At 42.4% G+C, this 72,089-nt stretch overlaps 1 protein-coding gene and 1 long non-coding RNA gene across 3 annotated transcripts in view; one reads left to right on the top strand and one right to left on the bottom strand.

The window, feature by feature from the left end:
* GALNTL6 (polypeptide N-acetylgalactosaminyltransferase like 6) overlaps positions 1-226 on the top strand; it is a 1,143,433-nt gene extending 1,143,207 nt beyond the window's left edge. For both annotated transcript variants that reach the window (XM_060013624.1, XM_060013625.1), the window contains one exon: positions 1-226. This exon is cut by the window's left edge and continues 1,358 nt beyond it. The gene's annotated coding sequence lies outside the window, so the exon portion shown is untranslated.
* A 38,805-nt stretch (positions 227-39,031) lies between these two features.
* Positions 39,032-71,087, bottom strand: LOC138414114 (uncharacterized). Its single transcript, XR_011246526.1, has 3 exons — positions 70,996-71,087; positions 40,635-40,772; positions 39,032-39,268 (listed from the first exon to the last, which is right to left on the bottom strand). It is a non-coding gene; the product is annotated as an uncharacterized lncRNA (long non-coding RNA).
* Between the last annotated feature and the right edge of the window lie 1,002 nt (positions 71,088-72,089).

The following is a 72,089-nucleotide window of genomic DNA, read 5'->3' as shown; positions in this document are numbered from 1 at the left end:
AATAACAATGGGGGTGGGGGAGGCATATACAGGGATGAGTATACAGGAATATACAGGAATGGATATATAGAGGAAAGAATGATGTTTGTTTTATATATATATTTCTCAAGTCTTTTTCAGGTAGAACAAAGTTTTTATTTTGCTTTTGTTGTTTTCTTTCAACTCGCTTTTCATATTAATAAAAAATAGATATATTGTCTTGGATATAAAAACATTGAATTTTAGAACTGGGAAGACACTTAGAATCCAATCCCTTTGTTTTTACAGATGAATAGCGAAAGCCCAGAGGAGAGTGGTCCTAATTCCTGGCAGGGCGGATGGGTCTTCCAACGCCTGGTGCCCAGTGCTTTTCTTCCTGTGTTGCCTCTTCTGTTATCCAAGAAGGTTCTGGTTTCTACTCTGATTTAACTAGAAATGTTCAGTCCCTAGATGAGAATAATATGCCTGCCTGGGGCTGCCCACAAGAGAAGCATTCACGTTCAGAAGCTTTAACATGTGAAACCTCTTCGCGTAAATGTTCATGATTTTGTTCTCTCCTTCAAACCTAATCAAAATGTCCAGTTAAACGGCCCTGCTAATAGGTGGGGAAGAGTTATTTCGTTATCTTTACTGATTTTTCAAGCATACTTTTGAAAAGCTATTCCATTTAAACTGACAGTCGCAGAGATTTTTGTGTGTGTGTAGGTCAAGCGGTCTTGAGGCTTCCACGATGCATAGCGGAGAAAATCAATAGTGAGGAATTAACCTGTGTGCTGAACAATTCCAGAGAGTGGGTGAAGATTTATCTCAAGCGTTCAGACAGCAATCTGGTTGTAGAATGAGATGAGCCTATAAAAACCCACATTATGTCACTAAACAGTTGACTGCTGTTTACAGTTCCACCAAAGAGCCAGCCCCAGGTTTTGCACCCCGGAAAGCCCAGATTTGCAGTATGCGAGGGTGCTCTCATCCTGGGAAAACGCATCCTTTGGGTGTGACAACCAGGATCTGATCTCAGAGGGCCCTGTCTCTTACTTTGGCTAGAAGGATATAATTTAAAAAATTAAATTATTTTCCAGAGAAGCCTGAGACATGAAAGCCAAAATGAAAACCTCAAACTGCCAAGTAATTGTTAGATGTGTGCAAAGTGGGAACAGAATCAAACAAAGCCTCATAATCTACTCCCAGGCAGGAGGGCCTGGCACTGCAATAAACATGTCCAAGGAGGTTTCCCAGTACCACCAAACGGCGGGACTCCGCTTACTTGAAATACCGCTATGGCCATTCTGAAAAATAGAAAATTGCATATGTTTTTGCATTTATTCGGCAGAAGGACTGAACAGTCGTCAGAGAGATTCTCTTTCCTGGAAAGAACACGATTTAGAAATGAAGCATCAGAGTTCTGACCCGCCCTTTTATCAGAATGAGAAGAAAACCAGCAGAAAGTTCATCCGGCCCTGGAAATTGCTACTTCTCCAGAATAAGAAATGGTTTTGCCAGAAGTTAGAAAATAGTTAATTTTTCAAATCCTTCCTATGCATTTACTGAGAAAAGGCTGGAAAACAGTTGTGAACTAATTGTGGGATTTATATGTGCTCCAAGGTTGGATTAATACCATGGCAATAACAATGACTGGCTTCTAGGTCTACTGCTATTTAGTTTAAAATAGTAACATGATCACATGACTGTTTTGAAATGTATTCATGATAACAGAGGCCTCAGTGTACAATGCCTGTTCCAGGATTATTTTGTGAATTGGTAACATAGAGCGTTACACAACAGATGTGTAACACGTAACGAAAATGGATGTACAGTCAATGAAAGAGAGCGTTAGGCCCATTCTGTTCACATTCTAGCAAAACACTTGACAAGGTGTCCTTTAGGGACAATTATATGTTTTTTTAAAAAGCAGCCAGGGGACTTCCCTGGTGGCACAGTGATTAAGACTCTGCGCTCCCAGTGCAAGGGGCCCGGGTTCAATCCCTGGTCGGGGAACTAGATCCCACATGCATGCTGCAACTAAGAGTTCGCATGCCACAGCTAAGGAACCCATGAGCTGCAACTAAGACCCGGCACAACCAAATAAATAAATTAAAAAAAAAAATCAGCCAGAAAATAAAGGGCATATAAATATCTCTTTTGTGCTTCTTGCCCTCACATGAAAAACTTCGATTTCAATTCCTTCATAACTCCAATAACTTCATTATCTCCACAATGAAGGAGCAAAAAGGAAACTTTTATTGGAAAGACTGGCATATAAACTTTACGTCAGACACATCAAAAGAGCCAAGGACACTCGGATGACAAAGCCGACTGTCCAGTGAGAAAAGGCCATGCCCACCTCTGGGTGACATCACACATCTGAGGACCAGAACAGCATTGATGGGAAGGCTGGGACATTCCTTCTGCTTTTGACTTCCCATGTGAAGTGCTACAGACTCTTTCCCAGGAGTGGACAGTGCCCCAGCCTCCAAATGCTGCCGGGTCACCTTATGCAGAAGTTAGAGTCTTCCTAATAATACGAGGTTCTTGTGAACATTGATTTATCCCTGGGACCCCTTTAGGAATATCTCCTGAGGCCTCTTCCCCTGGCAGGGATATAGGGTGGAAGTACACTTTCATAAGCAGCTGCTGGAGATAAAGAAAGAGGGCATTTTATATAAATCCTGGGAGACAACACCTCAAAGGGAAAATATTTCTCAGTGATACCCTGAGATTCTGGGAGTAAATGCAAACGGCAAGAGGTAGTCTGTATCTCTAGACACGGGTGCCCATCACCCCCTGCGTTCACTCCATCACCAGGTGCTGCCCTGGCCATCCTAACTCTCACACGACACCACCAGCTGTAATTACTCTCCACGTGTGCCACCGTGGCAGGAACACTGAAGAGTGACAAGTGGCCAGTCCTCCCATGCCGCCGACCTTGGAAGATTGCTCTTTGATTTATGTCTGGAGCCTTTGTTGGAGGCCCGGGAGCTGTTTGCGACTCTATTTGGTAGACTTGACATTGGCTCGGAGCTTTTATCACACAGTCACTCCTCTCCACGCTTGACACGTCAGGCTGGTGCGTCCGGTACCGCGGCTTCTCAGCAGACGATAGCTCAGGCACGTGTGCGATGCTTCAGAGAAAACTGGGGACATTTCTTCTGTCCCTCCGGCCTGAAGTGGCCCCCTTCAGCTCACCACAAGACAGCCCCCAGGGTCCCTAGAGTCTGCCACACCCCACGTGTGCCCAGCTTAACCTCAGTACAGAAAGGCTGGACATTGCAGAATCTTCTATCCTGACATCACTCACCTTGGGAAGGGTGAGCTTATTAGTTTGTAACTAAGTGACATAGGTCCTGGTTTACCAGGGACAGTCCTGGTTTCTGCCTGTGTAATTGTCAACAGCGCCCCCCTTTCACTCTTAAAAGTGTCCTAGTTTGGACAGCAAATTTTATGCTCACTCTATCTATAATCCACCTGCCTGTTTATTTCATAGTTCCCGTACTTATGAAGGCCCAGAGTCTACAAGCAATCAGCTCGTCTCACCCCATCCCTTCACACAGGACCAGATGAAAACCAGTTCTATTTGGTGATCGTCTAAAGCATTCACATGGTTCTTTACAAGTTGCTTCATGGAAGCTTTTTCATTAAGAGTTCTTACACCCATCTACATTGTTTTGTTGAATCAAGACGATTCTAGTTTAAATGGTTTTTTTCATGATTTAAAAAATTGATTTGAAATTAACTAAGTCATTTTCTACTTTTCCAAGCTGAAAACAGTAGATGCCCACCAGTAGCCATATTATTAATTCTCAATATTATGGTATGAGATAGAGATCGATAGATGATAGGTAGATAGATAGACAGACAGATTCTATTTGCAATATTGCTTTTGTTTTTAAAGTGATTTTACATTTATCTCCTTCTGCCCTTGTAACCACCTCTGTGGTAGAGGATTATTACCATCCTTATGAAGAAAGTGCAGGACTTGTGCCCAGGGGGTGTGCCCAGATCAACGTCACACAACAAGTTCACAGCAGAGCTGGGATGAGAACCCAGGCCTGGATACTGAGTCCTCAGTTTCTTCCAGTCTCTGTGGTGTCCACACCTCACTGTAGGGTCGTTGGTTCATAGTCAAACCAAATACGAGAGGGCTTGAACTACTTCACTGGTGGGAACAATTCTTCCTTGGGAGCCTCTGTTTTTAACCCTTAATTATATTTGCTCTTCTTCCCCTAAGCTTGTTAAAGGGAGAACACCAAACTGCATTCAGGATTAGTCCCTCTTAATGAGATTTCCAGGGTACTTGGGAGAAGTGATCTATTAAAGCTATTTGCATAGCTCTGGAGGAGAAATCCTTAAGCAAATACTGTGCACTTTGGGAGTATTAATGGGTTCAGCCCTCGGTGGCGGGGGGCAGCCAAAAAAATAAAATAAAAATAGATTGCTGGACCACCTTCCCACCCCCAACCCAAGATTCTGGTTCATTCAATCCGGGGTAGAGCCCAGGAATTTACATTTCTAACAGGTTTCTAGGCAATGAGGATCCTGATGGTCTGGGATCCACCCTTTGACTTAGATCAACAGTCTCACCATTTTGAAAATACCTTTTGAAGCTAGTTTTATTGCTGTTGAATGTGTTTAGAAACCATGTATTACATTTAAAAGACCTGTCTTAGAAATGATAAAATCCCAACTCATTCAAAATCCGAACTGAGTGTAACTCACTTCAATAAATATTTATTGCCAGAGGAAAGTTTCTCTTTTAAAGCTCTTCATTTTTAAAATTCTTTTAAATTGAAGTATAGTTGATTTACAGTGTTTCAGGTCTACAGCAAAGTGATTCAATTATACATATGTATGTGTGTGTGTGTGTGTGTGTGTGTGTGTGTGTGTGTACACACACAGATTCTTTTCCATTGTAGGTTATTACAAGATATTGAATATAGTTCCCTGTGCTATACAGTGGGTCCTTGCTGCTTATCTATCTTATATAAAGTAGAGAGTATCCGTTAATCCCAAACCCCTAATTTTAAAGCTCTTTAAGTCAAGATCACAGAGCTGAAAGACCAAGAATAGGCAGTATTATGGTATCAACTAGGTCAAGGCCCCTACCATTAAGTGCCTGGCATTAAGCATCGTATTAATAATTCAATTATTATTGTTCCTTCCTCCGTTAATGAGCCTCATGCTACTATAGAATGGTATTGAAAATAAAACAAAGGCATAATATAGTTAAATAATTTACTTAACACTGTTTTTCAGTATATCAGCCCATCTAACCTAGACCATGGTTTTTCTCAAGTTCTGTCTTGAGAAAAGAAACATTACTTTTTTGGTGGCAAATACCTGGCTGAGCTCTTTTCACAAACATTGTGCAGATGTGACTGAGCTATGGTTCCTCTCATCTTTGAAAAATGCTGCAAGTTTAATTAAAAGTCTTTTAAGTGTAACAGTATCTCACTATGTCCAACTCAGTTGAGTAACTTCCTTAGAAACAGCTACAGAAAGTAAAGAAAAGCTTAGTATTTCTGCCATGTTGGAAGTGTGGTTATCTTGGATTGTAACCTTCTTTTCATTGAAAATAAATACGAAGATCTTTTTTTAAAGTTTGTTTCTCCCTTGTCCTCTGTCTTCAAAAATAAAAGTTAACTGAGAATAGGTCTTTTTGTTTTCAGTGTATTTAAATTCTAACCCCTAGTGGCACACAGAGTAAATCCTCCAAATTACATTTTTTTCCAAGTATTTTTCTAGTTGTGTGTGTGTGTGTATGTGTGTGTACCATGGATGCGTGAAGGAGAACATATGATGGGCAAAAGAATTTTGCTTTACCGCTGCTTGCTATTCAGATTGTGTCACCCAGCAAATTGCTTGTTATGTGATGTATAATGTGGCCAATCATCCCAGCCACATGTGTTCAGACCTTACAGGGAAAAAAAATGCAGCAGGTGCAAAAGCTCCTTTTAGAGCCAAAACTAGACAGTGCATCTCATCTCAAAAAGACACACTTCTGTCATCAGGACTTTTGAATTCTTGGAAAGGAGTAAGAATCCGGAACCCAGGGGTCCCCAACAAGGCTCCCGCACCCTGCAGAGAGGAGGTGGGCTGTGGCACCGGTGAGGATGAGAGAGAGAAAGAGAAACAGCCATGTCTTGCTTTCCTCAAAATAATTCGTTTACTGTCCTGGAGGAAGCAGCGGGGAAGTGCTGGAGCGGCTGAGATGTCAAAGAGACAATCTCACAAAAGAAATGCTGCACTTGAGCAAGCAGTCACCTTTCATCACCGTCTCCCCGACCCACATCCCCCCAACCCCGGCAAGTGGCCAGAGTCAGACCCACACAGACCTGCACCGCCCCGAAAAGCGCCTTCGGCGGGAACACAAGGATTTCTAAAGAATGGGAGCTCAAACAAGGATGAAATAACTATGCTGAGTCCCTGCAATGTTTAAAAGAAAGCCATCTCGAGGCCAGTTCATCCGGATAATAAATGCCCTTGGACGTGGATGGGAGGCTCTTTGATTGGGAGAGGCAGGAAAGCCTGAACCGGAGGAGAGCTAATGACCTTGTTCCGACATCCATCAGACATCAGTCGTCTGCCAGAAAACCGCCCGTGGGGGCGGGGCAGCGGCAGCGAGGTTTAAAACGGCCAGAGAGAAAGGCTGTGGGAAAACGGGCTGCACTCGGGCGCAGCTTCTAAGGAGGCTGATGGACGTCTCCACAGCGGGGCCGGCACGTGCCCTGCAGGAGCTGCCTGAGCCGCCCACCGGGTACGCAGGGGACCCCAAGGCCCCCTGGGAAATTCCTCTCCTCTCCTGTCTCGTGAATTCTCCCCTATTTCTATCTATCCTGATAAACTTCCTCCAAAATGAAATCAGAACATCAGGTCAGCGTCATTCCTTTGCTGACTCGATGATCAGAGCGTCTTTCTCATCGGGCTCAGGAGACATGGGAGAGCAGCCAAAGCCCCAGTCTCCCTGCAGGCCATGTCCTCCGAGGCTCTTCTCTCGGACTAGGGAAAACTGTTTCAGGCGATGTCAGCAGGCTGGTCTTTTTCTCTGAGGACTGGACACTGTAATTTAATGAAGTAAATGTTTGTTGAGTCCCAACATGAGTGAGGCCTCACGTTAGAACCAAAGGTCCACATAGCTAGGAGAAAAATGTCTGGTGAACCGCTCAGAAAATGATGTTCCGGCCCTGGCTGCAGCCCTAGTCTCCCACTTGAAACTGGGTGAATCTCTACCCTCCCTAAGTCTTCCCTGCAGGAGTGTGGTCGTGATGAAACATGGGAATGAACAGGACTGGTGAACAAAATGTAAATGAGACATGTTTACATTTAATGGAAGTCCGTCCTCTGGCAGCTTACAATTCAGCAACGTGATTCTTGGATAGGGTGACCGGGTAATTCGTCAGACAAACCAGAAAATTTTTGAGAATGAAATGAGGTATTATTAATAATGATGGAGGAGAAACAATCTAAATGTCCATCAACAGATGAATTGATAAAGAGGATGTGGTATATATACACACACACACACACACACACACACACAACGGAATACTTCTCAGCCATAAAAAAGAAAGAAATAATGCCATGTGCAGCAACATGGATGCAACTAGAGATAATCATACTAAGTGAAGTAAGTCAGAAAGAGAAAGGCAAACACCATAGGCTATCACTTATATGTGGAATCTAAAATATGACACAAATGAACCTATCTATGAAACACAAACAGACTCACAGACATAGAGAACAGACTTGTGGTTGCCAAGGGCGAGGGGATTGGGGAAGGGATGGAGTGGGAGTTTGGGGTTAGTAGATGCAAACTATTACGTATAGAATGGATAAACAACAAGGTCCTACTGCATAGCACAGGGAACTATATTCAATGTACCATGATAAACCATAACGGAAAAGAATATTAAAAAAAGAATGTGTGTATATATATATATATATATATATATATATATATATATATATAACTGAATCACTTTGCTGTACAGAAGAAATTAATACAACATTGTATACCAACTATACTTCAGTTAAAAAAAATTTTTTAATAAAAAAAATGATGGAGGAAAAGCAGGTAGAAACCAGTCCTGGGGAAACCAAAACATATGGTCAGCCTCTTCTTAAAGACACTAACAAAATAAGACGAAATATTAAGCCTGAACCCACATAGCCAAAAGTTAAGGGTTGTTGGAGAGAAAAACAACAACCTCTACCCTCTTAGTTGAGTTTTAGGGGGGCTGTAAGTTAAACTGATGAAAGACAGATTAGCAAGAAAAAAAAACAGATATAAACTTATGCACAGGAATTCACAAAGAAATGTAACTCAAAGAGGCAGTTAGAATTTGGGATGTACGCACCTTCTGACTAGGGCAGAGGTCCCCAACCCCTGAGCCGTGGACCAGTATAGGTCCACAGCCTGTTAGGAACTGGGCCGTACAGCAGGAGGTGAGTGGTGGGCGAGCGAGCAAAGCTTCATCTGCCGCTCCCCATCACTCCCCATTGCTCCCCATCGCTCCCAGCCGCTCCCCGTCGCTCCCCACCACCCACCACCACTCCCCACCGCTCCCCGTCGCTCCCCATCACTCCCCATCGCTCCCCGTCGCTCCCCGTCGCTCTGCGTCGCTCCCCATCCCTCCCCATTGCTCGAGTTACTGCCTGAACCACTCCCCCACCCTGTCTGTGGAAAAACTGTCTTGCATGAAACCGGTCCCTGGTGCCAAAAAGGTTGGGGACCACCGGACATGAGGATAGCTGGGGCAGAAGGTCACTTCTAGGAGAACAAATGAGTTATTAGAAGGGGAGGGGGAGAAAGGGGACTTATGAAAAGACAAGTGACTTTTTGGAAATACCAATGGGCCCTTAGGAGAACAGTTGGGAGGTATGACAGTTTCTGTGACCATGTCAGTTTGGGTGCAGTGCCAACTTCTTGTCTCCAAACAGAGAAGATTAGAATTCTTCCTTGGGTGGGGATTTATGAAAATTGAGTTTTTTTCCTTTTTTTTTTGGTAGGCTCTGCATTCAGGCAGATAAAGGAGTTGAGGCACTCAAATGCCTGAGGTCAAAATAATTCCTATGTCACAAGTGGCATATTTGGGGGGTCGTATATCATCATGACCCCCTTCAGTGTTCACAAAGTGGATTTGGGTTTGAGTACTTAGATTTTCTTACTGGAAAGTTCTTTGACATCATGTAGGTTATGTGGTTTTATTTTTCTTTTTTTTTTTGGCTGCGTTGGGTCTTCGTTGCTGCACGCGGGCTTTCTCTAGTTGTGGCGAGCGGGGGCTACTCTTCATTGCAGCGCGCGGGCTTCTTACTGCTGTGGCTTCTCTTGTTGTGGAGCACTGGCTCTAGGTGCATGGACTTCAGTAGTTGTGGCACGTGGGCTCAGTAGTTGTGGCACATGGGCTTAGCTGCTCCATGGCACAAGCGATCTTCCTGGACCAGGGCTGGAACCCGTGTCCCCTGCATTGGCAGGTGGATTCTTAACCACTGTGCCACGAGGGGAGCCCTTATTTTGCTATTTTTAAGTTTGGGAATGAAGCTTTTTCCAAACTAAAATTGTTTATAGGCTATTATAACTAGATTAAAATATCTAGGCTATTCACCACTTGAAATGGCCCTAATGTCTTCATTCATCAAATCAGGGTATCGAAATAACATCATAATAACCAATTTAATTTAGAAAATATAAGTAAAAACTTACAATGAGGGTGCTTTATAAAGGAAATATAGTCTTCTCCTCTGTTGTGATATGTAATCATATATACTTAATTTAAAAGGGAAATAGAACTTATAAGTTTATTGAATTATTAAATACCTCCCACAATATTAAAAATTGCTATTTTGTAGTTTGCTTTATGTAGATTTGCCAATAGAATTGCGTTTTACTTGATGAATGAGGATTTTGGAAGGAGGCTTCTGTCAGGCAACTTAGCAGTAAAACAAAATAGTGAAGAAGACATTAGATTTTTATTGCTAATTTACTTCCTTGGTTTCTCATTGCACAGGGGTAATTCCCTCATCAAAGTGAGGCAATAAGGCCTGATGGACCTTCCCAATAAATGTGCCTCATCTTCAGAATGTGGGCGGTGCCGTGTTTGTTCAATTTTAGTGCATCCTGAGACAAATGAAATTGGGGGAACTTCCATGAAATGAAGCTATTTTCTGCAGGGTCTGTTCCTCACAAGCTATATTGCAGCTGCAGTAAAAATGAGGAGAAAATAAACCATCTGGTTTAGAACCAAATCAACCAACCAAAAGAATACAAACAAAGAGCAAATAACAAACAGAAGGCTCCCAAATGCTCCTCCACCAATACACCTGTGAAGACAGAAATCGGTTTATCTAAAATATGTATATACTAGATGCTTACAATTGTGTTGAACAGATGGATGGATGGATGGCAGAAATAATGTCATCCACCCTTCCCTGTACTCCTCTCAGTATGTAGCATATCTCAACCCCGAAAACGGGGAGCAGAAAGAAAGAGAGAGACTGAGAGAGGGAGAAAAGCAATATCAATGGAAGCCCACACTCTAAAGCATAAGAAATATACCTTCACTGGGTATTTAGATTGTTGTGGCGAGTTGTTTTATGATTGCTGCTCCAAGGAGAAATGAGGCACAGTCAAAATACATGCCATGAGGCAGTGGACAGGGAAAAAGTCTCAAAGGGCACAGGTCCCTGACTAGAGGGAACATCTCATGACTCTGATCTGCTCTCACCACCCCCTACCCCTGTGGAATTCCCCACTGGAAGAGCACAGATCAGAGAACGACCATCCTCCCTTTCCCAGCTCATGCTGACATTTTTACCCCTTTCTAAATGTATACAGTAAAGATATTCACTAGCCATTGTCAGTAGTTAGAGAAAGGGATCTGAGAAAAAGAAAAGAGAAAAGTATCCAATACGAGCTGAGATGTATACAAATTATATACGGAATTTCTATTTATTGGTGGAAATGGCAAATATAGATATGTCATATAGAGTCCCTTGGGGGAGATATTTGTTCCAATGGCCTGGACCTCAGTAAAGCTAAGGCAGAAGGGTCCCACTGTGTGACAGCTCTGAGCTTCTTCACTGTTAACGGAAGAGCACTGACCCTCTCCAGGTGAGCCCTGGGGCACCAGAGCTCAGGGAGCCCAAGGAACAGCGGAAGCCACGTAAGTGTGTTTACCCAATAAATTCACGTTGATCCATCTGTAAGTAGGAATCTGTGATTTGAAAGCTTTCCCAGGTAGTGACAGCGATTTCTGAAACTAATTAAGCAAGAAGAAGTGCATGAAACTGAGAAAGGACGCAAGTTTAAGGGAAACATTGGGCCATGGCACAATCAGAAGAGGCTTCCGAAGTAGCTGAGGAAGGTTTACTGACTGTTCTTGACCTACAGACTTCACTTCATTTTGCTTATGTTGCTTAACCGCAGAAAGGGAAAATAATCAAAAGCAATGGATGTGGGCATTACTTTCCTCATAGTGACTGCTGGGATCTGATGGGAATTAATATTCGTAAATTTCTCCAAAACACATTGCATTTGACCAACTGTGCTGCTTCTTCTAAATCATCAGAAGTGGAGCTAGGCTCACCATACACGTAGCAAAGCTGTTTTAGTTGTTGTTTCTGATTGCTAAGGTCACCAACTCTAATTTTATTGAAGTTAAACTTGGCTGTTAATTAGCTGTATAACCATGGGTAAATGACCCAATACCTGTAATCTAGAGTATTCATTCCTAAATTGTGCTGGATTCTAAAGTCCCTTATAAATGGATGTTGGAAGGAGGAGATGGTGAATAACATCCTCTAAACTGAGAAGGAACTTTAAGACTGAAAACTGAAGCAGGCAACGCCGTAAAGCGCAATTGTGAGGTTCATCGTGGGTAACTTACATACAGGCAGTATCGGGCGGGTGACCATCCAGAGACATTCATAGCTGTGCCTCCGTAAGGGGTACATGGGGATTTAAAGGGGCCAAAGCTACAAACAGAATCTGACTGCTAGGGGGAAGCACGTCCACAGGGATGGGCACCAGAGGTTCCCGCACACACACTTGGGGTGGGGGTCGGGGGGTCTTACGACCATTACTCATCTGTGTCAGCAAAAGGCATTCTTCCGGGGCTTCCCTGGGCGTCCAGTGCTAAAGAATCCCCCTTCCAGTGCGGGAGACACGGGTTCAATCCCTGGTCAGGGAATTAAGATCCCACGGGCCACAGGGCAACGAAGCCCGCGCACCACAACTAGAGAGAAGATCCCGAGTGTCTCACCTAAGACCCGACACAGCCAAAAATCAATCAATAAAATATATTTTAAAAAAAGGCATTCTTCCAGTTTTCATATCCCATGAAGGCAAGGGTAAAGGTTGACAGGGAACTTATCTGACTTGGGCGCACTCCTTGTGAGTTAGGCTAAAGCCCAGTCATGCAGAAAGGGGAGGGGGTAGGACTGGGGGCCTGAGATGGAGCTGACACAATGTCGTCAGTGTGGTTCAGCCACACGGTGGAAAATTCTGTGATTTTAGAGTAAGAAGAAAACAAGAAAGGGATCCAGGTTACACTATACGAACTTAATCTGGAGAACATGGAACGTATTTTCCCGGGCTCGGAGGGTTGGAATAAGAGTAATCATCATCAGTGTCAGACTGAACAAAATAAATGTATCCACACTCCAAAATGACGTTAAGGATTGATACATATACACTAATATGTATAAAATAGATAACTAATAAGAACCTGATGTATAAAAAATAAATAAAATTAAATTTTAAATAATAATTTTTTTTTTTTTTTTTGCGGTACGTGGGCCTCTCACCATTGTGGCCTCTCCCGTTGCGGAGCACAGGCTCCGGACACGCAGGCTCAGCGGCCATGGCTCACGGGCCCAGCCGCTCCGCGGCATGTGGGATCTTCCCGGACCGGGGCACGAACCCGTGTCCCCTGCGTCGGCAGGCAGACTCTCAACCACTGCGCCACCAGGGAAGCCCAAAAAATAATAATAACTTTTTAAAAATGAGATAAGGGACCATAGGACACTCAGACATGCTAAGCGACTGGCAGTGTATTAATTCTATCAGCTACTGAGTCACTCATTCATCAAACATTTATTGAGTGCTGAATGGCAGACACTAAACATACAAGTTCTCAAAAACCTATAATAGTGCTTCATGGAAAAGCCTTCTCCTACGAAGCTGTTCCCATAACTGAATTCACAAGGAGGCTAGTCAAAGAGTCTGTAAACCTGGCCAGCAGGCTGAAAACCTGCTTATCGGATTACAACACCCCAGCCAGAGCTCATGTTTAAAGGAAAACCATTCTTAACAGTCATCTCACTCTCCTTTACTATTGTTTTTTAATAGATGACTGGAGATTTCTCAAAGGCTAGGGTAAAAAGAAAAGGTAAGAAGATACGGAGTGCTTTTGAAGTCTTTAAATTTTCTAAAATAAAAATGCCCTGTTATCTTCAATATAAGGAAGGAAACTAGGAACGACACATCCTTAGTAGTGCACAAAAGGAGAGCCTTCCTTTTCCTAAATATTCCCCTCTGGCCCAACCAGCTAATAGAAGTCCTGCCAGGGAGCAGGGGAAAGACAGCAGTTCTCAACTCCGTATTGGGTCTACTTGTGTACCTTGATCAGTTATAAGGTGGCTCACAACTAATTTAGTAATAACATGTAAAGCTCCAAAGTTTCCAAATTTTTTATTGAGTTAAAGGAATCTGCATTTTTTTCCTAAAAGAACGTCCATCCCACTCACTTGTGCTCTGATATGCTTTCTCAGTAGCACGAGAAAGGGGTAGAGTTTGTTAGTCCTGAGAGTTGAGGGTAACCTGGGCTCTGAGCACAAAGACTCGAGCAGATGCCTTGGGTTGGGGGTTCCTCCTGAATTCACCACCAGCCGTTCCCTCTTTTACCTCCTAGGATCTGTGGTCTCCCATGGTAGGGGAGAGGGGATGATAAGTACTTTCCCTCCCCAGGAAAGTTTTGAGAAAACAGTGCACAGCCTATGGAAAATACAAGGCCGTTTACTCTGCCCCAGTGTGATCGTGAAAAGCAAACCAGTGAAGAACAAAATTTCATCTACTCGGGCAAACACTTCTGATAAAGCCAGATTCAAACTCTTACGTATCCAATGTTAACAAACTAGGTGGCATTCCCTCTGCCAACACTAAGCAGGCTTCCATTTTTCAAACACTGGTTTCAAATTTCTCGTAAAGGAGGCAGAGAAAAAGCACATCAAACAGCTCACTGATATTTTCCAACCTGGCAGGAAATGTTCCAGCTGTACCAGTCGTTGGAAAGGGAACACTATGATCTCAATGGCCAGTTTTTACCCATCTAATAAGTAAATAGCCTAGGCCCAATATTTACAGGCAGTTACGCCGTGCCGTACTTGATAAATACTCCTGTGTGGCTGCCTTAAAGCAAAACAAAGGACGCTGCTGGATGACAAGGCAGCGGCAAAAATTAACATTCGATCCCAGAGGAGAATGTAGTTTCAGGATCACAGAAGCAATCCCTGGCATGAGAGATACCTGTTACAAAAGAGTGATGATTACTAAAAGAGCAAGAAGCCACTGCAGGTATAGTTAAAGCATCCTGCAATCATTTGTGAGATAAGTAACACTGCCTAGAGTTGAGCACAGTAAGATAACTGAAAACTACAATTCCACTTTATCATTTGAGATTCACAGCCTAAGGGAAAGAGCTGCACAAACTACAAGCCTCACCTGAATTTTATATCAAAGCCATGCGATTAAACTTTCCATTGTCAGAAGCAAACTTGGTACAAAAGGGATTTTGCAAGAGGATATTGGTCCAAGCAACAGTGGAATTCGGTGGGCTAGACCTTGGATCTTTTAAAAAGCTCAGAGCTTCTTTTTGCAACCATTTGTAAAATCCTTTCCAGAAGCAGGAAAAATCTATATGATAATCATACAGCTTCCAATGGGCTAGAATTGAAGAGAAGAGCACAAATCTGACTCAGAGGGCAGAGGGACTGACATGTGAAAAGAAATGATTAAAGGATTCTAAGACGCCCAGCTCTGCTGGAGTAGCAACTAAGAGGAAATGTGATTGCCATTGGAAAGTGTCCACAGAGTGTAAACAAGAGAGTCATTACTGAGCTGAATAGGGGGAATAAGTTGGGGTGAAATTAAGGACAGAGAAATGTACACTTAATGTCTCTGATGAAAAAAGCTGCCAGATAGTGAAACATCCCCCCCAGGGGTAACCGTCCTCTCAAAGATCAGGCAATGAGGAGAACCAAATGAGCACTTCTCTAGTCCTTTGGATCAGAAAGCCCTTCGTAAAAGAGCAGGATTTGGGACTTCCTTGGTGGTGCAGTGGTTAAGACTCCACGCTCCCAATGCAGAGAGCCCGGGTTCAATCCCTGGTCCAGGAACTAGATCCCACACGCAGGCCGCAACTAAGAGTTTGCATGTCACAACTAAGGAGCCCTCGAGCCGCAACTAAGGAGCCAGTGAGTCACAACGAAGACCCAAAGCAACCAAATAAATAAATATTAAAAAAAAAAAAAAGAGCAGGATTCTATTTTGGGGAGAAAATAATTGTCTAAGATTCCTCTCAGAGAAGGAAAAGTATACTGTGGGAATTAAAGCAGGGAGCCAGTTTTAGAGGAAGTCGGGTAGAGGCAGAATGAAGAAGAGAGACACAGGTGACCAGCAAGCACAGAAGAAGTAAAAACACCACCCTGGGTAGACGCTTCAAAGAGACAATGGAGGACCTGCCACCAACACAAGCTCCCACAGAGGTTCTACATTGACAGGCTGGCAGGGCATCTTCTCTAGTTAATCGTCACGGCTCCATCATTCCTTGAAGAAGCCTCAACACTTGGAGCCAATCTACTATGTGAAATGTCTGCGTCCTTAAGCTGAGAAGTAATTCTCTAAAAACTATAGTAAGCGAGTCTTTGGAATATTTCCTGTTTTGAACTAAGAGTAGCGGCTCACAATACAATCTTGGCATCCAGCAGATTGGGGTTCAAATTTCAGCTCTGCTCTTCATCCTCTGACCATTGGCCAATGAAGACAACTTTTCCATGACCCAAACTCTCAGCTGAAGATGGGGTAATCATACAGACCTCAGGCAGCCGGTGTTCTTGAATGGCAAGAATTATGCTGGAAAACTTAACAGGAATTTATTGGAAGGACATTACAGAGCTCAGAGAATCAGCCACAGGAGGGTTCTACAAGCACAAGCCTCCACTTGCTTCTGGCTCACGCCCCCTGGGGTTCGGAGCACTCAGTCAAGCTCAGAACACCCCTTCCTCTCTAAAGGAGCCACAGGGAACCCTCGCGAGGCCACCCGCGTTGGCTCAATTGTGAAATGGGTTTTAGAAGCTGGTAAGGACGGAAGAGGATATGTATTTGAAGCACTTAGTCCAGAGTTTGACCTGGAGGAAATACCCTAAAACCCAAGTCATCGTTGTTGCCAAAGCACATTTTCACGTAAGAACCAATATGTTTGGTCAAGCAAGTGAAATCAAATATAGGTTTTTCTTGAGTCTAGGTACTTAATAAATAAGAGTATTCAATAAATACATTAATGGGTACATGCTTAGCATTGAAGTTATGCATTTTAAAATCAATTAAGACACACACACACACACACATACACACACACATACACACTTTAATGAATCACCTGGGAAAATAATTCAGATCTATGATATCAAATAAGATGAGAAAATTCTAAGCATTTCTGTAAACAAATACTTTCTACAAAGAGTCTTTTTGTAGAAAAATTCACTAGTCCAGTAGGTCACCAGGCTCCTGTATTTTCTGACAGATCACTACACTTAACCCAACTGTACACATTCGGCAGGTCTGAACTGTGACATCGAGCGAGGAAGCTGTGAGCGAGGTCCCGGGGCGACTCCTTGCCGAGTCAGTCCAGAGGTCTCGTCTCTGGCTGTGTCATCAGGCTGCTACATCTCTAGATCTTTGCCACCAAATCCTCTCTTTTCAACCAGTAACAGAATTACCCGGGGAGAAATGAGCACAGCAGACATCTGCAGAAACTCAGAAACCCAAAGGTGAGAGACTACTGGTTACACCTCCTCCTCCACGATTTATTCTAGACCGAGTTTCTGAGCGTCGCTTACAGCAAAAGTGTGACTTAATCACAATTTCCCCTCCAACGATCCGCTTTTAAAATAATTGAATGTTTAATTAATTCTCCAGAGGAATCTAAAATCTGCAGTTTCTGAATTGATTAAAGAGTGAAAATGTTGCAGCTTTTCTATAGCTCTGAATCCAAACAAAGTGCCCCAAAATGCTGACGGTTAGACAGTCTAAAGGATACTTGAATTTAGAGTTGAATGTTGATTATATCTAGGGGACCATGGACGAAGACTTCCGGACAGACTCCATCCTGTTTTCCACAAGTAAGCTGTGCCCGGATTTCAAAGAAAGGGGACTAATCATAATCTTTTTGCAAAGACATGTCATTATGCATTTGAAAATGGTAGTTTGCAGTGAAATTTTAAACAGCTACACGGGGATATTTTTAATGGGTCTTTGCTGAACTTCACCTGATAAATTAAAAATTCTACAGCAGACAAAGAAAAACGGTATCCTGGCTCTCACCTAGCTGCAACTGAGCAATCTGACAAACAATTTACGAGACCAATATCTCGGCTGAAATAGTGGGCAGCTCCAGGCTGATTATTTATCAAACCAGAGCGACAAGAATTAGGGCATTTTCGGGACAATCTTGAGAACATTTCACATGTCACAAGGTAACACACTAGCCTCTATTCAGGTACAGATTCTGCTTGTTCCAAGAAGTTACAAAACAACCTATACTTGGAGGTATCCTAATGATGGTGGGAATGGTAACATGAGGAGAAAGTGGGGAGAAGGATTATGAGGGGGCGAGATAAAGGGATTAGTTTTCTTTTCACACACCTTAATCAAAACGGGAGCGGGCAAGGAGAGTCAGATTGCGCCCAGGTCAGCAGCAGCAACAAATAGGTCATGGATGAGGTTACAATGCACCTTCAACGTCTAGGTGTCCAAACACCCACAGTAATTTAGATACAATATCATCTCTCTACTTAACAACAAAATATCTTCCTAAAAATTAGCATTTTTCACACAAATGTTTGAATACGTAGATTCTACTTGGAAATATTGGACTGATGTTCTAAAAGTAGAATAATGACAGACCACAGTCTTTCACTGTACAGAGAACATCCCAGATTCGCTCATACTCCAAACTTGCCCATCCCACACTGTGACAACCACCAAGAAAGTTTTGTTTTGTTTCAGATTTCTTGGAAGAAAACTAAAACTAGCTCGGCCCCATAGCTGTCTGGATCCTCCTGGTGGATGGGACCGAGGTGGGGAGCCGGTGGTGCCCAGTGGGGCAGTGGGCAGTGGAGCGTTCAGAAGCTGAGGTTCCAGCAGCCAAGCAGGTCGTTGAGGAAATTAATTACCCAGCGCAGAAGAAAGCAACATAAGCAAAAGGAAGAGAGACAGAGTCTCCAAAAGAGGGGGCCCGAGCTGTAAGTGCAAGAATAACAAAAACAGGTGCATCAAGTTCAGGGGCTGAGAGGGAGATTTTGAAAAAGGGAAAGGAACCAGGAATCACAGGCAGAAATAGGTGGAAAGGCAGAGTTTTAAACCCACCAAAGGGAATTTTTCACCATGTAGGTGGGGTGCTGGGAGCTGGATATGTGGAGCAAAGGTGCAACACTGGGCTGGACGATGTACAAGCTCATTCAATAAATTGCCTGTCAGATAAAGTGCACTGGGAGGTATAAGGAAGGGGGTTAACATGTTGCAAAATACCTCCTCGTTTTGCTTCCTCCCCAAATGCCGCTTAGGAATTCAGGGTGAGGTTTAAATGTGCACTTTTCTTCCCTAAAGCACACGGAAGGGCAGGATCTTCAGGGTCAGTCTGGAATGCGGCTTGTTCGGAAGTCCTGCTGTCATGCTTAAGGCAGCCCGCTTTTCCAGGGGAGACCAGCTGAGCAGGCATTTGTCATGCAAAGAACAGAGGCGGAACAAGACTCACGGAAGGAACATTAAAAGCACAAAATCAGGCCACGTGACAATAACCATGGCCGAGGGGAGCGCTGGGGAGAAAGTGAGTCGTTGTGAAAACAGGGGATGGAGTCACAAGAAGGAGGGGCACAGAGCAGCGGGTTTTGCAGACAGTAACCACAGTCACCGCAGCTACTGTGCCTGGGCTGTGTTGCAGACAGAAGCTGGAAAGGGCCACATGAAACACATGAAACACACACACACACACACACACACACACACACACGGACAGACAGATGGACAGACGGATGCAGAGTTCACCCTTCCAACAGACACCACAGAGCGGGAATCAAGGAGAAAAACTTTTCATAACTACGCTTTACAGCCACAAAGAAATGATCTCTATTTTAACACCATTTTCTCTCTTTGGGAAGCCTTCCCCAAAATTTGAATAAGAAATGTCTAAGTATAAATCAGCTATTATCAAGAAATTATAATAGGATTTTCAGATTATGATTCTGTATTTCTTTTTTTTAATTTTTATTGGGGTATAGTTGATTTACAGTGTTGTGTTAGTTTCAGGTGTACAGCAAAGTGAATCTGTTTTACATATACCTATATTTACTCTTTTTTAGATTCTTTTCCCATGTAGGCTGATTCTGTATTTCTAAGACCACTAACTGCACAGAAAATAATGAACCAAAGGCTTCTTGTAGTCTTCCGTCCATCCACCCAGGTATTCATTCATCCCACCAACGGTTCATCAAGCCGACGCTGTGGGAAGTACATGGGGTGAGGCACACAGACGTGGTCCCTGCACCCCTGGAGCTCAGATTCTGATGGAGCCGTCAGATAGCAATCAAATAATCTCACAATTTCACAACTACAAATGGGATACATGCTATGAAGTAAAACCACTGCATGCTATGGGAGCCTGCAGTGGGGGACTTGACTGCGTCTACAGACTCAGGGAGGGTTTTCTCCAGGAAACCCCAATTTTCCCTGTGAGCCAAAGGATGAGCAAAAAGTATCTTTGGGACCTGCCCATTTAGGCATGATTTTGATTTTTTTTTTAAATATAAGGTTGATGGAAGTATCAAGGCCCTGAGAGACAGAGACAGTCAAAAGGGTTTTGCCATCGCTTTTGCCAACTTAAAAAAAAAAAAAAAAAGCACAATGTGAGAGTTGTGAGTTAAGCTTTATTTGGGGCAAAATGAAGACTATTGCCCAGAAGACAGCATCTCAGAGAGCTCTGAGAAACTGCTCCAGAGAGGTATGGGGGAAGGTCAGCATAGATGTGACTTTGGTGAAGGGGGGTGTATCCAATCAAACACATACTGTTTTGCAGAAGGTTTCTGCTAGTCTCATGGTTTCTGCTGGTCATGAGGACCAGACGTCACCATGAAGGATTTTCATGCTTTTCTAAATATGAGGAGATACAGCAATCGGGCTCATAAAATTGTCTCCTGAAAATACCTAACTATCTGAAGACCTGTTCTGCCAGTTCTTCCCAGAGCACAGAGTGCCTCATGCCTGCTCTCCACCCTGAACTCCTCTCAGGGGGTGTTGAAGGTCAGCAGCTGCAGCGGGTCATGGTTTAATCCTTGTAGAGGTAGATGGCAAGTGCCAGTTTGCAGTTGACACTTTACAGTTTCTCAGACAAAAACGATATGACTCACACTGCTTCCAGCTTTCTATCTGAAGGTGGGATTCTTCCAGTGTCTTTAAGATTCTGGGCATCACTGCAAACACCTGCCCCTCTGTAGGGCTGGCGGGCTATTGTACAGAGGGAGAAATGGCAAAGGCAGTTTGATTCTTTTTACTTCCTTCCTTAGGGTTGAAATTGCCAACCCTACTCACAGACTTAGAAAACAAACTAATGGTTACCAAAGGGGAAAGGTGGGGAGGGTGGATAAATTGGGAGTTTGGTATTAACACACACACACTACTGTATACCAAATAGATAACCAACAAGGACCTACTGTATAGCACAGGGAACTCTACTCAATATTCTATAACAATCTAAATGGGAAAAGAATTTGAAAAAGAATATATATATATCTGAATCCCTTTGCTGTATACCTGAAGCTAACACAACATTGTTAATCAACTATGCCCCAATATAAAATAAAAATTAAAAAAATAGAAACATCAAAAAAAAAAAAAAAAAGAGAAAGAAATGGCCAGCCTTGGGTGATAATCAATCTTTATTCTCTTACCTAATCCAGGATTCCCAGGAACAAATTTCCCCCATTTTTCTAATAATATAAAAAGGCAAGCAATTATAAGCTCTAAACAAAAACATAAACAAGAGTGTCTTTGAGCAACATATTCTGCCGGCATTAGTTTCTCTCTTCTGGGGAAGGGAATCACAGATCTTGGTATGAAACTTGCTTAAGAACAATAGACAATGGGCACTTTGATTCCTTCTGTTTTCCATAAGAAGGAAATATTTTTCACAGCAGAGAGTGAAAGCCTTCAGGTCTATAAAAGAGTTATTCTGAGAGATTTCCCACATAATGAGTTATTGGTGAAAGAGCCTAGAATGAAGAATGGGGAAGAATATCCAAGGAATGAGAAACACACATGCAAAGGTACTGGGGTGGATCATGGTGCATATGAAAAGCTGAAGAATAGTCCCTGTGGCTGGAGCAGATGGATACAGAGCATGTGGCAGGGACAAGGCTGAAGAAGAGCCAGAGGCTCCAGGGCTCTAGAGACCATGTCAATGACTTTGACCTTTTTCCTTAAAGCAACAGAGATCCACTGAAGGATACCTAGCGGGAAAGTAGTAATAAGAGATGTGTGTTTTTAAAAGATCACATTTCCTGTGAGATTAGACAGGAGCAAAAGTAGATGTAGGGACGCAGTTAGGAGGCTGGAGTAGTAGCCGAGGAGGGAGGTAATGGTAGCTTAGACTTAGGACGGTGGCAGCAGAGATGGGAGAAAATACAGATGAAATTAACAGGACTTAACCACCAACGGGATAGAGGAGACAGAGATGTCAAGGATGAGTTCTTCACTGTGTGCTTCTTTCTAGCAGTGGTTGGACAGTGTTGGCATCCACTGAGAGATGAAAACTCTAGCACCGATAGGTTTGGTGGGGTGGAGTGAGGGTGTGAGAAATAATGCGTTTAGCTGGGAAATGTCAAATCTGAGGTGCCTTAGGGATGTCAGGTGTATATACTGGTTGGAAAGTTGCATATTTATCCCATAAGTGCGAGCAGAAGACAAAGATACTGAATCGGAATATTGATGGTGAAGACGTAAGTACGGAAGAGATTATCTAAGGAGCAAATGTGAAGCTGATGGAACGCGGAGGAAGATGGCAGTCGAAGGAGACAAAGAAGACAGAGGGACAAGAGGAAAATCAGAAAAGTGGCCCTTCATGGAGACCAAGGTTTCACGGAGGACAAAATATGTCTGCCGGATTAGTGACATGAAGGTTATATTTCGATGATAAAAAGAGCAGAAGCTACTTTGGTGTGTGTTGATTATGGTGGAACGGGCGGATAAGCGGAGTAAGTGCAGACAATAAGCCTCTCAAGAAGTTGGCTGTAAAGGGAAGGCAAGCACTGCAGATAAAGGTGGAAGTGGGTTAGTTAGGTCCATAAACAATCTGAATGGATGAGACGTGAACATACGTCAGCGCTGAACAGAGGGATCCATTAAGGAAGGAAACAGTGAAAATATAAAAGAGAGAATGGATGATGGGAAATAGAACCTTCCTGAATCAGCAGATGCAGAGATCCTGACCACATGCAAGGACTGATCTCAGAGAGGAGGAAAGAGGGAAGGAAGTTGAGAATGTTCCCCTGGCTGCCAGCTCCTTGGTAAAGTGAAGGGCAAGGTTACCCCACAGCTGAAGAGAGATGGGGCTGATGGACTGGAAGACTGAGGAGGGGGCTAGTCGGAAGAGTCTTGGCGAGGACTGGGAAGCACCTGCGTCAGAGCAGCACGGATGGATTTCCAGGTGATGCTGAAGGTTGGTTCAAGTTTGCCCATTGTGAACTGGTGGTGGTTAAAACCTACCCCACTGTAAGGTTTTCTCCAGCAGTTCTTCAGCTACCTGGGCACAGAAATGAAGAAAAGGGACAGCTAGGGTCGACGTTTCCTCTGATGAATATGACAAAGGCAGAGACATGACTTTGGAATCTTGAGAGAGACACAGGGAAATGATGGCTTGTAGACTCTGCATAAGACGTGGAAGAAAGTAAAGATGAAATAGGCGAATGAGCAGAGAGAAGCCAGAGCCATGAACAGTCGATGCCCACCTGAGTTTGAAATCTGGCCAGAACACGAGGAACTGGAAAGGAAATCTGGAAAGACAGGAGGCGGCAACCAGAGGGCGTGTGGCAGGCTTGTGATCCAGGGGTGGGGAAGTGTTGGGTGTTCTCAGCTCCAGGCCGTGGCTCAGGGCGTGGGGGGAGGTGACGTGGAGGAGAAAGCTGTGGAGAAATGAAGTCGAGAAAACGGGGGTCAAGGTGTGGGGGAGGCCATGTGTGTATATGTGATGTGACAACAGGAATCAGGGTGAAGGAGCAACCTTAGACCAACATAAACTCACTAGTGAGTGAGTGAGAGAGACAAAGAGAAGGAAGGGAGGCGAGCAGAGTGAAAGGTGTGTTTTCCTCAACGAAGCCTGATTTTCAACGAGACTGTGGAAGTTGTACAGAAATACCAGTGGAGGACGAGGAGGGAGCCAACCCTGCCTCCAATCCCAGAGGCACAGGGACTAGGAAAAATGGGCAGCCTCCTGCCCAAAAGAGGTGCACCCTCAAGGGAACCCCAAAGTCTTAGCCCCCACCTCTCCGGGCCATCTCCCCTGGTCCTTCCAAGTCTACCGTGTCACTATGCGCTGTTTCAAAGGTTGCATTTTTTGTTTAGCGCAACTCTAAGTGAAAGTAGTTATTCTAGCAACATAATCTCAGAAGCAAATCTGGATAACATTCCACTCTGTTGGAAAAGTCTAGACCTGAGTTTAACTTTTTAACTAAGACCTTCAAGGAAAACTCTCCAGCAGCTCGTGTTCACAACCTCCCCAGTTGGCGTGTTCGGATTTGGTGCTCGGTGTGTCTGTAACAGCATCCTTTCACACTTCCGCATCTCCACACTTATAGGGTCTTAGTCGTGAGTCATAAGGAACACTTCACTGGTGAGTGGGAGTAACATTTGCACGTGAACTTGAGATACTAAATTATTAATAGCCTCCTAAGGCTTTGGATTTTTGCTGTGATGCCTGTAGTGCTTTCATAAACGTTTAAGGTCATTACAATGAAATGTAGGCTCAAAATATAAAACTTTTAAAGCTATTCTTCCCACTCCAGTTTCAATGTTTTTCAAGATAAGGAAAACACTAACAATAAAGGGCCCTTTTGAGCTGCTCTTGAGGTAAATATTGAGGCAATGAACTCAGTAATACTTTTTAAATGCTATGGTACGGTACTGAAAAAGAATAAGCTCTGAACATTTTGTTTTCACTCTATAGCATTTATGGCTCATCGGCGTGACTTCCTTGACAGTTGGTGTTTGCATTAAACCAATTCTATTCAAGGAAAAGTGAAAAATTGAAATGACTGTGAGACTGCCCCCAGAAGACATGTAGTTTTACTGGTTATTGCCTACTTGTTTTCTCTAGGTTCATTGCGGGAGACAGTGCAAGAAAATATTCATGAGAAACTTGGATCACAAAGAAGAGAAGTCTATGCAAAATGCTGAAGAATTTGTTATTGAAAGGCAAGGGGCGGGGAGATGGAGGAAGTCAGTCATAACTGTTACTTTCAAGGGTGAGAATGAAAATAGAAAGTGTCCAAAGGAAACTCGGCCCTAAGAAGGGATTTCCAGAAGAGATGTAGGTTATTTACAAGTTTTTAATGGATTTCCAGTTGTGAAAGAGTAAAAAGAAATAAAACAGGTAAGGATGAACAGGCACTCTCTATGTCAAAGAAAAGTAACCAAAAGCGTATTTGCTTCAAAAGAAATAGCTCTGCATCTGCTAGAAGAAGAATGACACGAAGTGAGAACATTCAGAGAAGTCATAGAGAAAAAAACAAAGAAAATGAGAATCCTAGGTCTGCAGTGGTGGGAATCCTTCTGCAGGAGAAAGGAATGCAAAGGGTGTGAATTGGAGAATGGCAATGAGAATGTGAGATGAAATTCAAGGCAGGACCTCAGAGCCAATATGGGAAAGAGGAGGGGGGTTCGTAGGAATCTAGAGGTTGTGACAGTCACACAGTCAAGGAGACAGCAGGACATGTAGCAGGAAGACCTAAACCAGATACCGCATCTACACACACACAGAGAGACGGTGAGAGCAGACTACAATGCTCAGGTACGCTTTTTAAGCTAACATTTCGAAAATTATAATACTGAGTATGAAAAGATAAAGTGTGAAGTAACTGGCGTCAGGGCTCATCCCTGTGGGTCTGTGAATTTGCTGGGGCTGTCGTAATAAAGTACCACAAATAGGTGGCTTAAGGAACAGAAATGTGTGAATACTACTCAGCCATAGAAAAGAGTGAAATCTTCCTATTTATGACAACATGGATGGACCTAGAAGGCATTATGCTAAGTGAAGGAAGTCAGACAGAGAAAGACAAATACTGTGTGATCTCACTTATATGTAGAATCTGAAGAACAACGACAACAAAAGAACAGATATAACTCAACAGAAACAGTCGCAGATACAGAGAACAGATAGGCAGTCGCCCATGGGAGCGTGTGGGTGGGTTGGGTAGAGAAGAAATAGGTGAGGGAGATTAAGAGGTGCAAGACTCCAGCTGCAAAATAAACGAGTCACAGGTATGAACTGTACAGGGTAGGGAATATGGTCAACAACTACATAGTATCTTTGTACGGTGACATTTCTTAACTAGACTTCTTGTGGTGATCAGTTTGAAATGTAGAGAAATATCAAATCACTAGGTTGTGTACCAGGAACTGACATAGTGTTGTAGGTCAATTAGACTTCAAAAACAAACAAATTCATAGAAAAAGAGATCAGATTTGTGGTTACCAGAGGGTGGAGGGGGGTAGGGAGAATTGGATGAAGGTGGTCAGAAGGTTCAAACTTCCTGTTATAAGATAAGTAAGTACTAGGAATATAATGTACAACAGGACAGATATACTTAACATGGCTGTGGGTTACATAGGAAACTTACTGAGAGTAAACCCTAAGAGTCCTCATCCCAAGGAAAAAATATTTTTTTTCTAGTTCTTTAATTTTGTCTCTGTGAGAAGACGCATGTTCACTGTACTTATTGTGATAATCATCTCATGATGTGTGAAGTCAAACCACTATGCTATACCCCTTAAACTTATACAGTGCTGTCTGTCAATGACATCTCAATAAAACTGGAAGAAAAAAAGACCCATTTACTGAACATGAACTCACAATCTTACCGAAAAAAGCTAACATCTAAACAATGATTTTCCTTTGACTTTTCAAACAGGACTGACAACTTTCTGTGGCCAAACATATCAGACATTAAAGCAGTATCTTTGTAGCAAGGTTTTCTTTTTTTTTTAATGTTTTTATGACATTTATTTCTAGATCCTTTAAAGCAATTTATCATTTTATTATTGTTTTTATATAAATTTGCCTTGCTTAACTGAAGCATAGTTTGGCCAGAGTAAACTTTTGACAAACGTTTATTAAAAAATGAAGACCTTTCCCCCTTGGTAACCATAAATTTGTTTTCTAAGCCTGAGTCTGTTTCTGTTTTTAAATTAGGAGGTTGGCATTAATATATACACACTACTATATATAAAATAGATAAACAACAAGGACCTAATATATAGCACAGAAAACTCTACTCAATATTCCATAATAAGCTCTATGGCAAAAGAATCTGAAAAAGAATAGATACATGTATATGTATAATGGAATCATTTTCCTGTACACCTGAAACTAACACAACATTGTAAATCAACTATACTCCAATAAAAAATTAAAAAATTTTTTTTTTAAGTGAAGACCTAATTCTCTGGGGAAAACATCTCTGGGGACAACATCTATTGTCTCCAATTTCTCCTATGTTGTTTACAGAAAAGGGAAAGAAATATGAATAAAACTGCATAAAAACAAATCAAAAATCCCAGAAATTTACTTTCTCACAGTCGTGGAGGCTGGAAGTCTGAGATCCAGGAGTCAGCAGGGTTCGTCATCCTGAGGCTGCTCTCCACCTCTGTCCTGGGCTTGCGTGGACATCTTCTCTCTGTGTCCCTTCCCGTGGGGTCCTTCCTGTATGTATGTCTGTGTCCACATTTCCCCTTTTTCTAAGGACACTTCCCACGTTGGATCAGGGGACCTCGTGGGTGACCTCATCCTAACTTAACCAATTTCATCAGCCACAATCCTTTTTCCAAATCAGCGCACATGCTCAGATGCTGGGGGTGAGGACTTCAGCATGTGGACTTTAGCGGGGACACACGGTGGGCAGCAGGGTCACCAGCACAGGCCCAGCAATCGTGGGATTTCTGTGGAACCCGGATGTCATCTAGGATCTCTTGCTCCTTGAAATTGAAACACAGTCCTATTGGACTCCCATTCTTGCCTGGTGGATATTCACCCCCTCTCTAGTACGAGGGGCTTTTCCTGGTGGTGGGGCATCCATTGTCAAGACCCAACGTGGTTTCCGGCCCCCCACGCTGTGTGTTCTCATCCTGCACAGCCATGACCCTGAGGGCCGTACACACCTTACTTCCGGGATATCCACCAGAATCACGTGGAATAGATGAGCCCCACTCGCCAAGCCTTTGTGAGGGGAATGGACACACGAAAAATCTGAAGGTCGTTGGAGGGGACCAAGTGGGCCATAGAGGCCACACACACAAACAACCGAAAATCACCTATTGACCTTCCTGCTGCGAAGAGCCCTTTAGGTCCATCTGCCACCAGGCTTCCCCGCCAGGGTTGCGTCTTCCTGGGGCCTGGCCAACCCTCAAGCAAGCCTTGCGCCTCCTGCAGTCCTCTGAGAGCAGGAGTGATTCCCCGAGGAAGAGGGAGAACCTGCTCCCCTCTAGGTCACATCTGTCATCTTGTCCCCAGAGCAGGGCCACCCATGTGCCCCTGTGTGGCTGTAGCCCTTGTGATCACAGCTCTCAGCTCCCCTTTGGAGCCGCTCTCTCCACAAGGCTCATCCATGGGGAGTCCCTGTATCAAATCAAAGATGCACCCTGGCCGCCCCTCTACCCCTCCTTCCCTTTCCGCAGGGCTCAAGGCAAAACGCCTCCACTCACTTCAGGCCCATAAACTTCCTACAGCCCGGCGTGTGAGTTCAGACTTGTCTCAATCCCAGAATATGTTTGGATACGGACTTCCATTTCGTTTGTTTATTAAACTTCCTGACATGGGAGTTCTGGCAATGAAATCAAGAAAATTTCTGTCAGAACTGAAAGAAACTGAAAATGTAAGAGAAATGATCTAGGGGAGTGAGAATCTGTGCTTTCAACATGTCAGAAAACAGGGGAACTGATTAAAATACGATATATAGAAAACGCTCAACAGAAAGCAAGCACGAAGTCAAAGATCAAGTAAATACTCCCAACTGCTAGGATATTCATCAAGTACAAGCTAGGAAAAAACAAAGGTAAAATACTGGAGTGAAATGTCAAAAGACAACGTCCAAGAGACAATTTGGTCAACAGAGTCAAAACAGGTAAGAGAAGAGAAGAAATGGAGCAAGATTAAAGACATTTCCTACATTTTGAGTATGCAAGAGGAGACAGGGTAGAGTAGGCTTAGGAACTAAAAACAGATGGAAGTTTAGCCAGGAGAAAAGGGGAAAAAAGGGAGCACGGCATAGACTCATTTCCGGAACAAGTCCAGAAAGGACTGATTCTGAGGGCAGTGGTGGATCCTGGGATGCACTCCACATCCCCTCAATGAAGCATCTTAAGCACTGGGGATGCTGTGGGCCTTCAGGGATTGCCGCAGATGGAAAGAGGGCCTTACCCGAGCTCATACCCCTTCCCAGGGCAGCCCGCAGCTGGTGACAGTCCAGGTCGGGGCAGACAACCCTAAGGGCCCTGCTAGTTCCACAGCCCCCTGAAGGCCCTAGGCCCTAGGTCCTCACGGCTCCTCCCCTGCCCTGTCCTGCTTTCTCCTCCTCTCCTTTTCTATGTGCTGGTACTAAAAGTATTCCTTAGTTGATACCCTGCCCACGAAACTCCATCTCAGAGTCTGCTTTCCTGGGAATCCAACTTGTCATCCAAGATACCTATTCTTAGCAATTCATTTGCTTATTCAGATGAATTTATATGAGACCTTGAAAATGAATGATGTCATAGTCTGTTTGGACTGCTATAAACAAAATACCGTAAACTAGGTAGGTTATGGACCACAGAAATTCATTCTTCATAGTTCTGGAGCCTGAGAAGTCCAAAACCCAGGTGCCACAGACTGAGTGTCTTGGTGAGACCCAGCTTCTTCATAGACAGCATCTTCTCGCTGTGTCCTCACATGGTGGAAGAGGCCTCATTTATAAGGGCACTAATTCATTCATGAGGGCTCCAGCCTCATGACCTAATTATCTCTCAAGGGCCCCACCTCAAAGTACTATCACACTGGGGATTGGGTTTTCAAAGCATGAAATTTGGGGAACACAAATGTTCAATCTCCAGCAAGTAGTATGGAAAAGATGCTAGGCAGGGGAAGAACTCCTGCTTTGTTCTTTGAAACTTCAAGGATTGTCTGGGAAAACCTGGTTTTTAATGTCATATGCAAGCAAAGTCAATAGTTTAAAGAAACAAGTATATTATAAATAAAGAGCTAAAGAGAGAAAGGAAAGGCAATTCTCACTTGAGGCCACTAACACTGTTGATAAATTCCTTATATGAGTCTTATGGTAAAGCCTGGTGTGTTTGGCAGAAATACGATGGACAAGGCCCAATATTGTGCCATAAAGAGATGACAGCTGCCTAGTGATTTAAGAGAAATAAAGAAGCAAGATAGAGAAGGGTCTATGTTATATGCCAGGGGGATGTATTAAACCCACAACAGTGAGCAGCCCTGATCCACAAGAGGAGCAAAGAGAGAGATGAAGGGGAAGTCCTGGTGAAGTTTAGGCCCTTAGTCTAGGTTTATTTATAAGCCCTGCAAAGAAGAAGGATCTTCAATGTTGGCTCGGGAGAAACAGTAGGTTTTGCAAAAGAGCTTTCATTTGAAGACACTCTCAGAGAAGGGGTGGGTAACTTATAATTAGAAAACACTTTTACACTGAAGAAGCAAGTTCTGGGGTGAACTTTCTCTTCCATGGTTGGTTCTGTCTACTATTAAAAAAGTGTATCAGGCTTCCCTGGTGGCTCAGTGGTTGAGAGTCCGCCTGCCCTTGCAGGGGACACAGGTTCGTGCCCCAGTCCGGGAAGATCCCACATGCCGCGGAGCAGCTGGGCCCGTGAGCCATGGCCGCTGAGCCTGCGTGTCCGGAGCCTGTGCTCCGCAACGGGAGAGGCCACAACAGTGACAGGCCCACGTACCGCAAAAAAAAAAAGTGTGTCATGTCAATGGCAAATTAAAGTGTGCTATAATATTGTATTAATTAGCATGAAAAGTAGTCAATGACATAATGAAAGAAAATTTCAAAACTGCATGCTAGTGACCTCATTAACATGAAATACTGTGTCTCCATGTGTGCATTTATGTACCCAGTTATCCCTGGATAATGGAATGTTGAAGGATATTTTATATACTTTTGTACTGGTTGAATTTTCTATGACATCATACACAATCCATACAATGTTTAATACTGAGTAAATGATGAAATCAAAGAAGATGACGAAAAAGAATCAGTCTTGGGCCAAAGACTTTCCTGTGTAACAGAAACATGAAAACCGTAAGTGCAGAAAAGAAGAATTTGTGAAACATGGTAAAACATAAAAGGACAGAAGTTAAGAAAATCGCAACATTTTTAAATGGGAAAAAATTAAATGTTTGAGAAAGTGACCCTGTTGGGAGACAGTCCTCCATGGAATGACCTAAGCCTTCTGAGTGAAGGTCAAGTTTGGAGAGGGAACAGCCTGAAAGCTGCTCCTCCAGAGAGGTTTAGAAACGGATCTCAACAGAGACATCCCGGGGTAGCAAAGGCAAAGCCCAGTTCTTCCACCCAGAGACTTTGGCTAACAGGCCAGGATAATGAGAAATCTCCCTGTCTCCAGAGGGGAGAATGGGCAGACGTGCCAGCAGCCCCATTTAGCTCAGAATCTCCTTGTTGGGGATCTGCTCCTGGGATGTACTCTCACTGATTGCATAGGTACCATTGGGCCCTCGTCACGTCACATCACTGTGGGGACAGGGATGCAGGAACTAGTATGTAACGCCTCTCTGACTGCTGATTTGCTGTAATAAATGGTCTGTGTCTCTGACTACGGGGTCTTGTATCCTGCTGTCAGGACACTATATATATAAAGCTGGGACAGGCCAACTTGTCGTCTTTCAAGAAGAGTAAAATCTTAGACCCAAGTGAAAATTATGTTATTTCCTTTGATGTTGGGAAAAGAACCGTAAATATTTTGAATTTAATAACACTCTGATAATCAAATGGGAGCCCTGATAGTTGAAGACCCTGTGCAGATTTCAGGGCACAAGTTCAGTGACTCATAATCTTAAACTCAGATATGATGGACGTTGGTAGCTTTACATCGTTCAGATGGGATACATCCCTTATCGAGGTCCTGCTCAATAAATAGCTCTCAGATTTGACGCTTAAGCGCAGAAATACAAATTGCATATTTATGCGCCTATATTCATAGGATCGCTGTGCTTCTCTTCAACCTTCCTGTCTGCTCTCACTGGATGTGGTTTATTTTACTTTGTCCCCACCCTTCCTGCCCAGTGCTTGCCCACCATCTTTTCACCGTGTTGTGAATGTTGCCTCAACCTTTTGGGCACCTTCCCTTGCTCTGAGTTTTGAGATGTTCCTATGATTTATTTGTCTGCGAGGCGTGTTTTTTCATCCCTAAAGGTTATCAGTTTTGTCTTGTTTCTCAGAAGGGCAAATAACAGCCAAGAGCCACCACTGACTGAAGGGAGGCAGGGCTGTCTGTCTGTCCACCAGGCAGCCACCCCCTTTCACTCCTCTCCGATGACCTTGTTCCAAAGACTCCCAGGACCTTCAGGTTTCTCTCAGGTGCCCCACGAGATAGGGGCATATATTGGGAACTTGAATTAAACGTCAGGAATAGCTCTCCTGACAGTGCTCTGAAAAGGTTCCAGATACTCTGGCAGTGAAAGCCAACAGTTGAATTCTCTTTACCTTCTTCATGTTTGGTCAAGCTGCTCCCTCTTAATTGCTAGTTTTTCAGTTTGCAGTCTTATTGTTCATTATCAGAAGAAACACTTTTGATCGCTTTATTCAAAAGGTCCACATCAAAATATGCTCTAAAGATGTTTCCGGGAAAATGGACAATTGTTGCTTAAATGCACACTTGCCGGGAGCTTTTAAGAACGCCTAGTAAGTGCCTACATTCACATAAGATTCATTCCCATCCATTTCCATTTCCTAAACTGCACTTTGAATGCCTTTCTTTTTCTTTCTTACTGTTAGTTTCTTAACCTCTTCTCTTCCCTGCATTCTTTAAGACCTCAGCGCTCTCCCTGTGTCAGTGCTAAGACTTGGGTGGAGTCTTCAGGAGATAATATTGCCTTGTCTCTAGGATGAGGGTGGGTGCTCTTGTCTAGCGGAACATCTTCCATGTCTGAGTCTCACCCTACCCACGCTAAATATTCTAAAACAAAGTGTTCCCTCTTTTGTTCTGCTACTTAGTTTAACCCTCTGCTGCACAGTAGAGAAAGGAAGAGGGATGGAGAGGAGAGGTGAATCCCTGAAGGCAGCAAGGAAACCTGTCTTAGAAGCACAGGTGTGTGCAAGAGATATTATCTACATCAAGATAATTCAGGGAACTTTCTTTGAAATATCTACTCGGATTAGGCTGAGACAGGTTTTTCCGAGGCACACCTTGAGTTGCCCAGTTGCAACAATTTCCCCTTCTCCAATGCATCACAGAGAGGGGAGAAGTGGAGGGAAACAGGCATCTTGGAGGTTATGGTCCAGGGTTGGGATTGGCAAAGTACTGGAAACCTGAACTGAGATGTCAGGGCATCAGGTCCTAGCTGAGAGTTAAATAAATACATCTCCAAGTTCACCTGGACTTGACTTAGGGACCAGCAAAAGAGAGGAAATAGTGAAGGGTGATGATGAAATTAAAGTGCCTCTGTGAGGTCTGGGTTGGGATAAGATCAGGTGGGGTCTTGAGGCAGGAAGGATGTGGTAAATCCTTCAGAGGCAGGGCTCTGGGGACAACCAGCGCGGGTATGGGGGAGGGAGGCTGGCAGGCGGGAATCTTCATCCTGCTTTGTTGCTGCTACTACTCCTCTCACTCATTTCTTTCCCTCTAGCTCTCCTTCTTACGGTTACTCCTTCAGCAAACAATCACAGAGCATGTAGGATGCCCGAGACGCTGTACCAGGCAACATACAAATCAGATATTCCTACCTTAGTAATTACCCTGTTATAGGAGATCACGGTCTAGGCCTCCATTTCCTAAACTATGTGAAAGCATCGTTACGGTTTCCATAAGCTACAAATAAATATTTTCTGACATTTTGTTTCTGTAGTCGAAGAAGTTTGGGAAAAGCCTATAATATGCCACTGCTGGATAATCACAGTGTATATCTGCACAGGAAAGGTGCTGACATATCCAGCAATACAGAAATTTTTCAACTCATTATTTCATCAATGTCTGATCACAGAATTCAAAAGTATGAGAACTCAAAGTATGAGAACTTTGTTTCTCATAACAATTTGTAATATTTAAAAAAATTTTTTTTCAATTTGTAATATTTTAAACGAGGAGTATTCTTTGAGCATATTTTCAACGGTGATTTAGTGTCTTTGTCTAGGAAGTCCTCTGGACTCCTTGGGGGCAGTTTCTGCTGACTGCTTGCCTCACAGGTGGGCACCTTCGCACAGAGAGAGCTCTGAGTCAGGTCAGATAAAGGCCAGCTTGAGATGGGGCTGTTCGGTGAGGTGCCGGACAAGTTAGGAAGTGACAGTTCTCTGGGGACGGGGCTCCAAAGCAGTTCTGGCTCCTCCAGTGGTGGCAAGTCTCCTGGAGTTCACAGCTTCCCTGGTTGTGAGCTGTTTGGTTTTCAGGGCTACAGCAGACCTTGGAGAGGGAGTGGGATGAGGGCAAGTTAAAATGTCACAAGTCTTCCTGGGTTCTTGAGGTTCTGCCATTTGTCTTGAATAAACACTCCTTGGTTAGTTACAAGCCTGTGGCTAATTTCCAGAGTTCTGAAAAAGTGGATTTTGACAGTGTTTGCCAGTGTTCCTATTGCTTTCACGGACGAGCAGATCTCCAGAGGTCCTGACGCCACCACTCCCTGAATGCATTCCTTGGATGCCACTGTGCCTTTATTCTTGTTGCTCCCCATGCCAGGAATGCCCTTGTCTTCTGTTTATGCTGCTTGGAAATTTGTCATTTGGATGTCAAATGTCTCATGTTCAGTGTAGCCTTCACCGACCTCCTTTTCTTCCTTCCTCCCGGGCAGGATTATTTATGCCCCGTATGATTTGTTCATGCATTTTATAGCAGTCACCACGCAGCCTTGAGCAGAGCTGTTCCACTGCACATTCAGTTCTGGATGCTATGAACTGAATGTGCCCAGGGTGCATGGCTTACAGACATCTCAAAGTCGCCCGTGGAGTTACACAGTGAACCATCCACGTGGCCACACCTGGGTGCCTTGCGTCCATCACCACCAGCTAACACGAAACACTTAAGACAGAAGTAAGGTCTAGTTCAAAGTTGTTCACCTAAGATTAAATCTAGAACTTCTCTAAAGTACATACTTAATCATTTTTAAATGAATGAATGAAGACATTTATGTGGAAGACAATTTTTCCATGGACCAGGGCAGGGGGATGGTTTTCGGGATGATTCAAGCGCATTACATTTATCGTGTACTTTATTTCTATTATTATTACATTGTAATATATAATGAAATGATTATACAACTCACCACAATGCTGACAGGAGGCGGAGCTCAGGCAGTAATGCGAGCAATGGGGAGCGGCTGTAAATACAGATGAAGCTTCTCTCACTCACCAGCTGCTCACCTCCTGCTGTGAGGTCCGGTTCCTAACAGGCCACGGACCGGTACCAGTCCGTGGCCCGGGGGTTGGGGACCCCTGTTATAGATCATAGACAGGCTCTTCCTCAGAAAAACTTATCATGTAGGATATAAACAAGAAATAAAAAATAAGTGAACTAAATAGAGACCTATACTGCCATGGGTTAGGAATAAAATTCCCATTATTTCCACAGCAAGGGAGAAGGATTAGCAAATTAATGTATTCACCTTCTGTTTATTATGGGATTTCTACTTAATTCATGCTTTAGGCCTTAATTATACATGCTTCCATATGTCTTATTAAGAAATCCTTAGGTTGCAAGAAACAGAAGCTGCCTAGAGGTGGCTGAAGTAATGAGGAATTTTTGTAAAGAATCAGAGGTATTTCACAGAAACCAAATGAACAACTTGACCAGGGCCCCTGAGGAGACAAAGTCAGAACCAGAAGGTCCACAGCCAAGGTCACTCGTCCCTCTCTTGAGACCATGCTCTCGAATCCTCGTTCCTCTTCTCTGCACATCTGCACATCTGCTTTATTCTTTTCTTTCTCCCAAAAGACCTACTTTGTTCTAGGGCAGCATGCACAAGGTCACCGTAGCCGAGGCTTCAAATACTCTGTTAAAGCATCTCAACAAAACTAACCAGAGTTGCTGAGTCCCTGTTTTGAATTCCTATGAGAGTGAATCTGCGGGACAAGCCTGGATCAAGGGTGAACCACTTGGCTACGTGGCTGTGCTCGGGGGCAGGGTTATGTGGCTCACTTGCTAGTGACTCAGCCACGTCTGTGGGAGCTGGCTCACTGGAAGGAAATGGGCAGTGAGGACAGGGCTGCAGGTGATGGCAGTTTAACTGGATCGACACCTTTATTCATCTGGTAGGGCTGCCATCACAGAATACCACTGACTGGGTGGCTTAAACAACAGAAATTTATTTTCTCACAGTTTCAGAAGGTAGAAATCCAAGATCAAGATGCCAGCAGGGTGGTTTCAGGTGAGACCTCTCTTCCTGGCTTGCAGACAGCCACCTTCTTGCTAATCACTTGCCCTTTCCTCTGTGTGCCCTCAGAGAGAAACCTGTGTTGCCTCTTCTTCTTCTTATAAGGATACCAGTCCTACTGGATTAGGACCCCACCCTTATGACCTCAGTTAACTTTAATTATTTCCTTAAAGGTCCTATCTCCAAATATGGGGGTTAGGGCTTCAACATATGAATTTCAGAAAGACACAATTCAGTCCGTAACAGCATCCCGAAAGGTACCCACTATGCCATCGAAAATGATACCAGATTTTAATTTCCAAGTGTAATGCAATGGCCACTAATGGACTAGAATTGTTAAAGTCTTGTTAAAGAATAATTCATGAATTACGTTTCCTTCTACATGACCAATAACCTCATTTATATGCATGGAGAATATGTGGTCACTTATATTCAATTCTCAATTATCCATACTAATGAAGATGTAGAGAGTATATTCAGATGACTGAGAAATGAAAAGTACTGTTGCAACTGCTCTATTCTAGTAATCAAATGTCCTATAGGAAGGAACAGTACCATTTGGAGAACACGGCATAACTCTGCTGTGCCTTTCTTTTCTTAATTGAGTAGGAAGAGCTGCCCTACTGGACTCACGTAGCTCTCTCCATCCTGTTTTATTGAGTAAGGGGAAGGGTAGCACAGAAAGCATGAAACTGGGCCTCAAAATGACAGAAGTGGGACTTCCCTGGTGGCACAGTGGTTAAGAATCCATCTGCCAATGCAGGGCACATGGGTTTGAGCCCTGGTCCGGGAAGATCCCACATGCCGCGGAGCAACTAAGCCCATGCATCACAGATACTGAGCCTGCTCTAGAGCCTGTGAGCCACAACTACTGAGCCCACGTGCTGCAACTACTGAATCCCACACGCCTAGAAGCCCATGTTCCGCAACAAGAGAAGCCACCGCAATGAGAAACCCATGCACCGAAATGAAAAGTAGTCCCCATTAGCCATAACTAGAGGAAGTCTGCGAGCAGCAACAGAGACCCAACACAGCCAATAAATAAATAAATAAATATTTAGAAAAATAAAAACAGTAAACTGATTAAAAAAAAATGACAGAAGTGAGTAAACCTGGCAGAAAATGAAGAGGACTCTTTATGGGATGCAGAGGTCAATTTACACACATCGTACTTATCATACCACTCAGAGGATTATATCTGAGCTTTAATGGGGCCAAAACCATCCCCCTCTAAACAACTGCTGCTTCACTCTGTCTCTGAAATCCATTCACCCAAAGCCAGAGACTTATTCACATACCACTTGCGTGCCGCTCTGAAAGCAAACATCCTAACATCGTCTCCGGAGCTTAGGGATACCGTTTTGCTCCCTGGAAACACTGCTCTGTACTTTCGGTCCTCAGGAAGCTAGTAATCCGGAAACACAGCTAAATCTTGAGTCATTCAGAGCCTGCCCTGAGGAGTGCTACCCTGACTCTGCTGTGCCCATTCTCTACAAAAACAAGGGAAGGAAACTAACACTGACCGAGCACCTGCTGTGCAGCAGCAATACATCATCTTACCTACCCAGGACACTCTCATTTCATGTAAAGCTACTACTAGTCAGACAACCCCTTCAAATACAGAAAATAAGAAATGACTAAAATCTAACATATATGTCAATAAATTACTAGTGATAACTTTTATGGTCTAGAGCTCTACAGTACATGAAGTGTAGAGTCGTGGTTGGGAATAAGGGCTCAGGAGTGAAAATGTCAAGGTCCAAACCCCAGCTCTACCACTTCCTGGCTGTGTAACCTCAGACAAATCACTTAAGCTCTCTGTGCTTCAGTGTTCATGATCAAAACAGGGATAATAGTAAGGTCTACTTCACAGGTGATTGGGAGGAATAATGAACAAATGTAAATGCTTGGAGAACGTATGGCACATAGTGCTATGTTCGTTTTGCTCTCATTTCAATTTCCATTACTTCCATGTTAGCTACTATGGCAGGCAGACTCTGAGAGGGTCTCCACCATCCTCACTTCCCGTATTCACACCCTGAATAATCCCTTCCCTTTGAGTATAGGCGGGACCTGGGCATTGCTTCTAACCAATGAAATACAGCAAAGGTGATGGATGTCACTCCTGTGATCAGATTAATAAAACTGAGCCCCCTATGTTGCTGGCAGACTTTCTCTACAGCCTTGTTGGCTTGCATTAATGATGCAAACTTCCACATTGGAAAGGCGCACATGGCAAGGAGTTGAGGGCAGTTCCAGCCAACAACCAAGTGGGAAACCAGGTCCCCAGTCCCACCACCCCGTGAGCTCAGGAGCAAATCTTTCCCCAGTAGAGCATTCAGATGAGACCCCAGCCCTAGCCAACACCTCAACTGCAGCCTTTCAGAGACCCTGAAGCAGAGGCTCCACCTAAGCTGTGCCCAGGTTCCTAGCCCAAAGAAATGCATTAAGAAGTGTGGATTGTTGTAAGACACTGCCTTTTGTGGTAGTTTGTTTTGTAGCAGGGGATAGCTAATATACCTCAATAGTGCAAAACACAAAGTGATTGCTCAGATAAATATTCACTCTCTCCCTTCTCAGTTATAGTTATATGTATATTTTTAAATGTGATTTCTTCCTGGAAATCATTCTTTAAAGCATTGTTGATTATAACACACTGCTCCAAGTTGGCTTATATCTCTTGTGGTAACTGTTATTCTCTTGCTTTGATTCAGTTTCTTCAACAATACTAACAATTCCTCAGGAAGTACCTACGTGTGGCATTACCCATTTTATCTCATCAGTTTTCACAAAAACCCTGAAAGGTAAGTGTCATCACCACCATGTCACAGGTCAGGGCGCTGGTCTTCTGAAAGAGTAAACCCCTTTTCCAGGTCTATAACTAGATGCTCTAAATTCTCCAAAAAGGAAACAAAAGGAAAAGCCACCAAGGTTTATGCTCATAGCTGTTCTCAAGATAAATACAATTTGTATACAGAGAGTGCGCAAAAACCTCCAAGATGCAATTTCTCTTCTTTCTTCATTTCTTTCACCTAGAAAATCCTCATGCATCAGTGAGGATTCAATCTGTCCTTCTCCGCATATCACTGCAATCAGGCAATGCTCTTGCTGAAGCGGAGTGATATCCACTAGGTGCCCTGTGTCAGGGGACATCTTCAGACACAACCCTATCTAAAGAAAACCAGCACCAGCTCAGAGTCGGGCCAACCGCTATCATTACAATATGCAAAGAAGCCTCCAAAACGGTTTTTCTAAGTTAATGCTTAGGCAGAAACAGAGCTGAGATTTATGCCCACAAATATCAAATTCAAAATTATGGTTCCCATGACAGTCATAACTTACCCTCAAGCACACAGGTAGTATTTTTAGTTGTTAGGTTATAGTGGGAATGCTGCAGCCGAAAATATACGTGTGATATGTTCAGATTGCAGCTAATACAAGACTGGTTAATGGAGATTTCCTTTACTCTAAAGTTGTTTATCTTTACATGTAAGCTGATTCACTGCAGTGTGATTTTGGCACTTAAAGAAATGTGCGTTTCAAAGTCAAGGGGGTCATAATGACTTGCAAATTTAAATTACTTAGAGCTTAAAACAGGCAGTGTCTGAGCTCAGCACTCAATGACAGGTAGTGGGAATAAGGTAACCTCAGAGCACATTCAAATATTTAAGTTAAGGAGACTCAGGGAGAAAGACTAGTCCTGTTTATACGGTAGGAAGAAGGCTCAAGGTTAAAATAAACCACACATATTAAATGATATGCATAGAATATGCACGTTATACTTTGTGTCCTAATGATCCAGGTACATGCATACAAGTCTTCCTCTAAATACGTTCACGCATTTACAGTCATTCTTGAAAAACAGTAGAAAGTGGATATGAACATTTAATCTTGAAAACTAGCATGTCATCGTAGGCCTGGGCCTGAAAATGAATTTGGAAGAAGAAACAGGACACAAGACAAAAGGAAGCCTTACATATTTAGCCTTCCCCTTCTGTTTGGGTTCCTCGGGTACCAGTGGCTACTTGGGGAAAATGACACATGACTTGCCTTCAGTGGATGATTAAATTATCTGAGTCCATTGCAGACAGTGCTGTAGAATGTGCCTGAGACACCGCACTTTGGGGCTTTTTATCCTTGTAGAAATGTAGATTTCTGAAACAGTGTTTGGATATCCAAATTCTTCTTTGTCCATAAATACTACATGATCATACATGCAAAGATATCAAACTAGGCTCACACACAGACATCGCAGGGGTTTTTTCCTTCACTCAGCGTTTGAACTATGTGAACACACTGAGCTCTGGAAGGGAACGAGAAGAGATCACTCAGGAGTGATAGAAAGATCTGGAATATTTTAAATGGACAGGAAGCATGGAGGGGGTAACTTAAAACTAGCATTTTAATTGGTCTTCCCTTCAGCTGTGAAGACCCAATTATCAAAATCGTGGGTTTCAGAAAATAAAAGTTTGTTTAAAATGAACCAGACTTCTGAGATCGGATCCATAAGGTAAACTAATCACGTGCACGCACCTGTTTTCCAAAGTTTCATTAGATGAGAGACATATTTTAAGGCAGTGGTTCTCAAAGTGTGGTTCCCAGAACAGTAGCTTCAGCATCACCTTGGAACGTATTAGAAACGCAAATTTCTCCAGCCTCTTCCTGCATCTACTGTGAAACATAGGAGAGAGTACCATCAGTAGAAAAACGTGTTTGATACAGAAGACAGACTGGATGGACACTGAAAGCAATAATAACAAGAGAAAACTGCACATCTTATCACAGGCAGGAGAAAAAGTCTGCTAGGGTAGCAGCAGTTCAGGGAAAGGATTATCTTATCAAAGAAAAGTGGTGGGAGTCGGGTTTGGGAATGGGGGAGGAGTGTGGGGAGTCTGTGTTGATTAATCCAGTGGCTGCCTTGGCACACCCGGGCAGGGCTGACCACTCTCCTGTGTCCTTCCCTCAACCCACTGTTGCCAAGCAGCAGGCAGTGGTGGCCTTTACCAGTTATAGCGGAGGGTTTGGGTCGTACCAGTAAAGCAGCGCTGGGCCCCAGCTGGTTACTAATGGGAAAGATAAGTGTCCCACACCAAGGACAGGCGGCTGCCTCTCCCTAACAATCATCATTGACAAGACAAGGTCACCTCTACAGGTAGGCAAGCAGGGATTCTTAAAGAACAAGAATTAGAATCACTTGAAGAAAACCAACACCATGAGAGGAGAACCAAACTCCATAAGCAGAGGACCTAATAAAAATAGTAGAAATGAGCTAACAGAGGAATCAGAAGAGAATTTCAGACTCAGTTGTGTTAATCAGGGATGGCAAACTGCTTTGCTTAATAGAAAATCCAACTGAATCTTAGAGGTTTCTTTTTTTGTCATACAGAGAGTAGGATGGAGGGGGTAGCCCGAGGCTAATGTAGCTATTCGGTGATGCCTTCAAGGATGTGTGATCTTTCCGTCTTTCTTCTTTGCCACCTTAAAGAGTGGCTTTAGGGCTTCCCTGGTGACGCAGTGGTTGAGAGTCCACCTGCCGATGCAGGGGACGCAGGTTCGTGCCCCGGTCGGGGAAGATCCCACATGCCGCGGAGCGGCTGGGCCGGTGAGCCATGGCCGCTGAGCCTGCATGTCCAGAGCCTGTGCTCCGCAACAGGAGAGGCCACAGCAGTGAGAGGCCCGTGTACCGCAAAAAAAAAAAAAAAGAGTGGCTTTAGTCCTAATGGTCACAAGACAGCTGCTGGGACCCCAGACCACACAGCTGCATCCAATGAATGAAAAAGAAGGAAGTAAAGAAGACAGCACCAACAAACTTGGCCAGAATTATATTTCATAACCTCAGCCAGGTGCAAGGTTTTATAAATTACAACACCTAGAATAGAGAGAGGCAAGGTTGTAAACCTACAGAGTACCTGCCACATGAGTGTAATTATTATATTTGGAAAGATTTAAGAAGATATTGCATCTGTGAAAATTTTATATGTAATTGACAAAACTAAAAACCCAGTCAATGGACTGAATAGCAGAACGGACAGAGCCAAGGAGTAAATTAGTGAGTTAGGAAATCAAAGGGAAGAATGTTAGAAAAATTCCCAGAGCTGAAGTCTTTAGAAAGACTCTGAATTTCAAGCAGGAAAATTGAAAACTATTCTTGGAGGAATTTCAGAACACCAAATATCAAATGAAAAAAAAAATCAGAAAAGCTTCTAAAGATACAAAGCAGGTTGCTTATTCATGTTAGCTGAGAATAAGTCCCCTCCATTGTCTGTCCCTCTGCTCTGCAATCACAAGTTAGCAACGCAGCCCCCGAATCCAGGACTACATGGGTTGATTAAAGATTTCCACCTTCAAGCAGATGGCTGCAATAGTACGGTTAATACCTAGATACTACGTGAGCTTTGCATAGGATAGGAAACAAAGAGCAAGTGAACCCTTTCGCTGATCTCTATCATGCGGTCTTTCCTTTACTGAGTCAAAAACATAAAATTATGACATGAACCAGAGAGAGGTAGGAAGCTCTATGTTTAGCAGACATTAAAGCAAACAAAAGTACACAACATGGCGGGGAAAAGACGGCAATAAAAAGCTGTAAAAGATTTGTAACAGACTAAAAGAAATTAGATATTGCAATATTAATATTAGAAATAATAAAATGTAAAGAAGCATTTGCTGACTTTAAAAAGGAACACATTTTTATATTTATAAAAGATACAAACCACAAGGAATATATAACAGTAGTAAACTTTTGTGTACTTATAAACACAACTGTGAAACATATAAAGCAAGAGCTGATAGTAAAATAAGAAATGTGAGATTTTGATATATCTCTCTAAGAAATAGACCAAGTAGACCCAAAAGAAGGTAATAAAGTTGATCTAATTTATATTAGTTCTCATTCTCTCTCTCTCTCTCATTCTCACTCCATTTCTCACTCTTACTCTCACAATATCAATAAAAGCAAATACACTGGAAAGGCCAATAAAATAAGCAAACTTTGGAGAAGAAAATAAAAGACACAAAATAAACAGCATTAGAATGTAGCATGCCTTGCATATAGACAGGATTTTTTTTTTATTATGAGAAGATAAAGTATAATTTTGCTCCAATAAACCTAAAAATCTAGATCTCATAGATGATTTCTAAGGGAAAAAACTGACTCAGAACTACACTGAAAACCTTAAAATATCAAAAACTGTAAGGAAATTGTAAGATTAAAAAAAAAACCCTAAAGTATACCAGAACTAGGATGATTTTAAGGCAAGAAAAGAATAGATCAAGAAAAGAATAGTTCATTTCTACACCACATAAACCAGTCTAGAGTGTAAGAAAAAATATGAAAAAGCTGGCAGCTAATTTTGACACCAAAGCTAGAAAACACAATACAAATTAAAATGCAGGCTAATGTCACTTGATGAACAGGCCAGAGCAGAGGGAACCTTCCAGCTTTTGTCATTGGTCTGGATTTGGCAAAGGCTAAGACATAGAACGTGTGACTTGGGGAGCGAGTGAAGCATGAAAGGAACTTCTGGGGATATGAACCTGGGCAGTTTATCCTCCTGTGTTCCCAACGCTGATTTTCTAGCAAAATGAAAATAATTCATAATAATAGTGACGATGATAACTCCTCAAGTTTGGAGGTCATTACCCGTCCTCACAGAGTCATATGTGAATGTTGGGTCCCTAACAAAGAAGGAATTGTCCAAACACAAATATGTCTTTCCATTAAGCAGGCAGATTCAGACCTTGGACTCAACCTAGAGTCCATATTACAGCAAATCATTTGCACATGTCTGTGAGTCGGGGATGTGCCTAGGAAGGAGTGATGACAGTCTTCTCTGGGATGCATCACCTAGTTGGGCTCGTCCAGTGACATTCTAGGCCTCCAGGTATGGCCTCAGAGCTGGGAGTTGTCCTGGCAGGGCTGCAGCACACAGCAGCTGCCTGCAGAACAGATTCAGAGAACAGCTGTTTGTCTCAGAGAGCGGCAGATAGGAAGAACCCTCTGCCTGCCGCCAAAGTCAGCTGGGATATCTGCTATCCTTGCAGATATCAGGTCTCTATTAAATATGTAAGTTAAGGGCTAAAATGAAAACTGAAACGAACCCACAATGTTTTGGAACAGTCTTCCAACATTCCAGTCGTAGCCGTGCTTGTTCTAATACAGCTAGCCATCTTCTGCGGCTCAAAAGGAATTTCCTCCGAGCAGGAAAAGTCTGAAAGGGAGTTCGTCAAAGATCCTTGGGGACAACTCTGTTTGCTAGCAGGAAAGGAAAGTTCAAGATGCCTGAGAGACCACACTGATGAAAAAATACTCTCACCTGTCAGGGCAAGGGGAGGTCATCTTGCGTCGCAGTTTGAGTTAAAACTCCTGCTCAAAACTCAAAGAGCAAGAGGACCATTAAAGACATCACCTTGCGCAGCAAGAACCCAAGAACACACATCCACACACAGAATTCACTGCACGCGTGTGCATGTATGTTAGCGCAGGCGTGATGTCCAAAATAGTTCACTGCTATCACGGCATAGGATGATCACGGCATAGGATGACCACGCCTCCTGGTTTGTCTGGAACAAAAGGGGCTTCCTGGGACATGGGCCTTTCAGTGCTAAAACTGGGACTGGCCATGGTGGGGTTAGATCACCCTGTGTCAGGGCGCTAACCACCCGGAACAGATGCCTGCTCTACACAACCCATGTGGCCTTACTGGTACCATATCTGACTTCTCATCCTCAGGGTCTGAGGATCTGAGCTCTGGGCAACGTGCAGTCCTGTGTTCAGTTCCCCAGACGTCTCATGCTTTCTCTTGCCTCCGGGCCTTTGCACAAACTCTTCCCTCCACCTAGAAAATCCCTGTAACTTCCTGCAAGAAGACTTCGTCACCCTTCAAAAACGGAATGGGTCCATCTCTGAAGATTTTCCCTAGGACTCTAGACTTTCTCCTATATTCAGAAAGTGAGGGAAAAGGGGAAGCAGAAAGAATTCCACGGAAGCAAGTTTGCTCCTCTCAGTTCACTCATCAACAAGGAAGCATCGGTGAACGTCTCTCCAAATGCCCACTCCCCAAATTCTGAATCAAAATCTCTTCATCACAGTCGGTAACCTTCCCCAGGGGCTTCTGTTCCTGCTGCCAGGGCCTGAGGCAGGGTGGAAAAGCATCTGAACCTGATGATTTGAGGACCAATAATGAAGACCCGCTGTTTCTGTGGGTCTGGGCTGCAGGCCTGCTCATGAGAAAAATCGTTTTCATTCAGATTAGATTAGGTCACATTGTCTCTGAGCAAACAGTTGGCGTATGTCCTTGAGAGATGTAGTCAGTTATGGAGGCTCCAGTGACCAGAGCCCTCCCAGGTCGGCGGACTGAGCCAGACCTGGAAGGACTTGGTGGCCCCTCCCCTGCTCCTAAGGCCCCGCCCTCCCAAGGCCAACTAGAGTCTGCAGGCCCCGGGGAAGAAGCAGAGGTGAACACTGGCCTTCTGGGGAAGGGCGCAGACGCAGATGTTCCTGCAGCCACAGGAAGAAGGTGGGGGTGTGACCTGAAGATAGAACCAGGTCAGGGTTGGGGGAAGGCCCACGGGGACTGGATCAATTAGGGTCCCAGCAGGAAACAAATGGCCCACGCAGAGAAGGGAAATTCAGGAGAGTTTAATAAAAGGTCTGTTTACAAAGGTGTGGGCAGGGCATAGGGAAACCAGAGATTAGTGCGACTCCCTGGGCTGGCCAGGCAGGTGTTACCACCCTTGGGTGAAGGGAGGGTGCGGTTACCAGAACGCAGAGACAGAGTGCTGAGTGAAGGGAGACAGCCACGCGACAGGGGGTGACACCAGACACCTGGTCGCACAAAGCAGAGGGGAGAAACGCAGGGAAGGTCTGCGGGGCAAACCGAAGGTGTCTGGCACGTGGACACACAGGGTGAAAGCCTGGGTCTGCGGTCCTTTCCTTCAAAGGTACAGAGAAAGTTGCAAACTACTTAGAACTTGAATCTTGGTCCTTTTCTTAAAATTTTATTTATTTATTTTTCCCATGGGGCACACGGGCCATCCCAGTTCCCCAGCCAGGGATCGAACCCGTGCCCCCTGCACTGGGAGTGTGGAGTCTTAACCACTGGACCACCAGGGCAGTCCAGAATCTTGGTACTTTTAATCTCTGTTAAAAAGCATCAGAGAGACCGCCAAGGTGAATATCCTGGCTCTACCGGGAACTAACCGTGTCACCCGCGGCAAGTTCTCCCCCTCTCTAAGACCTGGCTCACCCACCTATCCATAAGCACAATAATAATACTTATTCAAGACTGGATGAGATTCAGCAAAGCATCCCCCATAGTGAACGGTGCTTAATCAATGTTAACGCTAATTTTCCGGTTATCGCTGTGACTGTGTTTTGATAAATATTCCATACGCTGTGTCATCTGATGTTTTCCTCTCGAAAAGGCTAAAGGGCCAAGGGAACAAGGAGGAAAGTAACAGAGGCTTCTCTGTCCCGTTCCCTCTGGCACCAAGAGAAAGAGGAGTGGCTGGGTCACCGGTTGTGCTAAGACACAGAGGCCATCGAGGCAGGCGAGAGGCCCAGAATGTCAGGCACCAGAGGGGATATTTGCAGAGGCATCATAAGGCCCAGCTTTCCAACTGGCTCTCATAGGTTCAAGCACCCACCCCCAGGAAAGGGCTGGGAGGCTCACGCATCCCTGTTATACTTAAAAAGGGAAATAGACCAGAGAAATGAAATTGAATTTATGTACAACAATCTATGCATTACACAATGACATGAAAACTCTACAGCAATTCAGTGGTGATCTTAGCACACGTCTGGGAGAGCAAAGAAGACAGGAAGCTTGTGACAACAAAAAGTCACCGTCTGCACGAACTTTCTTTTATGTAACCACTTGGGAGAAATGTCATTTCACTGTTCCCTATAGTTTGGAAGCATAGGATTTTCTCCTCTATATCCCACCTTAAGTATAATCTTTTAGGACCTACTGTATAGCACAGGGAACTCTACTCGATACTCTGTAATGACCTATGCAGGAAAAGACTCTAAAAAAGTGTGGATATATGTACACGTATAACGGATTCACTTTGCTGTACACCTGAAACTAACACAACATTGTAAATCAACTATACTCCAATCAAAATTTTTTTTTAAAGTATAATCTTTTACAGTAAAACTTCCTGTTTTGACAAACTGATGTAGCTAAGTTGAAAACAGAGAATGAGTACTGGGCAGTTGCTAGCGTTCTGTGGGTCCCTGGATCACTCCGTTCAGCGTCAGAGAACAATGCAGGTGCAGAGAAAGCAGAACAGAATTTCTGCCAGGAGATTAAGAATGAACTGGGAGCACACAAAGGACTAACACCAAGGACATGCGTGACGTGAGCCCTGGGCTTAACATTTCAGTCTTTGATATCTTAACTGTTTTGATTCCAGAAACTTAAGCGGACATTGGTAAGTTGTATGCTCTTTTTTTTTTTTTTGGATCGTTGGTTTTGGAGTTTTGGCTTCTTTAAAAGCAGCTTCATTGAAATATAATTCACAAAGCAAACAATTCACCCATTTAAAGTGTACAATTCAGTGGTTTTTAGTATTTTCACAGGTATGTGCAACCATCCCCGTTGTCAATTACATTGTCATCACCTCAAAAAAAAAAAAATCCCATCCCCTTTAAATATCACTACTTTGCCTCCGCAACTACACCTTTCCCCAGCCATAGACAACCACGGGTCTATATTCTGTCTATACGGATTTACCTGTTCTGGCCATTTCATATAAGTGGAACAATATAATATGAGCTCTATTGCGACTGTCTTCTTTCACTTAGCATAATGTTTTCAAGTTTATCTATGTTGTGGCGTGTATCAGTGCTTCACTCCTTTCTATGGCAGGATAATATTCCATTAAATGGAGATACCACATTGTGTTTACCTATTCATCAGTTAATGGACATTTGAGTTGTTTCCACATTTTGGCTGAGATGAATAGTACTGCTATAAACATTCATGTATGAGTTTTATTATGGATATATGTCTTCATTTCTTTTGGGTAGATTTCTAGGAGTGGAATTGCTGGGTCATATGGTGACTCTATGCTTAGCTATTTGAGAAACAACCAGACTGTTTTCCAAAGTGGCTGCACCATTTTACATTTCTATGACTCCTTCGTTTTTTCTACCACTCTTAGAATGGTTACAATGGTAATCAACCTAACAGCTAAGTGAAAGTACAAAATACTGGGCTGGTGTCTATGCCAGTCACATCCACAGACAATTCTTCTCCGGAATGAAGATTCTATTCTCACTTCCCCACCCATCCCCATTGACCAGCGAGTCACTGTGAATCTTATGAAGATTCAAATAAGAACTGTGTCGTCCTTTGTGGTATCTCTGTGAGATGAATTCATCTTATTTATTTTATTTTCAAAAAAACAAGTGAGGGGGCTTCCCTGGCGGCACAGTGGTTAAGAATCCGCCTGCCAATGCAGGGGACACGGGTTTGAGCCCTGGTCTGGGAAGATCTCATGTGCTGCGGAGCAATTAAGCCCATACGCCACAACTACCGAGCCTGCGCTCTAGAGCCCGCGAGCCACAAGTACTGAACCCTCGTGCCACAACTACTGAAGCCCGTGTGCCTAGAGCCTGTGCTCCTCAACAAGACAAGCCACCACAATGAGAAGCCTGAGCACCACAACAAAGAGTAGCCCCTGCTCACCGCAGCTAGAGAAAGCCCGCATGCAGCAACGAAGACCCAATGCAGCCAAAAATAAAATAAACAAATAAATTTATTTTTAAAAAAAACAAGTGAGATAGGCGGGAAGGGCGTGACTATCTCCACTAAACTAATCAGGAAACAAAAAGAGGGGAACATTTATAACCTGCCCTAAGACACGTTTCAGTGATGATGCCAGGGATAGTATCACATATTTCAATCTCTTCCCTCCAGTAGGAAAAACGATATTAACATAAATCATAGCAATGCAAGATGTATGTGCTACCAGTCAAATGGGTGACAAGAGCCAAAATGTAATAAGAGTTTGTAAAAAGTGACAGCAGTTGGAAGTGTATTGGGGAAAAAGGAGGAAGATACAAGGAAGATTTCCTGGAGGAGAAGAGAAGGTGGTACTGAACTGGGCCTTGGAGCACACATAGGAGTTTGAATGTGTTAAGGTTGATTGAAGACACTGCTGGCTTACATAGCAGCAAGATCCACAACTTGGAAAATAAAAGCAGAGTCAGGGAACGTTGGGTAGTCCAGTTTGAGTGGAAAATATTCCCTCATGTTTAGTTGAGCAGTAATGGGCAATGGGTTTGAATACAGATATCAGTAAAAGAATCTGGTCTCTATTCAGTGGGCGGTTGAGAAAAATCAGCAAATTTTTCTGAAAGGATTTTCGTCATCAATGTGGTGCTTTAATGACACTATTATGGCAGTACCATATGGGAAAAAAAGTAAAAGGATTGGTAATGGGAGTAGAAAAGCTAGTTAAAAGACGATCGAAACAGACCAAGTGTAAGATAACGAATGTCTATATCAGAGGTTCTCAACCAGGAGGTGTTTTGTTCCCCAGGAGATATCTGCAATGACTGGGGACACTTTTGGTTGTCACACAGTGTGGAGCACTCTGGCTTCCATTGGGTGGGGACCACGGGTGCAGCTGAACATCGTACAATGCACAGAACACCCTACAACAAAGAGCCATCTCTCCCACAATACCAGTGGTGACAAGGCTGAGAAAACCTGGTCTGAATCAAGGTAGGGGCAGTGAAAATAGAAGCAAATGACAGATAACAGAATTATTTTCATGGAAGACGTTATAGGATTTGATGATGAACTGAGTCTGGAGGCAACAGAGAGGGAGCAGGTGGTTTGTAACTTCATGATTGACAAAATTATAATAGCAAAATCAAAAATGATTTAAGAGGAAATTCCCTGGCAGTCCAGTGGTCAGAACTCCATTCTTTCACTGTGGAGGCCCAGGTTCCAGCCCTGGCTGGGGAACTAAGATCCCACAAGCCACATGGCCAAAAGAAATGTTTTAAGAAATTCATAGGAGAAATGTAAGACTGGTCACTATAAATCTCTCAGAGGAAAACATAGGAAGAACACTCTTTGATATAAATCACAGCAGATCTTTTTTGATCCACCTCCTAGAGTAATGGAAATAAAAACAAAAATAAACAAATGGAACCTAATGAAATCTCAAAGCTTTTGCACAGCAAAGGAAACCATAAACAAGACGAAAAGAGGGAGAAAATATTTGCAAACGAATCAACCGACAAAGGATTAATCTCCTAAATATATAAACAGCTCATGCAGCTCAATATTAAAGAAACAAACAACGCAATCCAAAAATGGGCAGAAGACCTAAATAGACATTTCTCCAAAGAAAACATACAGATGGCCAAGAAGCATATGATAAGCTGCTCAACATCACTAATTATTAGAGAAATGCAAATCAAAACTGCAATGAGGTTTCACCTCACACCAGTTAGAATGGGCATCATCAGAAAATCTACAAACAACAAATGCTGGAGAGGGTGTGGAGAAACGGGAACCCTCTTGCACTGTTGGTGGGGATGTAAATTGATACAGCCACTATGGAGAACAGTATGGAGGTTCCTTAAAAAACTAAAAATAGAATTACCATATGACCCAGCAATTCCACTACTGGGCATATACCCAGAGAAAACCATAATGCAAAAAGACACATGCACCCCAGTGTTCATTGCAGCGCTATTTACAATAGCCAGGTCATGGAACTAACCTAAATGCCCATTGACAGATGAATGGATAAAGAAGATGTGGTACATATATACAATGGAATATTACTCAGCCATAAAAATGAACGAAATTGAGTCATTTGTTGAGACGTGGATGGATCTAGAGACTGTCATGCAGAGTGAAGTAAGTCAGAAAGAGAAATACAAATATCACATACACATGTATGTGGAACCTAGAAAAATGGTACAGATGAACCAGTTTGCAGGGCAGAAGTTGAGACACAGATGTAGAGAACAAACATACGGACACAAAGGGGGGGAAACCACGGTGGGGTGAGGATGGTGGTGTGCTGAATTGGGCGATTGGGATTGACATGTATACACTGATGTATATAAAATTGATGACTAATAAGAACCTGCAGTATAAACAAACAAACAAACAAACAACTAATACTAAACTTTCTTTGGGTTATTTGTATGGAAATATGTTAATATAAATGTTTCAGACATTACATGAAATTTCTAAAAATCTTATATGTTCTGGTATAATGTTATAAGTCATAATTCTAGTTATTACTCTAAAATGTATATCTCAGAAATAACTAAAAAAAAAAGAGAAATTCATAGGAGAAAGGAAGAGTGTATTGAATACGTTTTTATCTTCTCAGTACACCTTTCTTTGGAAACAACCTCCTTCTCAAACTGTAATGTGATTTGGGTGGGGAAGATCACACCCTCAACCCAGTCCAAGTGGTACTTTCCTGACCTAAGTCTAGCCAATCAGAATCCACCACAGACTCGGTCTTCCCAATGGGTCTCCAGGTGGGCATGTGACCCGAGCAGACCAATCAGAGCTCTTCCCGGAATTCTACACATCACACCTGAAGCCAGAATTAAATTAAACAAAGGCAAGCAGAGCAGAGCAAGGAGAGAGATAAGACACAGAGACAAAAGCAGAATTTAGGTGATATTATTCAAGCTCCTGGATCTGAGTGTGCCTGAAATACGAGATTTAGATTTCCCAGTTCGATTAAGCCAATACATTTCCTATTTGGCTTCAGCTAGTTTGAGTTGGATTCTTATTACATCCAATAGAAAACAGCTAATAACAAAAGGATGAGATTAGTTTTCAATGTGTTACCAGATGGAAAATTCATTAATTAGGTTATAAGTGGGGGAGCAGCTAGAATTTAAAGGACTAGGTTAGGTTTAGGAGCTATATTCTGGAAACTATTTCTTTACAGGTGACACTTAGATGCCAGAATGGTTATGATCCTTTCGAAATAGGCCAAAGGAAAGAAATAAGACTTGGCATTTATTTTATAATTTATAATAAAATAAAAGGAATTTGAGTTACTATTTAAGAAGTCTAAATTATTAAATGGTGGTCATTCAGAAACAGTAATCCTAGTAAAAATATTGGAAACAAGTAACCTGTGAGTTATTTTTAACTATTTGTAGTTTCACCACATGAGGAATAGCTTTGAGTTTGTTTGATTCTGGCCTATCAGTGTGGTAATCATTCGCCTATTTGCTCTTAGATCTCTTTCCTCTGTGTCCCTTGCTCTGTTTGTACCACAGAGGGTTGATTTCTGCAAAACACACTGCCCAGGTTCTTTGCCAGTTGGCTTCTGGTCAATTTGGCCAGTAAGAGTCATTGGCAGGAGTGTGGGGTATGGCAGGTGGGGAGAAGCCAGAGTTCACCTCCCCTTCTTTCCCTGCTTTGGCCAGTATTTCTGGCAGCGGCCGTGCCTCTTCCACGGCCCCGGCTTCCCCCAGGCAGCTCAACCTTGGTGGCCCCCATTCTTGCCAAGCCACCCTCTCTCTTCTTCCCTCCAGCCCTGGAGCTGCTGGCAACTTCTCGCCGTTACTAATCTCTGGCCTCACCATTTGCCATGTGCCCTTTAACTCTTCCGACACCCTTGTAACCAGTACCCCATGTTAAATCCTTTCTATTAAACTGCCTTTGGGTTCTCTTTTCCTGACTGTACTCTGACCCTTCATTGCCTAGTATTTTAGTCGGTTCAGGCTGCTACAACAAAAATACCATAGACTGAGTAGCTTAAATGACAAACATTTCTTTCTTGCAGTTTCTGGAGGCTGTTAAGTCTGAGATCAAAGTGCCAGCGTGGTCAGGTTCCTGGTGAGGGCCCTCTTCCTGGTTTATAGGCAGTTGCCTTCTTGCTGTGTCCTCACCTGGTGGAGAGAGACATCCTGTCTCTCTTGTGTTTCTTATAAGACCACTAATCCCATTAATGGGGGCTCCACCCTCCTGGCCTATTTAACTCCAAAGGCCCCACTTCCAAATACCATCACCCTGGGGATTAGGGCTTCGTTATGTGAATTTGGGGCAGGAGACAGCAACATTCTGTCCATAGCACTTAGTTTCCAATTCAAATCACCAGAACTGGGGTGTGAATGGGGGGGAACAAAAGGAGCCCATTGGCTTTTTTTTTTTTTTTTTTTTTGCGGTACGCAGGCCTCTCACTGCTGTGGCCTCTCCCGTTGCGGAGCACAGGCTCCGGATGCGCAGGCTCAGCGGCCATGGCTCACGGGCCCAGCCGCTCCGCGGCATGTGGGATCTTCCTAGACTGGGGCATGAACCTGTGTCCCCTGCATCGGCAGGCAGACTCCCCACCACTGCGCCACCAGGGAAGCCCCCCATTGGCAATTTTTGACTTCAGTTACATAAGATGTACAAAACTATTGTGTTGCTGATGATGGATATAAAATATAGTTCATAAAGAGCATGAAATGTAAAGTCATATACGAACAAGATAAAAATGTGAAATGGCAGAGACCTAAGTTTCAGAGTTCAGAGGAAGGAGCGAGGGATGGGAATCGCAGCATCAAGAGAAGGCTGAGTGGAGGGGGGAAGACCAGGGCTGCTCTCCAGAGAGAGGATGGACCGCAGGGTGGTGGACTGCAGAGCCACAGACAGTGTCTTGCAGGGAAAGGATGGAGCACTGCCAAGCAGCAGGAATGAGCACGGTGTTTTCATGGCCGGAGGCACTGACGGGTAAATTGGTTCAAATAAGCAAGGAAAGGTCACAGCGCAGAGGGTCTTCAACAGCAGCCGTGCACTGTGGGGTCTGAGGGGTCTGGCCCAGGAAAACTGACGGAGCGACGGTGTCCTTTTGATCAAGGCTGTAGCCCCTTTTTCATCTAGCTAATGGAACACAGAACAAAGATTCCGGAAGCTGGCTTTTATTCCCACTTCCTGACCCACTGTATAACCTTGAAATCTCAGACTTTAGGTCTCAGTTGCCTAATTGCAGAGGAGTCAGTAAGATGTAAGAGTCATCCAAAAATTAAGATTTCCGTTGTTTTTAGGATGGCAAAGTATTTCTCAGATATTTACTCTGCACCTAACCTTGTGCTAAACCTAAGATTATGAGGTCAGATTTATTTTTTTCCGATGCCAAATGTACTCCTTCATAGTAAAGAAAGTGACTCGATGTTGTGTAACAGTAACCAGAAAGAAAGGGGTTTTCCCCAGCACCAAATTCTGAATGGAGTGGTCGCTCTGACCTTAAAAAAAACCAGACTGGAAGAAATGAAGCAATGCTTTAACATAGTCTGTTACTTGCTTTTGAAAAGTGAAAGTACACATAAACCCAAGAAATAGCATGTCATTCAAAATCTGATGTTTTTCTGAGAATGAAAATGGAAAGAGACATTAACGCAAAGATTAAAAATTATCTTGGAATTTATAAGTGAGTTAACTTGACAGGTGGCTGATGAAATAAAATTCTACATCCCAATTTATATTAAGGTGAATTTGTTTTGTCGTGTGTTGTTATAATGCCCATTACAAAAGCTAGTAATCATTCTGCTGTTATCTCCACTTTTATTGTGGAGATAGGAAGGACCTGCAGAAGCAAAATCGTAGCTCTTATCCAGTACCAGGAAGGAATTGCAAATCAGAACAAACAAAAGACTTAATTATAGCCTTGACGTGAAAGCAGGAATAGCACACGTGGAACCGAAATCTCACCCGAGGCAAATTATTTAAAAGGTGGGGAGGAAGGAATTAAAGAAGTGAACTGCAATTTTAGCTTTTGGAAGAAGAAATCAAACTTCACGTCTAACCTCCTGTAAACTGATACTGGCAAAAAAAAATTGATTGGCACTTTGAGTCTTTCAAAGGATTTTCCACCGATTTTGAGTTTGTTTTGTTAACTTCCCCCCAAAACAGTATTTCAGTGCTGATAATAAAAGGATTACGCTAGCTATCGTCAATATAACTTTATGAAATAAAGACAAATGTGACTTATGCACAGTTTACAAAACTGTGTAATTTCACTTATGACTTAAGCTGGGAGTAAAGGGCTCTCAATAGAAATAAGTCTCTTAACAGAAGGCAAGTCAAAACTTACCAGAGTCCCACAGTTGTGTCCTTTGGAAAAACGAGCAGGCCAGGGGGTGAGGAAACAGGAGTCCACAGGCCGGTTCCAGTTCTGAATAACGACAGGGCACAGCAGCCATGCCTGCTTAGTTGTGGCACCTGTACACGATGAGGGTTCCGGGCACTGTCCCGAGTTTAACGTGATTTTCAGCTAACCCTTAATTGTTAAGGCATTACAGCTGCTGTGTCATCCCTGCTAGAATTGCTCTATAGGCTCTTTTCAGCACCTGTTTTGCATTTACTGTTAGTATAAAGAGAGAACACAAATGTAAAATGAGACTACTACTTCTGAAAGCCGCATGTATACATTTGTTATCAAACATTTTTAACCACACACACACAAGGGGAATGATCTCTTAATGCTGTATAGATGAGACAAGCTCTTTGAGTTGGGAGGGTCAAAAATTGTAAAAACGAAACAGGAACAGCTACAGAGAAACTCATGCGTCGGTCCGTGAGCAATTTCATAAAAACCTTGAAAAGAGAAAGAAAGCATCATTTTCCCCGTGGGCACTTCTCTGCTGGGGAAGAGGATTTGTCTCCATGACCACTGTACACCCCTACACCTCCTAAAAAGCCTGCACCCCAACGTTACTTAGGTGGCCAGACCTGCTGCCGGCCCGACCTCAAGGCTCACGAAAAGGCTGCAGCAGGGAAGCTGGGAAGTCCCGGCAGCCGGGGGCCTGGAAGCAGCCGGGAGCCGCTTTCCTGCCCATCTCATCCTAGCCTCAGTCCCAGGTAGGCTGCTTGTGCTGGGAAAGCCCTGGGCAGCCACCTTTTCACATTCCTGCGTTTTCTCTAAAAATGACATTAGTCCTTACGTGAATGGGTTTACCCTGAGCATATGCAGAGAATTCACAGGAACATTTTGATCTCTGCTGATTGGAGTGGAGGTTTATGAAACCACAGAGCCTCTGCTGTCAAAGCCGAAATCTCCTGTGTCGGTGCTCAGAGTAGGTCATTCCCATCACAGTATTAAAATATTGATATATGGGTCAGGAGGTAGCTATGAGATCCACGTACAGGCCACTTTGAGCTCTCCTCTCTCATCCGTCTCTGGAGGGACAAGAAAATGCCTTCAGTCTGACCACTGGGTAGAGGCACGGACCTGTGGGGCGGTTGACAGCACTTCTGCGAGGATAACAAAGTTATACGCTTCAGCCAGGCTGACCTGACGACCCACAGCTCCGTTAGCCCCGTGCCGGTGACCACCTTGGTGATGACGCCCAGGTGCAGGTGTGAAACTGATTATCCACGGAGGGAAGGCTCTGAAACCCTCTGATACTGAAACTCCCGTATCAGTGGCTGGCTGGCCTCCCCAGGCCTGGAGCTGAAGTTACCTTGTTTTAGCCCTGATGTTTCAATTCTTTCTTTAACATGAAAGCACGGTGGATCAATGGGAGTTTTGAAAATCTGTACGTGGCAAGATTTATCAACTCTAGTCTGTTTCATCATCACTGGAGAAGAGTTTAGAAAGTATACCTTCCAACATGAACCATTTAGCAAAAGAAGGGAGTTAAAAGTAACCGCTTAACAGGGGCATGACGTTAAAGAAAAACATGAAGGCCTGCAGTGGCTCTTCGGGATCTAATATTTTTTATATGGGTGACCAAAGATAATAGAGAATGATGGCAGTAGCTAAAACAGAGGATACACCATAACTGAGAAAGGAAGCCGTAACACAGCTGATATCTGAAAGTAAATGGACCTGCGACCCTTAAAACTAAAATTAAAGTTCTCATACAAGAAAACACTATGGTGGGAGGTCTCAAAGATTTTTTTCTGTCCTTACTGTAGTAGATAAAAGGCAGTGTATGTCTTACAAGAGAGAAATCAATGCACAGGACACCAAGAGAGTTGAGAATTGTTAAAGGTTACACAGCAAGGCTGTTCTCGATTTCTCGACGGCAAATACACCACCCTAACCATATCGCTGCACAGTTGCTTTAGAGGTCATTCTCTATGGGAGCATGTTTTCTTTCATTGCCAAAGAAATAAAAGATTCTGCTAGATATATTGGAGCAGGTTTAGGTATTAGAGGAAAAACATAATCACTCATTTTTTGCTGTAGTTGACTTAATGCCCTGTGGTCTCTTTTCTTAATGCTACACGCCACTAAAAGGTATTACTTTGCACCTTCTTTGAATCCAGTTGAAAGCCAGCAGGTTTCTTTCCCAACAACCTTGATCGGCTCTTTTTCTGATCTCTAACTCTGTGATGGATGAGGTATAATTTTTAACACAAAAATTGTATGGCCGACTATGAGGATAGAAGAAAGAAACAGGTGTTGGGGTGATAGAAAGACACAGATGATCAAGTTAGACATGAAACACCATTTCCATTTTTTTCTGACTTTAAAGCCAAGAAAGAAGCTTGCTCCCTGCAGAGAGATTTTTTTTTTTTCTTTTTTCTTTCTGCAGAGAGATTTTGAAGATGCAAATGCAAAGTTGGGGATTTCGGACTAAAACTGTCTCTCCATCACAGAAAAATGCATGCATTTTATGGCTTTTGGAGAAGATTAAGAGGGATGGGTCTTTGCGAAAGGCCTGGGAAGGATATGAATTGTTCGGACGGCAGAGTGCAAGTATAGCAAATTCTTCTACTCTCTGCGAACGGCATGGAAAGACATACATAATCGTATCTGTGGACTTAAAAGGCACTCGAAAGATTTATGACTTAAAATGAACGTAAACTGTGAGTCTAGCAATGTCTTCTTTTTTGCAAGCTACTGCAGGGTTTGCTTTGCAAATGCATTTGATCTGGAGAAATGGCACTTGGTAATTTATCCACTGGCGTAACAGATGATCCAACATTCATTTAGCTCCTTTCCCCACACTGCTAACAAAACGTATTATGATGTAGTAAAATTACCTGGTATTTGGAGAAGGGGGCTACGGAGATTCGAGGTGAGAACAGGTTCTACTACACAATGGTGACTTCTAGGAAACAATCTTGCCTTAGGGTGATATAAAATGAACAACCAGCGAAGGCAACTACAGAATATCTCTTTTTTTTTTTTTTTTTCCGGCTGAGCCCAGTAACACTTGCTGGCTGGCGTCATCAGTACACACACACAACTATATTGCATTTCCCTCGGTTTTGCTCTCATCTTCTTTAATATTCCTTCATAACTTTTCACTTAAAACACAGTGAGGAGATGTAGAAAGAAAATCATATGGGTGCATAAATAATTCATATGCACCTGAAGGCCTAAATATCATGCTAGACAAAAACAAGAAGTAAGAAAAGTGAACAAGAAGTTAAATTTAAATGCTGTTAAAAAAAAAAAATTCCGGTGGAAAGCTGACAGAAGGAGTCTGAAAACTAATAACAAATGACACTGCTCGCTCCATGAGGATGCATGTAACCTCACTCTTTGGCCCACATAATAGTAATTGAACTAATTAATCAGGGATTGCCTAGGACTTGAGTAACTTTTTGCAAGATTGTTCATGTCAAGGTACTGAACTGTCAGCTCAATTCAAAGAGGTTTCCAACTCTATTTACATAGGATTGTTCTTTACCTTCTAGGAAAATATTCTGAACTCTGCCCAGGCTTCATAGAAGCACTTGTTTAAAACATAAAAGTACTTTGAGGGAGAAAATAATCGAATAGGCTTAGCTTGGCAATACTTAACAAAGCATGTAACCATGTTGCATATATTTCTATAGAGTGGTAGTATTTAGTAGTTTACTGTCCTGTAACTACTGAAACATGTACAAAACTAGAAAACAAAAACAGTGCACAGTAATCTAAAACCTCAAGAAAATTTAAGTGCACAGACATGAAAGCCAAATGACTTTCTTATTTATTAGTGTTACACTTCCCTGTGTACATATGTCCTTTTATTCTATATAATGATAGATTAATTAATGATGATAACAATAATGATTAACATTCATTTACTACTTATTGTGTGTCAGGCCCTATGCTAAGTAAAAGCTTAAGTACTCTTAAAAGATTTATCCCATTTATCCTACCAGTAGCCCTAGGAGTTACCTCCAATTTACAGATGAGGGAACCTAGGTAAGAAACTTGTTCAAGGTGACAAAGCAGGTAAGTGATGGAGCTGTAGTCCAGCAGTCTGAATCCTGAAAATATTCTCTTAAATGTTATGTTATTTTCTGGGCTCATCAAAGAAGAAACTGTCACGGGCCCTATTGTTATGAAGCAAAATTAGGTATGTGTTGAGTCTGTCTAAGCTCCTCACTGACGGATCTACTGAACGGAAAGAACTTCAGTTTTAAGATGGTTTCACCTCTCAAGCAATTGTCTCAAGATATGGATATCAAAGATTATGAAACTACAATGACCTGTACCATCATTATCTCCCAAACATACAATATCATTTGTTTTTATTCAACAAGAATTTGTCAATCACCTATTGGGTACATAATAGGCTTTTTAAAAATTGTAGGAAGGATGGGACAGGAGATAAATTATACAGATATTTCATCTAGGTAGACATCTTTCAGCAAATTTTATTGATATGTATGGGCTCGCCTTCATTTACCAAATAATCAATGCTATTAATGACAGAATTATCTGGAATCCAGATCCACCAGACTTTCCCTCTGCCTTCAACCTTTTTTCCTTCCTTATAATGAAAGGTGTCTTTAACCAAGGAAAAGGGAGATGGTTTGCAAGTGACTGAAAGTTGACCTGCTTATCTAGAACTTCCTTCCCTGTGATGGCTTTGGTTTGTCTCTTAAGCACCTTTGGTTTGGGGAATAAAAATTCAAGGCGATACACTTGCAGTTCCAAAATCACCCCAGACTCCTCACAGGACTGGAGTGTCAATGGGGCACCAACTGGCCTGGCCTAAAGGAAGTGAAGTGTAGAAAGAGAGAGAGGGGGCAAAGGCAGCTGGAGTATGGCCCAGCTCTGCAATCTCTCTGTCCTGTTCAGGGGCAAATGCTTTATGTTAGTCCTCCCGTGCTCTCTCAAGGATGAAAATATTCTTCCTAGAGAATCCTTGCTTTATAAGAGTAGTTGCTATTCTAAAGCAGAAACTGGAAGTGTATTTGGGAAGGAAGGGGTGGGAAAAGGAAAGGGGTATTATTCCCCTTAAAAAAAAGCAGTAAGGCATCGGAGGAAATCTGAAAATAAATACATCTTACACACACACACACACCAACAAGACCACATTAAAAATTGCTTAAACCATTCCCCAAAGTAGGACAATCTATGGATTCTAAGATTTCTTGTTAACCGATGTCCATTCACTTCTTTGGGAAGGATCAAGGAAAGTAATAGATTCTCTTTGTTCCATTCCAATCCTGTTGATGGTGGATGCTTGAGATTATATTTTGATTTTTCAGAATGAATGTATTTCTGACGAGGTTCTGGAAGCTTCAAAATAACAGGGCAGTTTTCTAAGAAAGGCACTTGTAAACTCTTAGGAAAACGACTGAACCTTCTCTCATGGAAGTGGGCTTTCATCCACATGTATTAATAGTTAGTCCAAAATACAAATCCCTCCTAAGAAAATTCATGTAAGAGAAACAATATCTCAAACAGAATCTTCGTGCTTTTTATATACTATCCTGTCATACTCTTGAAGTTGGAGGTAAAGCAGAGGTCGTCCAAGCAGGAGTCTCCTATAAAACTCACTAAGAAGTAATCACTTGCTAAACACCATCTGCATGGGAAATTCTACCCTCATAGATCACCATTTCTCCCTTATTCTGAAATCGAGTCTGTCTTCCATCACGATTCCATTCGTAAGTACTAGATTGACCTCTTGGAACATCAGAAACTTCTACTCTCTCTGCCACTCAAGTATCCTTTAACACCTGAAGACAGTTACGGACACATGAGCCCTTTCTGTCTCCCTGTTTGCAGAGAAAAGAACATAGGATTTGGGCTCTGTCCTAGATTCAAACCTGGCTTGCCGTTTCCCACTTACACGGACCTGAATGTAACATTACATGTCCCTAAGCTTCAGTTTCCTCAATGAAAAGGTACAAGAGAAATAATACCCATCCCAGATGGATTCCACACGTTCAATGTATGCAAAGTGCCTGACACGGGAGGTCCTGAATTAGCTGTGACTAGAATAACTATTATACTGTTCCTTCAAGCCCCTCCTTCCATTCCAGTGGTTCTCCTGACACAACGGAGCTGAGCTGCATTTCAAATGTGCCAAAATACCATCATTTCCTCTGGGTGTCCTGGCCGTGGCGTATGTGAGAAAGAAAGCACCATATTCATTTTTATGTTCTCTCCTGTGTACTGTGGTGGTTTTTAGAATTAAAGAAACTCTCTCTCTCCTTTGTCATATAAATACTCTTTCATTATCAGCATTTAAACAACTTCTGTTAGTAATAAAGGATCCTCTAAGAGAAATATGTTAGTTCCTCACAGCGTTTTAGTCCTTCGGCCCTAAGAGTGGCCCAGGAAGGCTTTTATTTACCCACTTGTATTCTACAAATATTATCATGTTCTGGGGTCACCATGGTGTCAAAAAAAAGTTAAGGAAGTTCTGCAGTAGAACTTATCGATACCTGTCTTGGTGTGTGATAATAGAATTAACTAAATATTACACTCCAGAAAGCTAAGAAGAGTAGAATGAATTATATTTTCCATTTGTCCTAGACCTGATACTTCTATTATTGAAACTCTAAATGATACCTGAGTTTTGAGAGAGCCACATCAGACTGTTAACTAATATTGACCTTGCAGATAATAAAAACTTCTAGCAAAAACATAGATTCGTTCATTCATTCAAAAACTATTTTTGGTCTACTCATTCTGTACATTATTCTAAGTGCCAGGGACATGGCTTTGAACAAGATCAATAAGATTCTTTCCCTCTTAAAATTAGAAAAATAATAAAACTTTTAACTGAACTCAATGGTATCTATAATATAAACTGAATTTTAAAAATAAAGAAATAAAAGGACTCCCAAACTGCTGCCCTGGCTCATTTCTGGTCAGGCAGATAAATATCAGAGCCCAAATGGAATGGGAATAAATTACTTTAAAAAATAATCACCTAGGGCTTCCCTGGTGGCGCAGTGGTTGAGGGTCTGTCTGCCGATGCAAGGGACACGGGTTCGTGCCCCAGTCCGGGAGGATCCCACATGCCGCGGAGCGGCTGGGCCCGTGAGCCACAACTACTGAGCCTACGCCTCTGGAGCCTGTGCTCCGCAACGGGAGAGGCCACAGCAGTGAGAGTCCCGCGTACCGCAAAAAAAAAAAAAAAAAAAAAATCACCTAGTATTTTTCCTCTTCATTTAATATAAATAAATGCAGAGAAATGCACACTAGGCTGCCTGACATGGCTGGTATTCTTCTGGCTACTATGTTGTATAATATACACCATCTACCCCTACTTCACCAGCCACATCTTTATAATTTTCATATAATAGACACAATTTGGGATAGCTTTCTCCTGGCAACTGCTAGTGGTTCTTTTGATAGAACAAAACAGAATTGAGGCTGACAACCTGTCTGGATTTCACTCTTGATGATATGATCCTTGTATACCTTTGTATGTGGTATTGTGACAGGTAGGTAGGTTGTGACACAGTGACAAACTCCAAAATCTCAGTGGCTTAAAGCACACATTTTACTTATTTCTTGTTCATGCTCTATTTCTACTGCAGGTTGGAAGCAGGACTCTGCCTTTGATAATCCCTCAGGGGTCCCAGGCGCTGAGAGGCTGCCATCTCAAATATTGTGAATTTCCAAGCAAGAGGAAAACCGGATGTGGTGGAGTAGACACTGCCCTGTGGAGCTTTCACTTTCTGTAGCAGAGGAATGACCTGCCACACCTCATTCCAAGTGCACAGGAAATACAACCCTACCATGTGTTGAAAAAGAGAGTATGGAATTTGCAAACCACCATAATGATCACCACAGGAGCACAAGTCACTAATTCGTTTCTTCTCTCCCAAAGCAATATGACTTTCAGGTGTTCAGCATCCTACTTTGACATTTATGCTAATATGATCAATTGGTACAATCTATAATAGTGCATTAAATTTAGGAAATTCTTATGTTTTCTGGCAGGTGTCATCATACATCTTGAATATATTCTTTAATTAGACATTTCACTTTTTCAGTGTCAAAGTAGTACATCATTTTATACTTTTTTAATAGAGTGATATTCATGTAAAATACTTAGGTCTCTGAGGGGTATGAAGAAGCCTAGAGTGATATGGGCTTCTCACCTAGGGTTGAAAATTTCTCAAATGCTAAAATGACATTAATTAACTGTGATTAAAAAAATGTATTAAGCAATCTGTATACCTGATTCACTCTGTTATAAAGCAGAAACTAACACACCATTGTAAAGCAATTATATGCCAATAAAGATGTTTAAAAATAAATAAAAAATAAAAGGTACAGATTTTCTGACCATAATTCAATAAATTAACACTAAAATTGAAGAGCCAAGGAGAACAATAAAAATAAAAAGCTAAAGAAAAAGCAATCTGGAATTTTTCTAATATACCTTCAGCTATAATCTATCTCATCTGTATTTTTATGAGAAAAAAATATGAGATATTCATGGTTTTTCAGTGAATGAGGTTGTTGGCCTGAATGTGAGAGTGGCAAGCATTTTTGTGGAACTCTCCTGCTCAGTGCTGTATACGGTACTGCTGGAGTCCTTACAAACAGAACCACTATCTAGAACTTAGTTTGTGAAGAAGTGTCTGGCTAATAGGCTATTCCAGCTTATCTTTCTTTTAAAAAAATTCTGTTGCAAATATCATTGTATTTTCTTGATACCATTCACCTCTAAAGAACCTGATTTTGATCTTCCTTCCATGGTTTCCTACAGGCTTTCTGGCTGGCGCCTGTTTTATTTGTGTTGATTCTCTATTGCTTTGCACCTTTGATAGGAGTGAATATTTTTCTCCTATTCTTTGTTTAATACAGAAGGCTGCACTGTGTACTATCCTCTGTTACTTGAATGAATTTCAAACAGTCTTTCAGAACTCCCACATGGGGATGACAATAAAAGTAGTAATTATACAAACACATGGAGGCTAAATAATATGCTACTAAATAACCAAGAGATCACTGAAGAAATTAAAGAGGAAATCAAAAAGTACCTAGAAACAAATGACAACAAAAACATGATGACCCAAGCAGCTCTAAGAGGGAAGTTTACAGCAATACAATCCTACCTCAAGAAACAAGAAAAGTCTCAAATAAACAACCTAACCTTACTCCTAGAGAAAGAACAAACAAAACCCAAAGTTAGTAGAAGGAAAGAAATCATAAATATCAGAGCAGAAGTAAATGAAATAGAAACAAAGAAAACAATAGCAAAGGTCAATAAAACTAAAAGCTGGTTCTTTGAGAAGATAAACAAAATTGATAAAGCTTTCGCCAGATTCATCAAGAAAAAAAGGAGAGGCTACAAATCAGTAAAATTAGAAATGAAAAAGGAGAAGTTACAAATGACACCATAGAAATACCAAGGATCATAAAAGAGTACTACAAGCAATGATATGCCAATAAAATGGACATCCTGGATAAAATGGACAAATTCTTAGAAAAGTACAACCTTCCAAGACTGAACCAAGAAGAAATAGAAAATATGAACAGACCAGTCACAAGTAATGAAATTGAAACTGTGATTAAAAATCTTCCAACAAACAAAAGTCCAGGACCTGATGGCTTCAGAGGTGAATTCTATCAAACATTTAGAGAAGAGTTAACACCTATTGTTCTCAAACTCTTCCAAACTATCGCAGAGGGTGGAACACTGCCAAACTCATTCTACGAGGCTACCATCACCCTGATACCAAAACCAGACAAAGATATCACAAAAAGAGAAAATTACAGGCCAATATCACTGATGAACATAGATGCAAAAATCCTCAACAAAATACTAGCAAACAGAATGCAACAACACATTAAAAGGATCATACACCGTGATCAAGTGGGATTTATTCCAGGGATGCAAGGGTTCTTCAATATAGGCAAATCAATCAATGTGATACACCACATTAATAAATTAAACAATAAAAACCATATGATCATCTCAATAAATGCAGAAAAAGCTTTCGACAAAATTCAACACCAATTTGTGATAAAAACTCTCCAGAAAGTGGGCACAGAGGGAACCTACCTCAGCATAATAAAGGCCATATATGACAAACCCACAGCAAACATTATTCTCAATTGTGAAAAAGTGAAAGCATTTCCTCTAACATAAGGAATAAGACAAGGGTGTCCACTCTCGCCACTATTATCCAACATAGTTTTGGAAGTCCTAGCCACGGCAATCAGAGAAAGAAAAGGAATCCAAACCGGAAAAGAAGAAGTAAAACTGTCACTGTTTGCAGATGACATGATATTATACACAGAAAATCCTAAAGATGCCACCAGAAAACTACTAGAGCTAATTAATGAATTTGGTAAAGTTGCAGGATACAAAATTAATATGCAGACATCTCTTGCATTCCTATATACTAACAATGAAAGGGCAGAAAGAGAAATTAAGGAAACACTCCCATTTACCACTGCAACAAAAAGAATAAAATATCTAGGAATAAACCTACCTAAGGAGGGAAAAGATCTGTACTCAGAAAACTATAAAACACTGATGAAAGAAATCAAAGAGGACATAAACAGATGAAGAGATATAGCATATTCTTGGATTGGAAGAATCAATATTGTGAAAATGACTATACTACCCAAAGCAATCTAAAGATTCAATGCAATCCCTCTCAAATTACCAAGGGCAGTTTTCACAGAATTAGAACAAAAATTTTTACAATTTGTATGGAAACACAAAAGACCCTGAATAGCCAAAGCAATCTTGAGAGAGAAAAACGGAGCTGGAGGAATCAGGCTCCCTGACTTCAGACTATACTACAAAGCTACAGTAATCAAGACAGTATGGTACTGGCACAACAACAGAAACATAGATCAATGGAACAGGATAGAAAGCCAGAGATAAACCTACGCACATATGGTCACCTTATCTTTGATAAAGGAGGCAGGAATGCACAGTGGAGAAAGGACAGCCTCTTCAATAAGTGGTGCTGGGAAAACTGGACAGGTACATGAAAAAGTATAAGATTAGATCACTTCCTAACACCATACACAAAAATAAGCTCAAAATGGATTAAAGACCTAAATGTAAGGCCAGAAACTATCAAACTCTTAAAGGAAAACATAGGCAGAACACTCTATGACATAAATCACAGCAAAATCCTTTTTGACCCAACTCCTAGACAAATGGAAATAAAAACAAAAATAAACAAATGGGACCTAATGAAACTTCAAAGCTTTTGCACAGCAAAGGAAACCATAAACAAGACCAAAAGACAACCCTCAGAATGTGAGAAAATATTTGCAAATGAAGCAACTGACAAAGGATTAATCTCCAAAATTCATAACCAGCTCATGCAGCTCAATAACAAAAAAACCAAACAACCCAATCCAATAATGAGCAGAAGACCTAAATAGACATTTCTCCAAAGAAGATATACAGACTGCCAACAAACACATGAAAGAATGCTCAACATCATTAATCATTAGGGAAATGCAAATCAAAACTACAATGAGATATCATCTCACACCAGTCAGAATGGCCATCATCAAAAAATCTAGAAACAATAAATGCTGGAGAGGGTGTGGAGAAAAGGGAACCCTCTTGCACTGTTGGTGGGAATGTAAATTGATACAGCCACTGTGGAGAACAGTATGGAGGTTCCTTAAAAAACTACAAACAGAACTACCATATGACCCAGCAATCCCACTACTGGGCATATACCCTGAGAAAACCGTAATTCAAAAATGAGTCACGTACCACAATGTTCATTGCAGCTCTATTTACAATAGCCCGGAGATGGAAACAACCTAAGTGCCCATCAGCGGATGAATGGATAAAGACGATGTGGCACATATATACAATGGAATATTACTCAGCCATAAAAAGAAACGAAATTGAGCTATTTGTAATGAGGTGGATAGACCTAGAGTGTGTCATACAGAGTGAAGTAAGTCAGAAAGAGAAAGACAAATACCGTATGCTAACACATATATATGGAATTTAAGGAAAAAAATGTCATGAAGAACCTAGGGGCGAGACAGGAATAAAGACACAGACCTTCTAGAGAATGGACTTGAGGATATGGGGGGGGGAAGGGTAAGCTGTGACAAAGCGAGAGAGAGGCATGGACATATATACACTACCAAACGTAAGGTAGATAGCTAGTGGGAAGCAGCTGCATAGCACAGGGAGATCAGCTCAGTGCTTTGTGACCGCCTGGAGGGGTGGGATAGGGAGGGTGGGAGGGAGGGAGCCGCAAGAGGGAAGAGATATGGGAACATATGTATATGTATAACTGATTCACTTTGTTATAAAGCAGAAACTAACACACCATTGTAAAGCAATTATACTCCAATAAAGATGTAAAAAAATAAATTAAAATAAATTAAAAAATAAACAAATGGGACCTAATTAAACTTAAAAGTTTTTGCACAGCAAAGGAGACCATAAACAAACAAAGCAAACAAAGCAACTGAAGAAGGATTATCTCCAAAATATACAAGCAGCTCATACAGCTCAATATCAAAAAAAACAAAAAACACAATCCAAAAATGGGCAGTAGACCTCAATAGACATTTCTCTAAAGAAGACATACAGATGGCCAACAAACACATGAAAATACGCTCAGCATCACTAATCAGAGAAATATAAATCAAAACTGCAATGAGGTAACACCTCACAAGGGTTAGAATGGCCATCATCAAAAAATCTACAAACAATAAATGCTGGAGAGGGTGTGGAGAAAAGGGAACCCTCCTGCACTGTTGGTGGGAATGTAAATTGATGCAGCTACTATGGAAAACAGTATGGAGGTTCCTTAAAAAACTAAAGATAGAACTACCATATGACCCAGCAATCCCACTACTGGGCATATACCCAGAGAAAACCATAGTTCAGAAAAACACATGAACCCCAATGTTTATAGCAGCACTATTTACAATAGCCAGGACATGGAAGCAACCTAAATGGCCATTGACAGAGGAATGGATAAAGAAGATGTGGTATACATATACAATGGAATATTACTCAGCCATAAAAAGGAATGAAATTGGGTCATTTGTAGAGACATGGATGGACCTAGAGAGTGTCATACAGAGTGAAGTCAGAAAGAGAAAAGCAAATATCATATATTATTGCATACATGTGGAATCTAGAAAAATGGCACAGATGATCTTAGTTGCAAAAAAGAAATAGAGACACAGACGCAGAGAAGAAATGTATGGATACCAAGGGGGAAAGGGGTGGGGTGGAAGCAATTGGGAGACTGGGATTGACACATATACATTATTGATACAATGTATAAAATGGACAACTGATGGGAACATGCTGTATAGCACAGGGAACTCACCTAGTGCACTGTGGTAACCTAAATGGGAGGGAAGTCCAAAAGGGAGCGGATATCTGTATATGTATGATATCTGATACATTTTGTTGTGCAGTGGAGGCTAACACAGCATTATAAAGCAACCATACTCCAATAAAAATTAATTAAAAAAGAGTAGTCAGTAATTGCTGATGAAAGCTTTGTAACTTCTGCATCGCATAACAGGATTGAATTGGGAGGAACAAAAGTGGGGCCCCATGCTCCTTTGTATTCTGAGAGAGCTTACAGGAACTGCAGGTAGAGTCTGAGTCTGTTATTCTCCCAATTTAGCAAATGCAATGCAAGACCCAACCTGATAAAAATTAACGAGATGATTTGACAAATTGAATCTTTAGACAACTAGAATTATCTATTACTGATAGGTATGGTGTTGTGTCTCTGTGATTATAGGATGTTTATACATTCCAAAACTGAGTTAGTTGGAGAAGATTTACCTGTAGTTGCATTCAGTATTGCCAGAAATTCTCCATAAATTATCCATTTTCTAAATATTTGTTTATTTATTTGTTTGTTTATTTCTGGCTGCACTGGGTCTCTGTTGCTGTGCACGGGCTTTCTCTAGTTGTGGCGAGTGGGGCTACTCTTCGTTGCAGTGCACAGGCTTCTCACTGCGGTGGCTTCTCTTGTTGCGGAGCAGGGATGCTAGGTGTGCAGGCTTCAGTAGTTGTGGCACAGAGGTCCTAGAGCACAGGCTCAGTAGTTGTGGCATGCGGGCTCAGTTGCTCCGTGGCATGTGGGATCTTCCTGGACCAGGGCTCGAACCCATGTCCCCTGCATTGGCAGGCGGATTCTTACCCACTGCACCACCAGGGAAGCCCCTCCCTTGTTTACTATAAAATTTTTATAATGTTTTGAAGGCTCGGGTTAGAAATACTTATCTGTTGGCAGCATAAACCAAATCTAATGTTTTGTTCAACTTATTTATTACCTACCCCCTTAGTTTTGACGTAATTTACAAAGATACTAAAGTACAAAAAGAAAACAATAATTGAGAAAATTCAGGATATAAGAAAAATATGAAAGAGAAAATTAAGGCTATGACAGGCATCAAAACCAAGAATCACACACACAAAAAAAGTGATCTTGGAGCCAGATCTCTGACTCTGTATTACTACGATTTGCACCAGAATTGCCAAAATAATGAAGCTCATTAAGTCACATTATTCTCCCTAAAAATTCTTCTTCATAATATGATACTTAAGAGAAAGAGAGAGAGAGAGAGAGAGAAGTTCACAATGTAGTCAAATTTTCTAATCTTTTCCTTCGTGATTTGCGGTTTTTGTATTTTAATGAAGAAATTCTTCCAAGGTCCTAAGGATAATCTCTCCATCTGCTTCCAAAATGCTTAAGGTTCTGCCTTTCACACATAAGCCCTTGATTCACTCGGGTTTCTGTTTTTGTTTTTAATATTGTGAAACAGAGATTCACTTTCATTCTTTTTCTACATGGAAAAATCAATTATCCCCAGTCATTCTCATTGAGGGAAAATGAGTGGGAAAGTAAAACGACCACTGTGACCAGATTGAGACAATTCAGTACCAATATCTGGATTCCAACCTCAGTGAAGCATGGAGAACACTGGTGCTGTATCCCTGGCAGAGACACAGGCTGCTCAGAATGATCGCCTTGACTCAGAACTTGGGGTTTTAGTCTTTCCAGCACCCTCACACATAATAAAGCTTCTTTATTTGGAGCTTCGCTAGTTCAGAACTGTTAGCATTCAGTTACTCTGTTGAAGTATAACTCTATCAAGAATAATGACAGAGATTGCAAACAATCTTAGGAGTATAAAGGGGGATGTTCACAAGAAAGAAAACTATCTTCAAGGACTTCAAAAGAACTTGTTTGTTTAGAATGTTATGCTTAAATATATGTTTAAGTCAGTCCACCTCATAGGAACTTCTATTAAGCAATCATCATGTTTTTACACATTGATAGAAAGAAATAATAGTTTTTAGGCTAATTTGAAGTAGCTTTTTTCCCAGAGTCATATCATGTTTTTAAATAGAAGCAAATACACTGCAATACTGTTTAATGAGTTTAATAAAATGGAAAATAATCCTTTAGTTACACTGGTAATCACATGTTTTACTCAAAGGAATTAATTTTGAGGAAGACAAGATGAAACAGAAGTGTCAAAACTTGTCAAATCGTGTACTTTACTAATCATGGACCCATATTAGTTTTATTGATTTTATTTTATGTGCTATGTGGTTGAATTATCTAATGTGTAACAAATTACCCCAAAACTTGTCAGAGTAGCACAAAGCAACAAACATTCGTTGTCTCGCACGGTTCCTGAGATTTAGGACTCTGGATGGTACGCTTGGGTACTGGCTCAACTGCCACTTGAACTGCCTTCCAAGCTCACTTACCTGTTCATTGTTAGGCCTGGGTTCTTGCTGGCTGTGGGTCTCAGTTCCTCGTCACAGGGGCCCCTCCAGAGCTGCCTGAGTGTCCTCTCGCGAGACGACCTACTTCCCCATAACGAGGGAGCCAAAAGAGGAGTGTGAGCTAAATCCCGAGGACCTGCCATCCCGCCTGCTGTTCTAGGGCCACACAGACCAACCCTGCTACAAAGTAAGAGGGGATTACATGGTGGGGGGTGAACTAGGAGGCGGGAAAGATTGGAAGCCATTCTGGTGGCTTTGCTGTTACACTGTGTTATTTTAAAAAAGAATATAGAGGGCTTCCCTGGTGGCGCAGTGGTTGACAGTCCGTCTGCCGATGCAGGGGACACGGGTTCGTGCCCCGGTCCGGGAAGATCCCACATGCCGCGGAGCGGCTGGGCCCGTGAGCCATGGCCGCTGGGCCTGTGCATTCGGAGCCTGTGCTCCGCAACGGGAGAGGCCACAACAGAGAGAGGCCCGCGTACCGCAAAAAAAAAAAAAAAAAAAAGTACACACAAGAGTGGCATTTATAGGGACTTCCCTGGGCTAGTCGTTAGGATTCTGGGCTTTCACTGCAGTGGCCCAGGTTCAACCCCTAGTCGGGAAAGATGCTGCAAGGCACGTGGCATGGCCAAAAAAAAAAAAAAAATCTCCGAGGAAAAGAGTGGCATTTATATATACCTCTGGGTATTCTATTATGCTTCTTACATGCTTTGAGGTCTTCTATTTCAATCCATTGGTCTATTGTGGCATCGTCATTATTCTGGTTTTGATTACCAGACCATTATAACATACTGCAATATCTGGTAGGGAAAAAAACCACAAAAGAAAATATTAAACAAGAACAAAATTACAATTTTTTAAAAACTGGCTTTTATTTTTATGCTGAAATAATTGAGCTTACCTTCCTCCCCTTACAGATTCATTAATGTCAAAGATGTGGCTATCAACAATTTATGAAAAACAGAAAATAATTTTAACAACTTGGGAAAGGAATGCAGGATAATGAAGCTACATAATCATAGGGGATATGTGGAGGGGACATGTGAACAATTGGTTCCCAAGGGGAAGGCAGCAGC

This window comes from Delphinus delphis, chromosome 6 (assembly GCF_949987515.2).
Source record: "Delphinus delphis chromosome 6, mDelDel1.2, whole genome shotgun sequence".
NCBI lineage: Eukaryota > Metazoa > Chordata > Mammalia > Artiodactyla > Delphinidae > Delphinus > Delphinus delphis.
The sequence above is the reverse complement of the archived record's forward strand: the minus strand, read 5'-3'. Positions and strand labels throughout refer to the sequence as shown.